General features: G+C 35.1%; 3 protein-coding genes across 4 annotated transcripts; 2 read left to right on the top strand and 1 right to left on the bottom strand.

The window, feature by feature from the left end:
• Positions 1-17,845: 17,845 nt before the first annotated feature.
• On the top strand, positions 17,846-20,451 carry LOC145050298 (protein neprosin-like). Its single transcript, XM_078998573.1, has 5 exons — positions 17,846-17,872; positions 17,981-18,067; positions 19,705-19,758; positions 19,845-19,976; positions 20,068-20,451. The coding sequence occupies exons 1-5, from the start codon at positions 17,846-17,848 to the stop codon at positions 20,449-20,451; spliced, it is 684 nt and encodes a 227-aa protein (XP_078854699.1).
• Positions 20,452-59,599: 39,148 nt separating this feature from the next.
• On the top strand, positions 59,600-62,526 carry LOC145053807 (endoglucanase 25-like). The gene is made up of 6 exons (XM_079001911.1): positions 59,600-60,168; positions 60,498-60,811; positions 60,879-61,340; positions 61,417-61,552; positions 61,708-61,880; positions 61,961-62,526. Exons 1-6 carry the CDS (start codon positions 59,796-59,798, stop codon positions 62,360-62,362), a joined length of 1,860 nt encoding a protein of 619 aa, XP_078858037.1. The 5' UTR covers positions 59,600-59,795; the 3' UTR covers positions 62,363-62,526.
• Positions 62,429-66,246, bottom strand: LOC145053806 (DEAD-box ATP-dependent RNA helicase 3, chloroplastic-like). Of its 2 annotated transcripts, none has more exons than XM_079001910.1 (10): positions 65,675-66,246; positions 65,359-65,495; positions 64,849-65,263; positions 64,654-64,752; positions 64,346-64,570; positions 63,872-64,249; positions 63,627-63,770; positions 63,362-63,457; positions 62,946-63,280; positions 62,429-62,793 (listed from the first exon to the last, which is right to left on the bottom strand). In XM_079001910.1, exons 1-10 carry the CDS (start codon positions 66,125-66,127, stop codon positions 62,715-62,717), a joined length of 2,361 nt encoding a protein of 786 aa, XP_078858036.1. In that variant the 5' UTR covers positions 66,128-66,246; the 3' UTR covers positions 62,429-62,714. The 2 variants fall into 2 exon arrangements, with proteins under 2 accessions (XP_078858036.1, XP_078858035.1); XM_079001909.1 differs by having other exon boundaries at positions 62,429-62,796; positions 65,675-66,245.
• Positions 66,247-72,089: the final 5,843 nt, after the last annotated feature.

The raw sequence follows: 72,089 nt of genomic DNA, 5'->3' as shown, positions 1-72,089 counted from the left end.
AATGGCATATTCTTCAAAACCTAAATCCACAAAGAAAACATAATCAAAATGATTTGACTAAACCAAAATAACATCATAAATTACTCAATACTATGTTTGTAACAAAAATACATATTTTATAAATTTTAACAAACGTTCTTAAAGGCATTCTGGCAGAATGCGTATATACAAATAAATTCTCACAGAATAACCACCATAAAGTCGAATAACATTATGTGAGAATGCTTTTATAACATACATTACTCGTTAGTATTATTAGCTAAACAAATATACTTGTTTTTAACAAACATTCTTAAAGATATTCTAACAGAATGCATTTATTGTTCGCCATGTTGTCTTTCTTTTCCATATCAGAATGCAAAAACCTTTTCATCCCATGAGAATATAAAATATTATATAAAACGTGTGTTGCTAGTAATTCTGACAGAATGTATACCACATACTTATATTTTTAAATTCTCTTTCAGGCACTTCAACAAACACGTGTTAGACATTATCGTATAACAAACCGAACCTATAAAATATTACCGTATCTATACCATAAAAAACATTTTCGCAAATCCACATAACGTCAAACAAAAACAATTAAAATGTTTGTTTGAAACTATTGGATTTAAACAATAATGATACTTGAACATCATATAAGTATCGCCCATTACAACTTCCACCAACAATGTATAACTTTTCATCAACAACAACTGCAGCATGCTAGAATGGAAAAAAAAATGGCATTAGAAGAACACACAAGTGATTGTATAACAGGGAACATGAAAAAGATAAGAAAAGTGAATTAAGAATAATTGTATGACTAAGATATGAGGGAACCTTATATCGGGCTGATGGTCGCTGCCCAACTACTAGGAGGGCAACCCATTGGTCACAGTCTAAAACTGAATGCCAATTGACACTTGTTGTTCCCTTATTAGCTTTCCTAGCGTCAATGAAATTTATCAAATTAAAGAGCAAGATGATAATTGTAACATACTAACAATCAGAATGAAACATGCTTTGGTTCATCAGTTGATTTAGTTCTAACACTAATTAACTTTTGCATCCTATTAACTATTTACTAGATCAGGTCTTAAACTCCAGATCCACTACATATAAAAGATTAAGAAACTAAAAAAACCAACAATTCTCATATGACACAATATTTCATACATTTTGAAACAGTGCCATCAGGTTCCTCTAAATTTGACATAATATTAAACCCTGAAGATATTAATTTGACAACCGTAGTTAATAGCCATCACTCTCCCTCGATCAAACGCAACTATTTGTAATTAGACCCAAATTAATACCATTCATCCTTACACTTAATAACAACAGTAGATCACATAAATTATATTACCATTAAGAACCCGAACATTGGGGTTTGAGCCATATTCAAAATTACCTCTAAATCAATTTGCTTATGAGTAGAGGAGAAAAAACAGTAAAGTACTAAATCCCACGGAGAACTCGCCGGCTGTCGGATCACGATGGCAGTTAGAATGCAATTTTCTTTAATGATCAGAACAACCAAAGTTTGAAGATTCAACCAATCAGTGCCGATTTGGGATTTAATTTAGCAAAATATAAGAGTAAGACTGGATATCCGGATGCATCAATGTTTGATTCCTGAAGTTGCACGGTCGGAAGAGTGCTAGCTTCGGCCCTCCTTTTTTCCGGCAGTGATCGATCATGAAGAAGATAGTTCCGTTTTTTGGCTGGCAGTGTTTAGATGAAGAAGTGGGGAAATAGATGTTGATGGCTATAAAAAAGAGAGATTATGTCAACATATTTAATTTGTTCCTTAATTGCAGGGATTTGATTAATGAACCTATTAATTGAAACGCTTTATACGTTATGACAGAATACATTCTATTAGAATACACGTTATGACATAATACATTCTGTTAGAATACACGTTGGTTCTCTATGTTTTCTTCCTTTTCCAGATCAATGGCATAATACATTCTGGTAGAATACTATCGTTCTCCATGTTTTTTTCCTTTGTCATATCAATGACATATTCTTCAAAACCTAAGTCCACAAAGAAAACATAATCAAAATGATTTGACTAAACGAAAATAACATCATAAATTACTCAATACTATGTTATGACAGAATACATTCTGTTAGCTAGAATACACGTTGGTTCTCTATATTTTCTTCCTTTTCCAGATCCATGGCGTAATACATTCTGGTAGAATACTATCGTTCTCCATGTTTTTTTCCTTTGTCATATCAATGACATATTCTTCAAAACCTAAATCCACAAAGAAAACATAATCAAAATGATTTGACTAAACCAAAATAACATCATAAATTACTCAATACTATGTTTGTAACAAAAATACATATTTTATAAATTTTAACAAACGTTCTTAAAGGCATTCTGGCAGAATGCGTATATACAAATAAATTCTCACAGAATAACCACCATAAAGTCGAATAACATTATGTGAGAATGCTTTTATAACATGCATTACTCGTTAGTATTATTAGCTAAACAAATATACTTGTTTTTAACAAACATTCTTAAAGATATTCTAACAGAATGCATTTATTGTTCGCCATGTTGTCTTTCTTTTCCATATCAGAATGCAAAAACCTTTTCATCCCATGAGAATATAAAATATTATATAAAACGTGTGTTGCTAGTAATTCTGACAGAATGTATACCACATACTTATATTTTTAAATTCTCTTTCAGGCACTTCAACAAACACGTGTTAGACATTATCGTATAACAAACCGAACCTATAAAATATTACCGTATCTATACCATAAAAAACATTTTCGCAAATCCACATAACGTCAAACAAAAACAATTAAAATGTTTGTTTGAAACTATTGGATTTAAACAATAATGATACTTGAACATCATATAAGTATCGCCCATTACGACTTCCACCAACAATGTATAACTTTTCATCAACAACAACTGCAGCATGCTAGAATGGAAAAAAAAAATGGCATTAGAAGAACACACAAGTGATTGTATAACAGGGAACATGAAAAAGATAAGAAAAGTGAATTAAGAATAATTGTATGACTAAGATATGAGGGAACCTTATATCGGGCTGATGGTCGCTGCCCAACTACTAGGAGGGCAACCCATTGGTCACAGTCTAAAACTGAATGCCAATTGACACTTGTTGTTCCCTTATTAGCTTTCCTAGCGTCAATGAAATTTATCAAATTAAAGAGCAAGATGATAATTGTAACATACTAACAATCAGAATGAAACATGCTTTGGTTCATCAGTTGATTTAGTTCTAACACTAATTAACTTTTGCATCCTATTAACTATTTACTAGATCAGGTCTTAAACTCCAGATCCACTACATATAAAAGATTAAGAAACTAAAAAAACCAACAATTCTCATATGACACAATATTTCATACATTTTGAAACAGTGCCATCAGGTTCCTCTAAATTTGACATAATATTAAACCCTGAAGATATTAATTTGACAACCGTAGTTAATAGCCATCACTCTCCCTCGATCAAACGCAACTATTTGTAATTAGACCCAAATTAATACCATTCATCCTTACACTTAATAACAACAGTAGATCACATAAATTATATTACCATTAAGAACCCGAACATTGGGGTTTGAGCCATATTCAAAATTACCTCTAAATCAATTTGCTTATGAGTAGAGGAGAAAAAACAGTAAAGTACTAAATCCCACGGAGAACTCGCCGGCTGTCGGATCACGATGGCAGTTAGAATGCAATTTTCTTTAATGATCAGAACAACCAAAGTTTGAAGATTCAACCAATCAGTGCCGATTTGGGATTTAATTTAGCAAAATATAAGAGTAAGACTGGATATCCGGATGCATCAATGTTTGATTCCTGAAGTTGCACGGTCGGAAGAGTGCTAGCTTCGGCCCTCCTTTTTTCTGGCAGTGATCGATCATGAAGAAGATAGTTCTGTTTTTTGGCTGGCAGTGTTTAGATGAAGAAGTGGGGAAATAGATGTTGATGGCTATAAAAAAGAGAGATTATGTCAACATATTTAATTTGTTCCTTAATTGCAGGGATTTGATTAATGAACCTATTAATTGAAACGCTTTATACGTTATGACAGAATACATTCTATTAGAATACACGTTATGACATAATACATTCTGTTAGAATACACGTTGGTTCTCTATGTTTTCTTCCTTTTCCAGATCAATGGCATAATACATTCTGGTAGAATACTATCGTTCTCCATGTTTTTTTCCTTTGTCATATCAATGACATATTCTTCAAAACCTAAGTCCACAAAGAAAACATAATCAAAATGATTTGACTAAACGAAAATAACATCATAAATTACTCAATACTATGTTATGACAGAATACATTCTGTTAGCTAGAATACACGTTGGTTCTCTATATTTTCTTCCTTTTCCAGATCCATGGCGTAATACATTCTGGTAGAATACTATCGTTCTCCATGTTTTTTTCCTTTGTCATATCAATGACATATTCTTCAAAACCTAAATCCACAAAGAAAACATAATCAAAATGATTTGACTAAACCAAAATAACATCATAAATTACTCAATACTATGTTTGTAACCAAAATACATATTTTATAAATTTTAACAAACATTCTTAAAGGCATTCTGGCAGAATGCGTATATACAAATAAATTCTCACAGAATAACCACCATAAAGTCGAATAACATTATGTGAGAATGCTTTTATAACATGCATTACTCGTTAGTATTATTAGCTAAACAAATATACTTGTTTTTAACAAACATTCTTAAAGACATTCTAACAGAATGTATTTATTGTTCGCCATGTTTTCTTTCTTTTCCATATCAGAATGCAAAAAACCTTTTCATCCCATGAGAATATAAAATATTATATAAAATGTGTGTTGCTAGTAATTCTGACAGAATGTATACCACATACTTATATCTTTAAATTCTTTTTCAGGCACTTCAAAAAACACTTGTTATACATTATCGTATAACAAACCGAACCTATAAAATATTACCGTATCTATACCATAAAAAAACATTTTCGCAAATCCACATAACATCAAAGTGCTTTTGATACAATTTTAACACTTCCAGGGTTTCCTCTTCATACCACTTCACAAGACATTTCAAAAACTTGTTTTCTGAATACATCTAGCACTTGTTGAACGAAACACCATTTTTTCTCAGTCAACCCTTTCTCTGCTAAACAATGATAAACCAAACACCAATGAATAACCCTTTCTCCTGATTTATCTTGTTTAATCTCAACAATAAATAAAAGAATAAGAAGCGAGACTAACCTTTGCAGATGACGACGACCGGATTTCAAAGATCAGACGGTGTCGGAGAAGGAACAGAAGGCGTCGGAGGAAGATCAGACGTCGGAGTCGAGAAGGTTCAGAACGAGACTGTCATTAGAAGCTTCAGAAGGTAAGGAAGTCGATATCGGTGTGCTTGCGGCAACGAGGAACCTCATAGATGAGGAAGATGTTATCGACATCGTGAATGGAGAAGAAGATGGCCGCATTTGACTTCATTCATCGCTCGTTCCTTCCTTAGTCGAGAGAGAATTTCAAAAAAAAAAAAAAACTGAATGCGATGGAATGGATGAATCCTAGCATCAAGTTTTACACTTTCAAAATTTAGCCCCTGAAAGTTTTTAATTTTCGTTGACTTGCGTTGACCGATGAGAGCACCTAGACCCGTCTAGCTCTGATTATTTCCGACTTCGACCGAATTTGACCACATCCGATTATAGAGGCCGATTAGCTATAAACGTCTTCAGTGGAGGACCACCAAGCGCCTAGGCGTTGATTAATCGGCCGCCTAGGCCGATTTTTCCAACACTGATATATATATATATATATATATATATATATATATATATATATATATATATATATATATATATATATATATGTTCAAATGTTTCTCACATCTATTGTATGCTAGAATGCACCAATAAAAATTTAGTAAAAATTAAATTATTATTTAATCAAATAAAGATAGATATTAAATGATTTTCGTATATATATATATATATATATATATATATATATATATATATTAAATAATATCCATACTTATAATTCTTTTTTTATGAAAACTAATTAAATTCGTCATTAATGTCAACAATAATATATTTCAGAATTAATTCGTATATAGAAGAATGTAAATGTATTCTAGCAGAATAATAGTCTATTATAGTAGAATACACTCTCGTTTTTCATATTCAATGCAACTTTATTGTATTTTAATTGAATGAATCCTGAAACAAAACACAAACTCATACATAAAAATCTATATACGAATTCATTCTGAAAGAATGTTATTGCTGACATTAATGACGAATTTAATTAGTTTCCATAAAAAATGAATTATAATTATAGATATCATTTAATATACATACAGTTATAGAAATCATTTAATATCTATATTTATTTAATTAAATAATTATTTAATTTTTTATAAAAAAAATCAAAAAAAATCTGTGATCTCTAAGTATTTTTTTTATGCATTTTTATTATTTTTAGAGTTTTTTTAGGGTTTTTTTGTTTTCCATAGAACCTCTATATATATATATATATATATATATATATATATATATATATATATATATATATATATATATATATATATATATATATATATATATCATCATCAATATCTTCATTCACCACAAAACTTCAAACATTCAGCTCTTGATAGGAGTAACATATTTTTAAATATCGAATATTAGTAATGTCAAAATCCTCTTTTAACAATATACTAGACGTGTACCCGTGTGTTGGACATAAGTAAAATAAAAAGGTAAAAAATATAGATCACATGCAATTCGAAATTTTAGATCTAATCTAGTTTTCTAAAAACTAAAATAATAGATATTATATATCAATAATAAAGTTGTCTAATAATATGATAAACTACCATAATCACATTTTTGAAGTTAACTATATATAGACAATCTAATACTAAAACACAATTATACATATCTGATTGAATACCTTAAATTTTAAAATAAAAAGAACATACTAATAATAGTAATAATACAACGGTTTCATCATTTCATGTATACGTATTGTTGTGGATATTTTTTTATGAGACCCACTAATATAAAAAAAAAAATAAACTAATTTATGATTTCACGGGGTACATTTTTAGTCAATACATAACTATTAATTGGGGGTTGAAAATTATATTATTAAAATATTAATTCAGTCCGACTAACACATATACTATTTTATCTTTTATATAAAAAATTGATGAATTGCATATTGTTTTAGAAAAGTTAATATAAAAATCTAAAGTTACAACATATAACCAAAAATTTAAAAAAAAAATTAACTAATAAGTATTTAATAAAATATAATTTAATATTTTGTATATTTTGTCGTTTTATGAAAATATAAGAATATGTTTTTAACAAATTTATTATTAGTAAACTTTATTTCCCAGTTTCATTCTTTTATTATTTTCTATTTGTAAAAAGTAGTTTTTCTTAGGGGTGTTCGTATGGATGGATCGGTTTGATCCGATCGAATCAAGTAAATCCAAATTGATTTCGGTTTTCAAAATATGGACCCGAATTATCCAAACTAAATTCAAATCCGATTCGATTCAATCCGATCCAATTACATTTCGGTTGGATCGGTTTTTATAATTCGGTTTTCAAAACCGAAACATTTTAATTTTACACAAGAAGCAAAAACAAATAATTTTGTTGTGATTTGAAATTTATAAACAACTAATACGAAGATATATTATAGTTAAATATTTTATAGATACAAAACTTTTGAGAGAAAATTCATAATAATGTTTTTTTTATCGGATGAAACGTTTTGAACTTATTTGAAAAAATAATTTACAACATTAATAAATAACTATAGATATATATTATAAATAGATAAATAATAAATATTTATTCGGTTTTTTTGGACTATTCGGTTCTTATTTTATAAACCAAAACCAATCCGAAATCCAAAATAATAATTCGGTTTTATTGAAGACCAATCCAAAAATCTGAATATCCGAACCAAATAGTTCAATGCAAATTGTTCAACTGGATAATTCGATTTTATCCGAATAATGAACAGCCTTAGTGTTCCTCCTAATATTTTATCTCTTTGTTTTTTTTTGTTAGTAAAAAATAAATATTGTCATATATATATATATATATATATATATATATATATATATATATATATATATATATATATATATATACACACTTTAAACCACATTAATTAGTGTAATAAAGACCATTTAAACTCATTCAAACATTATTTTAATATTTTAACTTTTTATATTCCAATTAAAATTAATTAACATTAAATCACCACAACTCAAGTGTTTTTAGGGTTATGATAATTAATTGTTACTTATTGTACTTAAATTAATGTTACTCAATTAAACGGATAATATGAAATACTTAATTGTTTAATAATATATTATATTTGTTCCTTTTTCTTGTGATTATAAAAACAATAATATGATATTTCCATCTTTTTAAATTTTTCATTATAACTTATTTTTGTGAGTTTGTTTTAAAGTAAAATTTAAAACCATATACTCTACATATTTTCAGGAAAATACTTATCTAATACGTTGATAAGAGCTATTTGACAATGCATAATTGATGACTGTTTAATGTATTTTATTATAGAAAATATGTTTATATTCCATTCATTAGTATAGGTTTTAATATTATATTATTTAAACTAAGCATACAATTAAATGATTATGTCAAAAAACTACAAGCTTACTATTAGACGTCTACTATTTTATGTATGTTATTTATATAAAAGAAAGTATATAAGAAAATGAATTATGATATAAAATAAAAAGAATTACTAATCTAGCCATTTTTCCTAATTACCTATCCAAAAATAGCCAAAAATTAGCAATTGTCCAAAAATAGCCCAAGAAACCGTAGGTAAATAGAGTGGACTACTGTTTTGCTAAATGATCTACTGTTTCAGGTTAACTATAAAAAAAATTCATTTCAAAAATCTAAAACTGTAGGTTATTTTATAACCTACGTTTTGCTCTCGACGAACTACGGTTTCGGTAAAAATTCTTCGGTTTCGGTAAAAAAAATTTGTTTTTCGAAAAAAATCAAGGAATTATAACATATATACAATTTTATACAGATTACAACCATTTTTTTAAATGAAAAAAAAAACGTAGGCTTCATACGAAACCTATGGTGTACAAGTCCACACTGCACAAACTGTGAATTGTGGACTTGTACACCGTAGGATTCTTATGAAACCTACGGTTTTTGTAACGCTCTGTTCTGAATTGACTCCTAGTCTGAGGTTGTGGCTCGAAGGTCGGTCATTATAAGGATTATGGCTCTTGGGAAGCTAAGATCTAGGCCCATTTGGGTGCGGGTGATGTATTAGAAGTGATATGGGTGTTCGAGTCGTGTCTTTGAGCCTAGGGGTATTTCGGTAAAGTAGCAGTTCGGGCTTTTGTGGAAAATGAATTTTTGTTCGGAAGGTCTTAAGAAATGTTTGAGTTGTTAGTTAGAAGTGTAGGGCATCTCGTCACCTTTCCGTGGATATAAGGATCGTCATAATAGTGCTTATAACGAACAAGTTATGGCCTTCGGAAGTTTCGTGGTTTTCGGGCTTAGTAGATATTTCGAGTTTAGTGAAGATCTAGCATGTTTTCATAACATAATCACAACATATACCATGAAAACACACACATACATGCATAATACATAGATCTAACACAAAGCAACTTGTATCTTCCCCCAAAACATAGTAAAAACCGAAAACAAGGGGGTATGAACTCACATTGGTTGATGGATCGGTTTTGGTGAGAAGATTGAAGGAGATTTCGGCCTAGCAAGCCCTTTGAGAAGATCTTTGAACTTATGGAGTTCTAAGAAGCATGGATCATGAAATGGAGTGTTTATGAGTAAAGGACTTATCATAAAATGAAGTTGAACACCTTGATTAGAAAGTAGATTACCTAAAGAGATGAACTTTGGTGAGAACTTGTTGAAAATCAACACCACCTCACGGTTTCTTGAAAAAATAATGGAGGAATTCTTGAAGAGTCTAGAGAGGAAGTTTTAGAATGGGATGAAGTTTGAATTTTTTAGAGAGTGGAGAGTGGAGAGAGGCTTGGCAAAGAATTAAGAAGAGATAAGAGAGAGGTGAGAAAAGATGTTGCCTAGAGGTATGAGAGTGTCTAGTTGCATGGTGGTTATAGTGCATAGGTTACCAATAAATAATAATGAGGTGCCACCCCATAAATCTCCATCTTTCTTTGTTTTAAAACTGAGAACGGAGGAAGGATGAAAGAAGAAAGTGTATTGGGCTTGAGTTTAAAATGCAACCTAAAACATGTTGGCCTAATAAAGTTTTTTCGGACCATGAAGGCCCATTAGGGGCTCTCGGCCCAAAAAAGGTGAAATCAATGGGTTTTCGGTCCATTGAAAACAAATGGGTGGTTTTTCGCCCAATAAGGCCCATGAGAACGAAGGGAGAAATTTTAGGCCCAATAAGGCCCATGAAGAGTCTTATGGCCCAAAATGCTATAGTTTAATGAATATGGGTCCAACTAGAGCCCAAATGGGGTTTCCCAAACCAAAATAATCAAGTTGAGGGGGATTCTGGTCAAATAAGAGTTTGAACCGGGAAATTAGGGTTACAAGCCCAAAGTTGAGTGAGTGTGGTGCATTGAATTAGGTTTAGGGTTTCACGGGTAAGTTTTGATTTGAATAGTTGTTTTTGAAACGAATAACATGTATAGCATCAATCTTAGAGTTACAAGATACATCAAGAGTTGATCATACATAGATAGAATTTCCTAGTCAAAAATACTAGATGTGACACTAATGGTTTTGGGCCTGGATTTACGGCTTGTTGGGTCTGAATGTATCTTGGGCCAATATTGGACTACTTGGGCCTATTAGGCCTTGTGTCCCAATATAGAAATGGACTTCACATTTACATTTGTAGGCCTTAGTTTGGGCTAATTCTTGGATAGGTTGTTGTGGGCCTTTGTAGGCCAACTAGGGTCAGGATTATTGACTAAGGAGAATATTGGACTTTAGTATAAGGTCCATTAGAAAGGTCTGTACCCAATTTGGAAAATTAGCCATTGATGGTTTTATGGACATTATAGTGTTGGGCTTTTGTTTTGGGTTTGGGCCTTAGTTTTGGATCATACTGGGCCAGTGGTAGAATGGTCATTTTACCCCATGCATGGATTAAGGATTATGGTATGGGACCCAATTGCTAATTGGGTATATTGATTGGTAGTGATAGCTCGGGAAGCTGGCGAGGCAGCAGCTAAGGAATTCATACGGGAAGCTTCTACAGTGCGAGGTGAGTCTCCTCACCATACCAATGGGTCTAAGGCACCAAGGCTGACCCATTTTATGATATGTGATATGCTAGTTGATTATGTGTTGTGCTAGTATGATCTTTGTATGGAAGACCTCGGGGGGTTCCCGAGGCAATAGACTAAGACCAAGTGGGGGTTCCAATGGTAATTAGTTATATGTTGTATGCTAGTTGATTGTGTGATATTTGGTATGCTAGTTGTCTTTGTGATACTTGCATGGAAGACCTCGGGGGGTTCCTGGGGCATCTAAGGATAAGACCTTGGAGGGTTTCCACGACATCCTAGGTAAAGACCTCGGGGGGTTCCTGAGGCACTAAGGTTTAAGACCATGGAGGGTTTCCATGGCATCCTTAGTTAAGACCATGTAGGGGTTCCCATAGCATTGGGCTAAGACCATGTGGGGGTTCCCATGACACCCAGTGTAAGACCCTGGAGGGTTTCTAGGGCATCCTTATATGTTTGTATGTTTAGCTCATATGTTTGTATGTATAGTTTGCATTATGTCTTGTTTGGCAGGAAGACCATGTGGGGGTTCCCATGGCAGATAAGACCACGTGGGGGTTCCCGTGGCACTAAGTGTAAGACCCTGGAGGGTTTCCATGGCTTCCTTATATAATTATATGCAGGGCTTATGTGGTAAAGATAGCTTTTACAGCTAATATGACATGTGTTATGTGGATTGTGTGTGGGGTATGCTCTGGGGGGGTCACTAAGCTTTGTGCTTACAGTTTACAGTTTTGGTTTCAAGTATCATCGATTTGGAAAAAGAAGAGCTCGGATTGATCGTAGTGCACACACCTATGATTTCTGCAGTGAATGATTTTGGGATGAACTTTGATAAATGATTTACTTAACAATGAACTCTGATAAATGATTTACTTAACGATGATTTGAAATGTTTGAAATAAATGGCATCAATGTTTTAGCTATATTAAAAATGAAAATTTTACCCTTGATTTTTGGGTCGTTCAAGCTGGTATCAGAGCCTTGGTTTGAGGGATTCCGACATAGTTTTGAGTGCGTCTGAACTCAAACTGAGGATCTGTAAAGTTTTCAAAAAGGAAAAAAATGTTTTCAAGGAGAAAGTTTTCTAAGATAAGAAAAAGTGTGGTGCATGCAATCAGCCGAGCTCATGTAAATTTCCCCAGAATACCCACATTTGTTATCTGTTATGATTTGATTATGAATATGTGTATCGCATGCTAGTTAGGGCTAGGAGATATGCCTTTATATGTTGTATGAGCTGCTAGACTTGCATGCTAGTGTTGAGTAGTCAGCGATAGATTGGCCTGATATGTGATGCTTATAGCCTTAGAATACTGGATGCCATGCTAGAATGAGAATGATTCTTGGTATTGATAACTGCTAAGTGTGTGTTTTAAAAATTGTATACGGTTAGTATCTTATACCATCATAATAATTGGTTTGGCTCGTTCCTGTTCTGTGTACAATTTGCATGCATAATGCAGCCAACAATGAGAGTGGACGTGAGAGCATGGGTTGTGGTACGTGGACTGAATGTCCGATGATAGCTTCACAGGTTGGAGAGTGCCCTAGGGAGATCCTAGGATGAGATTAGTGACAGGTGTTATTGTTGGATTTAGTGTATAAGCCCATAACTATAATTGGTATATACTTGACCTGAGAGTAGCATGGTCCATTTGGGTTGCATGACACCGGAACAATCTGAAGGATGGACTTTTGAGAAGAGGATATTTATGATTTATTAATATATTATAAGTTTTAATATATTAATATGAAATCATATTATTTAATTAGTATTGATCAAGAATTAATTTGGAATTAATTTTGTGATAAAAAAAGACTAATTAAATAAATGTGGATTGATTGTGTAAATCATTCATTCTTATAAAGTGGGCTTATGATCCACAATCCTTTATGTTGGGCTAAACCCATGTGGTGACCCATGGATACTCCATGGAGGTTAAAACCCATGGAGCATGAGGAATGTGGAAATTCATGCACATTAGGCATTGTGGCCTTAGACCCGTTCCTACTAGGAGGAAACTCACCTGAACTGCTGAGCTCTGCCGATAATCCTCTGGCTGCTAATCGACAATCCCCTGAGCCGCTGCTCCTCCAGCTCTCCAAGCTACCAATATCCATATAACACTTAGTCCAACTGACCTCCCAAGGTCAACTAGGTCAACTCTAGTCAAGGTCAAAATCCTGGTCAAAGTCAACCTTCCAGGTCAACCCTACTCGCCGAGTCCTCCTAATGACTCGCCAAGTTCATATGCTCAGGGTCTTTCTATTTGCAACCCAACTCGCCAAGTCCAACTAGTTCCAAGTCCTGTCCTGTCCAACTCGCTGAGTCTCCACCCGACTCGCTGATTCGAGTTTCAACTCGAAGGGTTTGGGGTTTTCGCGACCTGACTCGCCGAGTCCAAGAATAGACTCGCCGAGTCCAAGGCAATCATCAACCAACTCGTCGAGTTGTTCTTCCAACTCGCCGAGTTCATGCCTAACTTCATCCGACTCGACGAGTTGTTCATCCCACTCGTCGAGTTCCTCCTCATCTTCAAGATACTCGCCGAGTCCACTCGAAGGACTCGCCGAGTCTATTCAGTCCTTAATCCATGCAGTGGCTTTTTGAGCCAAACAGGGCTTCCAACTCATAAATGCATACTTCTAAGACCTATCCCCTACGTAAAGTGGCAAACTTTACGTGTAGATCAAGAGATCTAGGCTCAAAACACATTCAAACTAGGGTTTATGGCAAACATACTTTTTTAACATACCAAGGGCTGATACTTTAGGGGATTCTAGACCAAAACAAGCATGGATCTGAGGTAGCAACCTCAGATCTAGACCTCTAACTCGAAATGGTTACTTATCATGCCAAAATGTCCAAAACTCACACATAAGAATAGATCTAGGTGCAAAGGGAGTCCAAGCAATAGCTTATTACCTCCAATTGGTCTGAAATGTCTTCTCAATCCTGGATCTACAGTCCCTTCTTGCACCTCCAAGGCCTTTCTTCCTTCTCCAAGCTTTAGTGCACTCTTCAAAGCAAGATCTAGCTCAAAACGGATATGGCGGCTAGGGTTTGGTGTTCTGGGGTAGAGAGGCAGTAAAGGAACCCTAGGGAGGAGAATGAGACGTTTAAATAGGCTCCAAGTCCCGGATTTAGGGTTTTCCTCGTTCAGACCCAACTCGTCGAGTCTCCTTGGCCGACTCGCCGAGTCGGTCGCTTACACCTCAACCCGGATCCCGCTCGGACTCGCCGAGTCCCTCCTTGGACTCGCCGAGTCTCCCCTTAAAATTGGGGTTTTCTTTCTTTTCTTGGCTTTCCAAACTTTGGGGTGTTACAACTCTCCCCCACTTAAACTAAACTTCGTCCTCGAAGTTTGCTATGACCAACCGTCCTGCGAACTGCCTCCAACTCTCTGTCTGGGAAAACTAACACCCTTTTGTCCATCACTCCAGCCATTCACAGTGCCGGTCACTACCGTTGGTACATACTGAATCCTTCTCTTTTCTATAATTTCCTCTACGCTACTTCCTCCGACTGAGAATTCTGTTACCCCTCATCCGCCTATCGGATGCACTGAGACTACCCTGGTCTAACTAATCTGCCGATACCTGAGTTACCGGACTCCCACCGGTCACTACACTCCATCGCAATCTCCTAGTCACTCCCCGCGACTACTTCGGCTATCTATAACTGTTCTATCCATTCTGCCATCCATACTGAATCGATGCTGTTGGAACCAGCCTACTTATCTCTCATTTGACTACTCAATTCCTATTAACTCGAGCCTTCCATCCTGAAAGAAAAGCTACCTGCCTAGCTATCCTTACAGATCACTTATACTTGGCAGAAGGCTCAACTGATCCTGCTGAGAGGGACTTGCCATTAACAAATCAACCAATTATACTAATACTGACCCTCACACTGCAACTATCTGAAACACGGAACTGCCTGAAACACTGAACTGCTTGAAACATTGAACTGCATGATACACTGAACTGCCTGAAACACTGAACTGAATGAAACACTGAACTGCCTGAAACACTGAACTGAATGAAACACTGAGTTCCAACTCAACTGTGGAGTCAAAGGACTCCTCACTTAGTCGCTTCCACGACTTCTGAACGAAATCTTTCTCTGGAACTAGTTTCCACTAGTTATCATGTCACTATGGTTCGAACAACCCTTCGATCCAACCGATCGGGTCCATACGTCACATCCTGACATCATCAATTCCACGACTAACAACATGATGGCTCCCAGACTGACGGTAGCCCTTAACATACCCGAACCCCAACGGTCCACTGCTACTCTGATCTCATAACTGATGTGACGATCTATAGCCAAAATTGCTGACTTAGCCATAACTGAACCATTTAGGAAATCCGAAATCTAACCCGTGAATTCCCATATCCTCACCACTGCACCTGAACTGGTGGGTACTACTGCTTTCCCGCGTCCAACACGCGCTCATGCTACCTGCCAATCTGATAAAGGCCACGGCTACACCCACGGACTTACAACTCTCTAATACTATCTGGTTGCTAGTGAATGCTACGGCTACCCCCGCAGACTTACAACACTACTACTACTATCTGACTGCTAGTGAATGCTACGGCTACCCCCGCAGACTTACAACACCACTACTACTATCTGACTACTAGTGAATGCTACGGCTACCCCCGCAGACTTACAACACTACTACTACTATCTGACTGCCAGTGAATGCTACGGCTACCCCCGCAGACTTACAACACTACTATTATCCCGAGGTCATATGTATGAAACGGTACAATTACAAAACAAAAAGAAAACATATTTAAAATATTTACTTAAATATTTTCGACGTCACCCTATATAACATATGATCAATATATTAACAATTAAACCATAATATAAAGCGACTGTATTACAATAATCCAAAAACGAAAAAAAAATATAAAAACGAATTAGTATAACAAACTTACAAATTAAAAGCTCTAATGTAATAGGATATCTCTAAAAGTGGTCATAAGACCTCAACCCAACTCAAAAACCTTTAAGTTTGCTTTCTTTCTGAAATTTGTATATGATTTGTATGCATGTTTTCCCAAAAGATTGGTCTTTTTTATAGTAAACTTTTCATTAAATGCTAATTAAACATAATATAAGTTATAAAATTTTTGAGTGTTAAATCATAATTAAGAAAACTTTTGAGTTACATTAGTTAAAAAAGAGGGTTTCAAATGAATGTGGTTTGAGGAAGTTAAAAAAATAGAGTTTCAAATGCATGAGATTCAAGAAAAAATGTTAACTTTATAAGTATGTATGATATATATATATATATATATATATATATATATATATATATATATATATATATATATATATCCTTACTCTAATAAAAGAATAGTTGTATTCTCCTTTTGACATGTGTCATCATATTAGGCCTCATAATTAATGCATATTTTATTTTTATTTTTTGTCATGTGTCACTCTATTATGTCTCCTAATTAATACATGCAACTTTCTAACCTATTGAATCCATTTCAAATTTCAAATTTTAAATTTTCCACTTTAATTAAATTAAATTAATAACATTAGAATGGAAATTAAATAAAATTAACACAAATTATAAAATGATATAATTATACATATTTATTTAAAGCAATGATTATAATTTTATATAACTAAAAAGTCTCTTAATGAATAATTTATTTAAAATAAGTGATTAATAATTTTGAGTTTTTTTTAATATTAAAGTTTAATTAAGTTTGTAACTGTGGTTCCCACGGGTTATATATATATATATATATATATATATATATATATATATATATATATATATATATATATATATATATATATATATATATATATGGGTGTGTGTTATATCTATGTATGTATTTATGTATGCATTAAATGCATAACACAACAATCCAAAATAACAATATATCTGCAAACTTAATTCTTTTGGTGATTATTATATATGTTTACGGTTGTAGAAAGCTATAGAGTTTGTGGAAAGTGATTTGTATACAACAATTTATTATTTATAGAGTTGTACAATACAACATTTTAAAACATAATTTATTGTGTATTGGAAAAAATTGTTATATACGAGACAACTTCCTTTATAAATAGATGCAATCAATAAGATGGTTGGAAAAAGGTTGACTATTTTTGTAAAAAATACATTAAAGATGCTTTTATATATATATATATATATATATATATATATATATATATATATATATATACCATTTCATTTCAATATATATATATATATATATATATATATACCATTTCATTTCATGTTCATTGATTTACATTTGTACCATGGCCTTCAAGTTGATAATAGTTTCTCTATTGCTCGTAACACCCATAGTCACATCACAAAAAACAAGGATTCCTAAAAGTCGTCCGATAAAAACTATTCGGGTTCGAGCTTCATGTTTTTTTAATCTCTATAGCATAATAATAAAAAAATTGTTTAATATGTATATGTTTTTTTATTTGTAATTAAGTATATGTTGAGTTACGATGCTGTATTATTGGTATATACTACTCCATAAAATATGCTTATACACCACCTTTTTTGTCATAGATAAACGCCCTTTGGAATACTACTTTCTTTTGGAAACTGATTAAAATTATTTGTATAGGTTAAAAACGGGGACATTATTGATTGTGTTGATATTTACAAGCAACCGGCATTTGAGCATCCAGCTCTGAAGAATCATATCATTCAGGTATTGTTTTTTTTTTCTTTGCATCTTTTAAATAGTTGAGTTATTATTTTCTATCATTTTTTGACACTTCCCTCTAAAAATCCAATGTACTTGTAAAATTAAACAATTTTTTTCTTTAAAATCCACAATGCAAATATAATAAAGGTTAATGGAATGGAGGAGATAAGAGATGATGCCATATTAAATAAGAGTTGAGTGCATTATAAGTTAACGATGTGGATATTGAAATCAATAAAGATTTCAATTCGTATTCAATGGTTAAATGGAAAAAGTATGATTCTCATTTTTAATTAAATTATTAAAATACTATTCTCATTTGAAATCTACTAAATTTTTAAATGTTGAATATATTATAGGTAGGAATTACACTTTATAGAATGGATTTCGGACTTGCATTTTTTCAATTACAATGCCCTTCAATCCCTTGTACTATAACATAAACTTATCAACAAACACTTGTGCGGTCTAGACAAACAAAAAAATTGTTTTTAATTTTTATTTCAATTGTTTATAATTTTAAATAATAATTAAATAAGATTAATATATAAAATTTCTCTATTCAAAGATTATCAACTATATCAATAATTAACTAGGCATGCATATGGTAATCTTTAGTTAATAAATATATGCATATGCCTATCAGATGAAGTCGAATCATCTTCATCCAACAACAGATCAAACGAGGACATCTCCCAAGGCACCATCACAAATATGGCAGCAATATGGAAGTTGCCCAAACGGAACAATCCCAATTCGGAGAACAACAATTAACCATCCAACTAACATTCATCCCAGCAAGGTTATCGTAACCCCACATCACTCGGTAAATAACCCACAGTCCCCATCTTCTTTTGATTAACAACATATATATATATATATATATATATATATATATATATATATATATATATATATATATGGTGAGGTTTAATAGAGAACCATAATTAACTAAGGAACCAAGGAATTAATCTTTTTTTTCAACTTTTAGAACTTATTTTTATCAAAAAAAAAAAACTAAAAATACAGAAATTCATAACCTTTTATCATTTTTCCAATGATATAAAATTCGAATTTTTTTTACGTCAAATTCACAATGTGAATCTTCGAAAATTCACAACGTGAATCCGGATTCACACGGTGAATCTGAAAAATATTTTTCACATTCACAATGTTAATATATGAATTTAGATATTTTTAGATTTTTTTTTTCGATAAAAAATATGCTCTAGAAATTGAAAAAAAAAAAGATTTGGTTCTTTATTGAATATATATATATATATATATATATATATATATATATATATATATATATATATATATATATATATATATATATATATATATATATATATATATATTCTAACCTGTAGCTATATTCTATAGTTTTCAGTGGTGTTAACCGAAGGATTCAGTTACTCAGGAGCTAAAGCAAACATCAGAGTATGGAAACCATATGTCGAGTCTGGCAATGACTATAGTAGCTCTAAAGTTATGTTAAGGAATGGCCCTTTACAAACCTTCGATACAGCAGAAGCTGGATGGGCAGTTAGTATTATATTAACTACATATACAAAGGCTATCTTTCAATACTTTATTCCATAGAGTTTATAATAAGTGGTGTTTATGAATAATTTCAGGTAAACCCAAAAGTATACAATGACAACAACACCCACTTATTTGCATATTGGACAGTAAGTTCCAAAACACTAATCATAAGCAATTTGTATCTTGCTAAGCTACCATGTTTTTAATTAATTAGCACATGTTATATATACAGGTCGATGGTATGAAAAATACAGGGTGCTTTGATCTCACTTGTCCTGGATTCGTTCAGACATCAAGTGAGGTCGTTCTTGGAGGGGATATTAGTGACTTATATGGATCTGATATCACTATTCAAATATCCAAGGTTAGTAAAAATCATCTCTTTTATCTATAGTCAGTGATTTAATTTGTTTTTTTTATCTTATCCTAATATCTTAGTTCTTACATGCATGTAGGATCCATACACATCGAACTGGTTTTTAAGATACAACGACAACAAAGTTGGGTATTGGCCAGGGGAAATCTTTCCGATACTGAGACATCAAGCAAACTTGGTCCAATGGGGAGGTGAAGTCTCCAGCCCGAATGTTGGAACCCACCCACATACAGCAACAGCCATGGGCAGTGGAAAGTTTGCTGATTTCATATTTGGGAGTTCAGGAACGATAAAAGGGATGTTGGTCGAAGAAAATTCGAATCCTCTAAAGCCACCAGAAAATCTTTACCCTAGCTCCGATGAGTGGGATTGCTATGATGCATACCTCTTGAAAGAATATGTCAAGGAACCATCGTTCTTTTATGGGGGTCCAGGTAGTCGTAACAATCCTAGGTGCCCGTAAATTAATGGCAGTTGTCAGTTGTAGAATACATGTTATGAGTATGTTGTTATTTATAATACTAAGATTCTGGCTTTTACAAAAGATTGGTGTGGGTCATATATACATGAATATCGACACGTTGCCCATGAATATAGTTAAATAGTCAAAATTACATAAAATATATTTAGTTAAAAATATATTGATGTAAAACATAGACAACTATTCTAGTTAATGTTTAAACATTATAGTAATTAATACTTGATGTAAAACATTATCATTATCTGGAATAATTTAATAACATAGACAACTATTAAAGTTAATGTTTAAACATTATATTAATTATTAGTTGAAGACGATGATGCATAATAAATCTATGTATGTTTTTATCTTATAATATAATTGTATTCTTATAGTAAAATTAAATAAGAAAAATAATATCAACGTTGTTAAAAAAAATTATATTAATTATTGAGAGTCAATGAATAATAGATTTTAATTAGTATTGCAAAAAATATATAGTGATTAATTATATATAACTAATAATTATATATACATAAAGTAATATAAAGTAATGTGAATGATCTTTATAGTGATTAATTTAATTTTTTAAATAATATAAAGATATGAGGTTAGTGGTGAAAATATTTTTTTAGAATTATGATGTATGATGATCTTAAATCGTGACATCCGTTTAAAAAAAATTAAAAGTTTTGTTAGTTTTATATAATAATGAATCAACAGTTATAGAAGTTCGTCAGGTATCATTAAAAATAAAATAAAAAAAAGCATGTTATAAAAAAATTAGATTACTGAACACATTTATTTGTATAACCTCTGTTACAAGAACATTTGGCTATTTTTAGTGATGTATGTTTATATAATTATTTTTTTGAACGACATGTTTATATAATTATAACTATTAAATGTTCTAATATTTTTTACTCTAATAAATAAAAATCTTTTTGCTACATGTCATACTTTCATTGATATGGTCATACGTTATTTTGTAATTATTTTAATTAATTTTTTTCCACATGGCATTTTATGATTGTTTCATTTTGATTAAATGTATTAATTGCAATAAATATAATAATAAAAGCATTTCAATTTCATTAATTGATTATCCTTCTAATTTTAAAAATTTTAAATTAAAGTCCATTTGTTTTCTTTTTTTGTTTATCTAAATTATTTCTTTAAATTTAAAAAAGAAAAAAACACTTTAATTTTAATAATTCAATATTTTTCTATTTTTTTATAAATTCAAACTTCTCAAATGTTTAGAATTTTATATATAATTTTTTTAAATGAACTCATAGAATACATGAGTGTTACACCTAATGATCATTAAACAATTAACTAAGTCACTTAAATGTATTAAAAACTTATTTTAATATTGAACCTCCTCATATTCAAACTAAAATATTTAGCATTAAATTATTATAATTCTAAAAAAATTTGATAAGGTATAACATTGAATGATTATTGTTAATAATATCTATTAACATAAACATTATGTATTAATAATTGACAAAAAGGATAATTTAATATGTAAATTATTGAGAATGATTATGAAAGAATATACATCAACATTAAGTATGCAAGTTCATATATCTCATTTAAATGATGATTTTATAAAACATTATAATATGTGTTAAGTTGTATACTCATTAACATATGTTAATTTTTATATGTTATGAATAACAAATAGTATATTTGTATGCAAAAAAAAATACTAAACACTTATAAAGCGTATAACAAATCATCAAATTCTTAAAAAATCATAATAAAGAAGGTTATTGGTCCTTACTTTACCTTCGATCTCAAACACTATTATATCAAAAAATATTTTGTGTTGCAACAAAGCATGGAAGTTAAAAAACTCATTTCTTCAAGTCTTGGTACAAATATCTAAAATATATGTTAATGTCTATATATAATGAATAACAAATAACATAAACAAATAAACATAATATAACTTTTAATAACATAGAAGCACTAAAACATCTTTTATAATATTTGTATTCAAAAACAAATTAAACATTTATAAAGTTTGCAAGAGGAAATCATCAAATTCTAAAAAAAAATATTTTTCCATAACAAAGAAGGTTGTTGATCTTCAATATACATTTCATCTCAAACATCATTATACCAAGAAATTTTAGTGTTGAAGTAACCATAGATGCGAAAAAACTCAGTTCTTCATGTCTTCATATTGGTTACTAAAACATTTGTTATAATATTTGTACTCAAAACATATTAAACATTTATAAAGTCTACAAAAATAAATCATCAAATTCTAAAAACATATATATTTTTTCATAACAAAGAAGGTTGTTGATCTTCAATATACCTTTCATCTCAAATATTGTTTATACCATGAAAATTGTGTTGAAGTAACCATGGATATTGAAAAAACTTATTTAATCAAGTCTTCATATTTGAATCACTAAGTTCTTCCAACACATTGATGTTTTGTACCAAAATCTTACTTATATACTACTGATATGTAAATAACATGTATAAATAAGAGGAAAATAAAAAGTTGTTATTAAATGTCATTAACATAATAATTATAAAAAGTTAAGTTAAAAAAAATTTAAGTGGTTGTTATTAATTGATTGAAATTTGAAGGGTTGTGGAGGTTTCAAATTAATATGGTGAAATAATGATGAATTATCTTGAATCGTTATGTTTTAGATGGCCCCTTTTATAAGAGTTATCAGGCGAATGCACGTACGTTGTGGAGAAACACCTATATAGTTCAAATCTTTACAAATATATATATTTTTAAATATAACAATAACATTGTTGTTAATTTGATATAATAATTTGTAAACTAAGTTCATATAATATATTGATTATTATGAATTATATGATAATATATACATCTATTAAAACTTCATAATCTCAATCGTTTGAATAACCTCTACCCGCGAGTTACTCATGAATAAAATTAAATATAATATATGGTCTAATGTTATTTATAGTTGTTGTTATTGTTAATTACCTTTTTAAGATTTATTAGCTTAACGTTTTAATTTCTATCATTGTAATTATTTAAAACATCAAACATTGTTTTTTTTTATTTTAAAGGTAACAATATATTCATTTATATAGAGTTATTTTAAACTACTGTTATTGTAAGTTATTTTAAGCTACTTATTTAAAAACTTTTATCTATTATAAAAATATATTTAGGAAATATTTTAGTTAATTTCAGATTACAATTTAGTTTGTGCATTTAGCACTACAAATTTATCACTTTTAACTATTCACAAAATATTCTTTGGGTTTTTTATGTGGAACTGAAATTTATATTTAAGTTGACATTGTAATGTTATATTTAAATTAAAATTTTAAGTATTTTGTCTAAACTGTTCAAATGTTGTAGCTTTAAACTCATAATGGTTTACATACAACAACATATTAAATCTAATAAATTCAGTATAATATGTTAAAAGTTAAAAGACATAACTTTATAAGCAGAAGTAAATAGATTATTTTAATATTGAAATTTAGTTTATTTATAATCACATTTTAAGTTTGATATTTAGTTAAACTTATTAACCAACTTATAATCATTATTAGAACGACACTATAATTTATCACTTTTAACTATTTAAAAAATATTCTTTGGTTTGTTTAAGTTGTACTAAAATTTATATTTAAGTTGACCCAGTAATGTTATATTTAAATTAATAATTTAAGTATTTTATACAAATTGTTCAAAAGTTGTAGCATTAAAATGATAATGGTTTACATCAAACAATATATTAAACTAATAAATTAAGTATAATATGTTAAAAGTTAAAAAAAACATAGCTTTAGGTTTGATATTTATTTGACCTTATTAACCAACTTATAATCATTATTAGAAAGAAATTGAAAAGTCATGGGAGTTTCAAATGAACGTGGTGAAAGAAAAAATGCATGGATGTTTCAAATGAATGTGGTTAAAGAAAAAATATTTCATTTATAAGTATATATAGACTAGACGAATTTTCCGCGCATTGTGCGACGCAGGTTAAAAGTATATTGTTAGAATACTAAAAAATATATGTTTATAATCGTTATGTTATTGACATTAACTTTGACATAATATTTTTACACTAATATATATATATATATATATATATATATATATATATATATATCAACTATTTTGAACAATAATTAATAATATTCATTGACATCAACCACATTCCTCATTAATATAATTAAATATAATTATCTATTTATTATTATTTTTAACAATTTTTATGATTGATTAATTTAAATTTTTACTTATGAAATTATTTTTAAATTTCATTACTGATGTTCATTTCAAATACAACTTATTTGTAGCTAAAGTTATGCAATTTATAATTTGATGTTATTATCATTTAAAATTATTATTCATTAATTTAAAACCACTTATTATTATTAAAAGTTAAAGAAGACTTTTAAGAAACACTTAATATTATTATTCAAATATGAAACATATACTAAATAATAAAGTGATGAGATTGACAATTTGCATTTCAAAAGAGACTTGCATGGATAATATGATATATCCATGATTTTTATAATTTGATTTTGTTATTTATAACTATTGTTCATTAATTTTAAAACCACTTATTATTATTATTATTATTATTATTATTATTATTATTAAGCGAAAGAAAACTTTTAAAAAGCGCTTATTATTATACTTAAAATGTTAAACATATACTAAAATATAAAGTAATTTGCATTTTAAAAGAGACTTATATGGATAATATGGATAATATAACATATCTATGATTTTTAATTATTTATTTCTTTGAAGCAACACAAACATACAAACATATATACAATATTTAATTAAATATTATCTATATCACATTCCATAACATATGATCGATAACATGAATCTAATCTAATTTACATTAAAATTTCAACCACAACATATAATGATTGTCTTAAAAGAATACTTAACTCAAGAAAAATAAAATAAAAATAAAGAATTTGTATATAACAAACTTACAAATTAAAAACTTTAACATAATAACATGGCTCGAAAAATGGGTCACAACCCTCAAACTAACACAAAAACCTTTAAACTTGTTTTCTTTGTGGATTTTGTATGTGATTGGTATTTGTATGTCTACTCAAAAAGATTGGAGTTTTATAGCAAACTATTCATTAATTGTTTATTAAACATATTATATAAGTTATAAAACCTTTGAATGGTTAATTATTATTAAGAGACTTTTGAGTGGTATTCATTCAAATATGAGGTTTTAAATGATTATGATTTAAGTAAAAATGTCTCATGGGAGTTTCAAATGAATGTGGTGAAAGGAAAAATGCTTCCTTTATAAGTATAATAGACGAATTCTCACGCGTTACGCAGCGAAGATTAAAAATATATTGTTAAAATATTGAAAAATATATGTTTAAAATGGTAATGTTATTCACATTAACTTTGAGATAATATTTTTACACTAATTTATATATATATATATATATATATATATATATATATATATATATATATAATCTCAATTATTTTGAACAATAATATTCATTGACATCAACTCACATTGCTCATTAATAGAATTAAATATAATTATCTATTTAGTATTATTTTTATCAATTATTGTTATTGATTAATTATATTTTTACTTATCCGGTTATTTTCTAATTTCAATAATGATGTTCATTTAAAATACAATTTATTTATAGCTAAATGTAATTTATAATTTGATGTTATTATCATTTAAAATTGTTATTCATTAACCTTAAACCACTTATTATTAATAATAAGCTAAAGAAGAATTTTAAGAAATAATTAATATTATTATTAAAATGTGAAACATACACTAAATAATAAAATGATAAGATTGACGATTTGCATTTCAAAAGAGACTTGCATGGATAATATGATATATCTATGTAATTTGATTTTATTATTTATAATTATTACTTATTAATTTTAAAACCACTTTTTATTATTAATAAGTGAAAGAAACTTTTTAAAACCACTTATTATTATAATTAAAATGTTACACATATACTAAAATATAAAGTGATAAGATAGACAATTTGCATTTTAAAAAAAAAAACTTCCATGGATAATATGGATAATATGACATATCCATGATTTTTAATTAATTATTATTTTGAAGCAACATGAACATACAAACATGTATACAGTAGTTAGTTAATTCAATATTATATATATATATATATATATATATATATATATATATATATATATATATATATATATATATATATATATATCACCTTCCATAATATATGGTCGATAACATGAATCCAATCTAATTTACATTAAAATTTCAGCCACAACATAAAATGATATTCTTAAAAGAATACTTAAATCAAGAAAATACAAAAAAAAAAATTAGTATATAACAAACTTACAAATTAAAAACTTCAACATAATAACATGGCTCGAAAAATTGTTCAAAGTCCTCAAACCAACACAAAAAACTTTAAACTTGTTTTCTTTGTGAAATTTGTATGTGATTTGTATTTGTGTGTCTACTCAAAAAGATTGAACTTTTTATAGTAGAGTATCCATTAATTGTTTATTAAATATATTATATATGTTATAAAACCTTTGAATTGTTAATCATTATTAAGAGTCTTTTGAGTGGTATTCATTAAAATAGGACGTTTCAAATGCATGAGGTGTTTGCAAATTTTTATGGGGGTTTTAAATACATGATGTTCAAGGAAAAATGCTAGCTTTATAAGTATGTATAACTAAGCGAATCCTCGCGCGTTGCGCGAGCATTTAATTATTTATTTAAAATAATAATTTTTAACATCTTTAATTTATTATTTATATATGAAAAACCAATGTTAGTAGAAAAACAAAACATATAGTTACCCTGTTCTTTTTTTGAACAACCATGGTTTTATGTCATTGGTTATTTCTATTATAAATTGATAATTTTATAAACCGTTTTAAGTTCTGTAAATTTTATATCAAATGTATTAAGTTGTGTAGCTTTTATAAAAATGCATGCTAATATCTAATATAACGAATAACAAATAGTATGGATAAAAAACTACAACTTTTAATTATATAAAACCTCTACAACATATACTATAACATTTATATCAACAAAACTTATTAAACCCTTATATATCATACAAAAATATATAGAAATCAACATACATTTGTGTAACAACCCGATAATTTAAGTCAATATAATAGTTTAGGTCGAATTATAACTCGTTTTAAAGTAATAAAGAAAATAAGCCTTAAAAATAAAATGTTAAAGAAACTTGATTTGAATGAATAAAGTGGCAGAGATCGTAACAAGGTTTCCGAAAATATAAAGAACATCCAAATCTGAGCTATAACGAAGAAGTCATGACCTATCGAATATCCACGACAAAATCGGCAAAACACTGTGTAGCGTAAAAAGTGAGTTTTCAATAAAATACTTTTTAGCCTTAAAAATCTAAATAAAAGTCGTAGAATACGTTAAACCGAAAGTTTACATAAAAAGAACGTCTAAATTTGACTTCATATGAGGAAGTTATGATTTTTCTAAGATTCGACACAGCAGTGTACAACCCAAAATTGAATTAAAGATCGAGCTATTTTTAGGCGACACAACCTAAAAGAGAATTGAAGATCTCGTCAATAGTAGTGCAACGGTAAAAAGACAGACGAAAACGGAAGCCAAATGAAGAAGTTATGAATTTTTAACAGACTTTTCCCGTCCCGGGCTGTTAAAAATATAACATTAAAAAAATAAAGTCAAAATTAGCCGACGGAGTCTAAACGAAAGCTGTAGAGTATAGTCATGGATATAAAGAACGTCAAAAACAGAGCTCGTATGCAAAAGATATGAATTTTTGAAGTTCTGGGCACAAAATACAAGGTCGGACCGAAGTCGTACACCCAGCGTACTCGGAAACAAGATCCGAAGTCAACCATTTCGCCATTCCTTCGCATATTGACACATATCAGCCACGTCCGAAGCTTAGATATCGAACACGTGCCACGTAGCTTGTACGCCCAACGTACTTCGAGGTTTCATCCAACTATAAAATGAATGCAAGGTCTCCGGATTTATGTTACAAATTTTCTTATTCTTTCACCCTAAAACCCCTCTCTAACCACTCTAAACCACCCCGAAGCCTCAGGAACACACCTAACACCCGAAGAAAGCCCGGAGCCCCGAAGTCCTCGAGAAAATAATCTTTTCTTGTCGAAACTCTGCCCGCATAGAGCCCGGTTTTTCATCAAAACTCGCGCTTTCTTCGAGAAAGATCATTTATAGAAACGAAACGCTGCCCAAATCACCACTTATCAGGTGAGTTCATACCCCCATATTTTTCCACGCTTTTTCAATGTTTTTAGGGAGGGGGGATACAAGTAAAACACGAGAAATCTTGTGTTTAAAAATATACTTTACTTATTATGTCTTCTCACTGTTAGTATGTATCAAATCGTGAAATTGGTTAAAAACATGGAAATAAACTTATAAACTATAATAGGTATAGTTTATAGAACATGTGAACTATTTTACAAAGTCCAGGTTAAAACATGGAAATAAACTTATAAACTACGATAGGTACAGTTTATGGAACAAATGGATCTTTTTACAAAATTACCTGTTATTTACAAAAAGGTTTTTGCATTATTACTTGTAAAGTCGTTGATCTAGTTTGTGAGACATGTATTCGTGTACTTCCATAAGTACCAATGGAAGTTTCACCTTATGAACCAGAGTCTCCTGGAGGGAGAGCGTGAGTTTGTGTATAGATCTATATGGGACCGACAATCCCTCACCTCTACTGTTAGCTACAGTTGGACTGGCATGTTTGCGGGTGACAAACGTCATAAACGATATTGGCGTCCGATTCACGTTGTATCAATTATTATGGTCATAAGAGTTCACAAGGAGAAAATAACGACATATTTACGTAGTAATATACTTTCCTTAAACAATCTTAAAGGATATTAACTATATGATTACTCAGTATATACAATAGTGTTAGATAAAATTGAAGTTCGGTAGACAATAGAATGTGTGATTTCCACCTTATTTCTTGTTCATTGTTTGGTTGTGGGCTTAGGGCAAATTCACCCATTCAACTATATGTTCGATCTCAGTCATATACAACTCGTATGTACTAGGTAATAATAGGAGGGTAGTATCGTCGTATTGAGCTTTCAGGGTAAACACAATTTCAGCTAGTTTTAATTTTAAATAAAACTAGGTATTGTTAAACTAAGTATGGTAATTATACTTGTAATTTTCAGTCATGGTTCATACTAGATCATAGTTCAGTTCATAGTTCAATTCATGGTAAACAATTCATGATTTAACTTCGTGAAAACAAATACGATTAATTACTGAAAACAATGTTTTACAAAATACGATATTAGTTTATATATAATTAGTATAAACTAAGTAATCATAGAAGGAACAGGTATGGTCATCTTACTCATTAAGAAAATATAGGATTTTCTTGAGGAACAGGTGAACTTTTCCAAGGAACAAAGAATATACTTTTTATAACAAAAACACTTATGAACTCACCAACTTAAATGTTGATACTCTCTTTTCAAACCACTTGTATTCTCAGGAAAGTTAGTAGCAAGTACTCTCTCGGGCGTTATGAAGACGGAGCATATTAGTATTACATCTTATCTTTTGGCTTTAGTTTTAATGTAAATCAATCAATGTTTTGAACACAATGTAATATTTATATTATGAATACAATGGTTGTTGTTGCTTTGATTACTATTATACAATGGTTCTGATACTGTACATGACGTCCTCCGCCCCCGAATGTTTCCGCCATTCAGGTTTGGGGGTGTGACAATTTGGTATACATAAACATTATTATCCCCTAAAACAAATCGTGTTGTAAAAACCATTGATGCGATAAAACTCATTTTTTCGACACTTCATATTTAAAATCACAAATCTCTTCAAACACATGATTTTTTCTATCACAACTTACTTGTATACTACTAATATAGTTATAATGTGTATAGATAAGAGGAAAATAAAAAGACATTACATATTAATAACCATATGTTAAAAACACTAATGTGTAAATATTTAAATAATAACATGCATAAGTCTAATCTTTATATACAATTATAATAGCTCAAAATAATAATAAAAATATGCTATAAATGTGATGTTACAAATGTGTTTATATAAATATATATATATATATATATATATATATATATATATATATATATATATATATATATATATATATATATATATATATATATATATATATCTGTGTTGTAAAAATCCTGACTAGGTCCTGATTAATCTTTAGGCACTACCCAACCGATTAGAGGACGCCTAGAGATTAATCCCTACATACACAATGAATGAAGCATTAGAACCCGATGAAATTTTAACACTTTGAAGAAGTTATATCTCAATAATAATTATTTAAGGTATGATTAGTCTTTTATTAATCATGTTAAGCTATTTTGTTATGATATTAGTGGTATATATGAACTTTTATATGATATTAGTCATATTTAATTTTTAAAAATTCAACAAAGTAGCATTTAATGGTCTCCAATTATTCTCCCGATTAATCTCCGCTTAGCCGATTAATCCCTTAACCCCAGTCCACCGACTAGCTAACGTCAAGCGATTTTTACAACCTTGATATATATATATATATATATATATATATATATATATATATATATATATATATATATATATATATACACACACACACATACACACACACAAACATTTTAGTCACCAATAACTTAGATAACCCATCTTCACGAAGTCTTCCTTACCTATTTTGCTTATTGCCTTGATCTTTTTGGAAAAGAGAAAGAAATTCATCTTAAATTATTTTCCAAACATAATGAAATAGTCTTCAGTTATTGTGGACGGATTTGTTCATAATCGGTTAGTTGTCATACAATGAAGAAAATCATCTTTTGCCTACTTTTTTCATATATAAGAGAATATTACATGTAAAAGAAAAATCATGTTAAAACGTTAAATAAAACAAATCAATGTTTTTGTTTGAAAGACGAACATGCATAACATAAAAATAGACCTTGAAAAAAAATTGTTTTCTTCACATAAATCATTTTGTTTGAAGCTTCCAACCTACCATACAATCACCCAAAAAATTATAAATCCTACCAAAATAATCTACCAATGTGAACTATATATATATATATATATATATATATATATATATATATATATATATATATATATAAAAGAGTAATCAATTAGTGTCATAAGTACCATTAAGTATAAAACTCTTAAATGGTAATTAAAAATCATTATTACAAAGAAATATGAAAAGACATAAGTTTCTGTGACAATAGTCAAATTCGGGTCAAGTCAAAGTCGGACAAAGTCAATGAGTCAAACCGGTCAACTCAATTAAACCTTGTATAATAGGGTTTGTATTATGTAATTTCTGTATAACTCACTATCTTAATGAGAAAACATCACTTGGAAAGTTCGTGTGTTTAAATTTCTTTAACCTTAGTGCTAAACAATGAACAAGAACAATAAAACAATGTTGCATACTCATAGGGAGTGTGTAAGATCCTAAAACATGGCATAACGGGGTTTACGGACCTTGCATTGCGAAGCCGGACACTCACATTCGTCACACACGAAACCGCTCTCAATCGTTTTCACTCTATCTCTTCTTATCGAGAATCTCTCCCAAATCTCTCTAAGTATGTGAAATCTCTCCCAAATATCTCTCTGTATGTGAAATCTCTCCAAGTATGTCAAATCTCTCCCAAATCTCTCTAAGTATGTGAAATCTCTCCCAAATATCTCTCTGTATGTGAAATCTCTCCAAGTATGTCAAATCTCTCCCAAATCTCTCTAAGTATGTGAAATCTCTCCCAAATATCTCTTTGTATGTGAAATCTCTCCAAGAATGTCAAATCTCTCCCAAATCTCTCTAAGAATATGAAATCTCTCCCAAATATCTCTTTGTATGTGAAATCTCTCCAATAATGTCAAATCTCTCCCAAATCTCTCTAAGAAAGTGAAATCTCTCCCAAATATCTCTTTGTATGTGAAATCTCTCCAAGAATGTCAAATCTCTCCCAAATCTCTCCAAGTATGTCAAATCTCTCCCAAATCTCTCTAAGAATATGAAATCTCTCCCAAATATCTCTTTGTATGTGAAATCTCTCCAAGAATGTCAAATATCTCCCAAATCTCTCTAGGTATGTGAAATCTCTCTCAAATCTCCCTCGAAATCTCTCCCAACTTTCTATAATCACTCGGGGCATCCCGACCCTCGAATTTGGCGAAAACAGCCCAAAAACGGAAGTCTAAGCGAAAAACGGACTTAAGGAACCGAAACCCCTCTTAGGAACCGAAACCCCTCTTAGGAACCGAAAGTCCCCTTAGGAACCGAACCCTCCTGATGAAGAAGGTTGCCGAACCGAACCCTCCTGATGAAGAAGGCTGCCGAACCGAACCCTCCTGATGAAGAAGAACCGAACCGAACCTTCGGACGGACCCCTCGCCCTTCGCTTCTCGCTTCTGGTTCGCACCCTTCGCTTTCGGCTCAGCACCAGCAAGGACCGAACCTCGGCCTAGGGACCGAACCTCGGCCTAGGACCGAGAGGTCTCGCTGGGAACGCTTTTTCTCCTGGTTTTCGACTAAATTCGCATTTTAGGCCCGTTTTTAATTGTTTTAACATGGGATTTTCACCCAAAACTTTATTTTAACATATAAGGACCCTTAACGATTAATTAATCACATTTTTAAGGATAAAACCTTATCCAAAAGAGAGTGGGTGAAGTACAAAGGTAGAGTGTTGACTTTACTTATGTCTATGACACAAGCAACCACTCCCATACCCACTCCATGTCACTATTCACCACCAGCCCATCCCTAGTCACTTCATAGGTCCTTTCTCACTATTTACAACTATTCCCACGTTCTTAGGGCTGAAACATCCATCCTCTCTCCTCACACTTTAATCATTCTCTCATTTTTACCAAGAATCACACTCCAAACTCTCTCATCTTTTACTCTCTAATTCAAGAATTTCAAGGCATACTCCAAGACTCTTCTCCTACAATTAGTAAGTATCATCATCTTTCTTATGATTATTACACATCCTCCTACTCAAAATCAAAGATTTCTTACACAAACATAATCACATTCTTGTTAGATCTTCGAATCTTCAAGTGATTCTTCAAGTGTTCTTGGGTCGAACACTTACCTACTGAAATCACTCAAGGTGAGTTCATACCCCTACATTTTTATGTTTTCTTAAGTTTTTAGGGGGGGGAATACAAGTTAAAACACCAAGAACATAACTAAATTTTTCTAACAGCTTTCATCAGAAAAGTTGGACTTCATTCACGGACTGTTTTGGACAACTTAAACATTTTTGTTTGAAAAACTGTTTTAGGTGTAAGTAGTTCCAGTTCTTAGCTTTAAAATGACTACTTGCACATCTCCATACGATTTTTCTACAATTTATGGTGATTTTTACAAAACTGCCTATCATTTCAAACACCAATCCGGACCAGTCTGTGATTATGGACTTTTTCACCCAAGTTGGAGGTCATTAAAAATCATGATAAAAATTATGAGTAAACTAGACACATTTTGGGAACTCTCAGAATTTACGGATTTAGTTTTCAACTTCGTATAATTATTCTATGACTTTTCAAAAACAGTGTAGAAAGGTTGAAAATTTGTTAACAGCTTATAACTTTCATAACACTTTGTATTATGTTGAGCAAAGTGTATAACGATAAGTTCTAAATATTGAATGTGTTTCCTTGTTAGTTTATCATCATAACCTGAAATATAGTCATTCATGATAAGATTATTCATTCATTTAGAATACGTAAATTAAGCTATAATGAGCATAGTTTATGGATTCATAGTATTAAAGCATTCATAAAAGAATTCTTATACATTACAAACGTTTTGGATAAACTATAATAGGTATAGTTTATGTATCATTTACTTCTCAAACTTATTTACCAAAGGTTTTCAGTTTAGTTCACGTAAATCTGTTAATGAATAAATTTGTGAGTCATTCCCTTCGGGTTACTTCCAAAGTAACAAAGTCGACAAGTCCTGTAAATTGTAACCAGAGTCTCTTGTAGGGAGAACGTGATAGTTGTGTATAGATCTATATTGGGTTTGACAAACCCACACCAGAGCTGCTTGCAACAGCTAGACCGGCAGGTCTGTGGTGACAAGTGTCATTTAACGGCGACGCCTGAAGAACGTCGCATTACGAGGCCGTCTATGTCAAGTATGGTTATAATAACTCACGGAAAGTATTAACAAACTTAAGAATTTACGAGAATTTCACTAATATCATACGCGTTTATATCGAAATAAACTCACGTTATTTTCTGTAAATAAGGAAGATTACTCATACGTTTCAGTCTTTGGGTACAAGACTATAGCATTCATTTTAAGGAAAATATCGGATTTTTCTAGAACAGCTATGCAATTACGAGACAAGCTATTTCATAATTATATACAAAAACTTATGAACTCACCAACCATTGTGTTGACACTTTTTCAAACTATTTGTATTCTCAGAAAATCGCTAAACAGGTAACAAAGTACTTTTGAGGATGGGACGTTGAGGCGTCAAACTTATCATATTTTGTCAACATATTGTAATTGATTTTGAAACATGTAATTCATACAATGATGTAACTCTTTCAATTATATATATGTTGGTTGTGTTTACTTTCATCACTATTGCCATTGTTGTTATGATACTACACATGAAGTCCTCCACCCTCGGACGTTTCCGCCATCCTTGGTTTGGGGGTGTGACAGATTGGTATCAGAGCACGGTTTATAGTGAATTAAGTATATCAAACAACATAGGATATACAAACTATAAACACATTTGGGACTAAGAGTCTCTGATTTTACAACATTCTAACCGGTTATACTTTTAGAAAACGAATAGTTCTTGTTTAAAAGTATACCTACATGCATTGCATACTCGCGTAGTGTCATAACTAGAAGAACATAAACTAAAAGAAGAGGAGTTGAACGCTACGAGTATGCCTTGGTATGAGTAATCAGTTTTGGGAAGGATATAGCCTGATCAACTATATTAGTCCGGGAAGTGACTTACTCATATCGGGGGATAGTCGTAGGAGGGCAACAAATCTAATAACCTAACTTCAACCTACAAAGAATGCTATAAGAACCAAATCTAAACATTTAAAATACTATAGGAGTATTTGTATGTTGCTATATCGCAATATTATTAATATCTACCGCTATCTGCTTCTTACCCCTCTATTCTCGCGCAGACGACATGGCAGGATTTCACCTACCAGGAGACCCATACTTTCCTAACCAGGGAAATGCTGGCTGGATTGAGGAAGAGCCCGAAGAGCTGATTGAAGAGGATCCTGAAGAAGAACTCGAAGAAGAAGAAGAAGAGGAGGTAGACGAAGAAGAAGAAGAAGAAGAGGAAGACGACAAGGTGGACATGGATGAGGATGAAGGTGAAGAAGAGCCAGAGGAGGAAGTCTTCAACCCTCCTTACATCGTGAGGGTACCTGCAAACCGCTGGGGGAACAACAGGCCTGAGCCCCGTTGGGCAACCATGATCGAGAGGTGGAGTCGGCAACAACGCCAGAAGTCACCCTATGGCAACCAACGAGGTTACTATGACCTCAGTCACGGGGGACCGGCTGACAGAGCTCTCCCCATTATGACCCAGCACATCACGAACTTGGGGAACCAGGGTAGGGAAATGGCAGACCAGGTTCGAAATCTCAGCGCTATTACGGCAGCCACCGATGCACGCACCCGGGATTTGGAGAGGGACTTCTATCCATTGGACCAAATCATCGAGGACCTTACCGCTGCTCGAGTGGAGGTAAGGGAGTACCAGGAGAGGCACGCAGCTCTCGAGGAGAGAGTGATCGCGGCCGAACGTCGGATCGCGGAACTTCAGGGGGCCTCGACCTCATCCCAGGGCCGCCATGGACCAGATGCTACCCGCCACGAGTAGTGTTCACGCTACTTATATTTTGTTATAAATCTAGGATTTCGAGTATGCGTTGGTGCTACTCTTTATTGCGAATAGGTTGACCTCGCGACTAAGTGATCACACTAGTCAAAGGGGCTTTTGTACTACCAAAACTTTATCTTTTATTATGATGTAATGTAGGCCCTTATGAGGCAAAATTTCTTAAAACAATATGTACTAACAAATTATCAATGAATGTGGCATGTATTTTACTTCCTAAGATGCTGACACGAACCAAACACATGACTCTGCTCGGGTCAACACCATTTAATTCATAAGTTTAATTGCATAAACTTTTCGACGAATTACCTTCTAAATTAGTAAACTCGGATAAAATACACTTGAGATGAAACAAGTAACACTTGACTCGTTATCACCATTGAAGTCTTACCGACAAGTCTTTTCTTTTTATTTTCTTATGTCAGAACCATGCCACCAAGGAAAAGACCAAGACCTTCCGGAAACTCAGCACCACCCCCTCCGCCACCACCTCCGGAGTTTGATCCTGTGATGTTTCAGGCTGCAGTAACAGCAACCGTGGCGGCAGCAATGTCGCAAATGGGTACAAATGGTTCCGGCGATTCCGGATCCGGGAATACTAACTCGAATCAGGGGGACAGCACGGGGCGTACTAAGGAGTGTTCTTACAAAGACTTCACGAATGGCAAACCCAATCTTTTCGACGGAAGCGGGGGCGTCATAGCGCTGATGCAATGGTTCGAAATGACCGAAGCAGTCTTCGAAATCTGTGCTTGTCCCGAAGCGAGCAAAGTCAAGTATGCGGCATTCACTTTCACAAGAAAAGCTCTTACTTGGTGGAATGGCCGAGTTAAGTCACTTACTCCTGCAGTGGCTAACTCCATAGGCTGGGAAAACTTAAAAGCGTTGATGTTAAAGGAGTATTGCCCAAGGGGAGAAATACAAAAACTCGAAGAAGAACTCTGGAATCTCAAGATGTCGGGGACGGATCTCGAAGCTTATACTGCCCGATTCAATGACCTAGCACTCCTCTGTCCGGCAATGGTCACCCCGGAGGAGAAAAAGGTAGAACGATACCTTTGGGGGCTATCATCCCAGATTCATGATAGTGTTTTGGCCTCGAAACCTACTACCTTTGAAAGTGCCAAGGAATTGGCACAGCAACTTATCGATCATAGGGCCAGCCGTGGCATCATGGTCGCCACCACCGACCAAACAAAAGGAGGGAACAACAAGAGGAAATTCTGGAACAGTAAAAAGAAACAACCGGCGCAGGACCCCACAAAGAAGCAACAGACTGTTGCTGTCCGTGCAGCCACTACTGCTACCTCTCCAGCGCCACCAAAGCAATACACAGGAACTCTTCCCAAGTGCAACAAGTGCAACTTCCACCATACCGGTGCTTGTCGGGAATTGCACTGCAGTAATTGCAACCGGAAGGGGCACACTGCTCGATTTTGTAAAGTGCCATCCCAATCCGCCCCTCAAGTCGCCCCAGCCGCCAACACCGGAGCAAGTAAAACCTGTTACGGATGTGGAGAGGTAGGACACTTCAAAAGAAACTGCCCAAAAGCACGAAACACCAATGCTGGAGGTGTAGGGAGAGTCCTGACGATGGGACACGGAGAAGCAGTCAAGGATCCCTCGGTGGTTTCTGGTACGTTTCTCCACAATAACACATATGCATGCGTACTATTTGATAGTGGAGCAGAGAGGAGTTTTGTGAGCCATGAATTCAAACAATTATTAAAACAAACCCCTCATTCATTAAAAGATACATACGTAGTAGAAATGGCTAATGGGAAAGAAGAGCACACTAATGATATATACTCAGGGTGTACCCTCACTCTAGACAACCATTCGTTTAAAGTAGACCTGATGCCGGTCACAATAAAATGCTTTGACATAATCATCGGTATGGATTGGTTGAGTGCCCATCGTGCCGACATTCTATGATACGAAAGGGTCGTTCGCCTTAATCTGCCAAATGACGAAACCCTCTTCATCTATGGCGACAAACCCAGTTCAAATTTGCAAGTCATCTCTTGCGTCAAGGCCCAAAAGTATCTCTGAAAGGAATACCACGCATTTCTAGCCCACGTAGTAGATACGAAACAAGAGGTGAGGGATATCAACGACATTCCCGAAGTGTGCAACTACCCCGATGTATTCCCCGAAGATCTTCCAGGTGTACCCCTTGCACGACAAGTCGAGTTCCGGATCGACTTAATCCCAGGAGCTACCCCCGTCGCCAAGGCTCCATACCGCTTAGCACCGGCAGAAATGCAAGAACTTTCCAGCCATTTAAATGAACTGTTGAGCAAAGGATTCATCAGGCCAAGCTTCTCACCCTGGGGAGCACCGGTCCTGTTTGTAAAGAAGAAGGACGGATCTTTTCGCATGTGCATAGACTACCGGGAGCTAAACAAACTCACCATCAAGAACCGATATCCCCTACCCCGAATCGATGACCTCTTCGACCAACTCCAAGGAGCAAGCTACTTTTCAAAAATCGACCTGAGGTCGGGTTATCATCAACTACGAGTTCAAGAAGAGGATATTCCCAAGACTGCGTTCAGAACTCGCTACGAGCACTATGAGTTTGTGGTAATGCCCTTCGGATTAACGAACGCACCGGCAGTATTTATGGACCTGATGAATCGAGTGTGTCGACCCTACTTATACAAATTCATGATTGTATTCATCGACGATATTTTAATCTACTCCCGAAGCGAGGAAGAGCACCGTCAACATCTCCGGCTAATCTTGGAAACACTGAGGGCTGAGAAGCTTTACGCCAAATTCTCTAAGTGCGAATTCTGGATCAGAGAAGTGAATTTTCTTAGCCATGTGGTTAGCGAGAAGGGGATACACGTGGATCCCTCTAAAATCAAAGCTATCAAAAACTGGTCAGCACCTACAACGCCGACAGAAATTCGACAATTTTTAGGGCTTGCCGGCTACTACCGAAGATTCATACAAAACTTCTCCAAGATCGCCAAACCACTCACCACCCTGACTCAAAAAGGTGTGGTATTTTAGTGGGGAGATAAACAAGAAGCCGCTTTCCAGACATTAAAACAAGCCCTATGTAGCGCACCAGTTTTGTCTCTTCCAGAAGGAACTGATGACTTTGTGGTATATTGCGATGCTTCAAATCAAGGCCTCGGATGCGTGCTCATGCAGAGAGGGAAAGTCATCGCCTACGCGTCAAGGCAACTTAAGACACACGAAGTTAATTACACTACCCATGACCTTGAACTGGGGGCGGTAGTGTTCGCCTTAAAGATCTGGAGACACTACCTCTACGGCACAAAATGCACCATCTTCACCGATCACAAAAGTCTTCAGCATATCCTCAATCAAAAAGAGCTCAACATGCGGCAACGGAGATGGGTTGAACTGCTAAACGACTATGAGTGCGAAATTCACTACCACCCGGGTAAGGACAATGTAGTGGCTAATGCCCTAAGCAGGAAGGAATACTCGGGTCGCCGAGTAAGATCCTTAACCATGACCATCCATTCCCACCTGACCACGCAAATCAGGGAAGCCCAACTAGAAGCCTTGAAACCAGAGAATGTGGCAGGTGAGGCATTAAGGGGAATGGATAAGAACTTAGAAGTCAAGGATGACGGAACTCGTTATCTCAGTAACCGAATCTGGACACCAAAGTTCGGTGGGATCCGAGACGTGGTCATGAATGAAGCACACAAGACGCGATACTCCATCCATCCAGGGTCAGACAAGATGTATCTAGACCTCAAAAAGTTATACTGGTGGCCGATTATGAAAGCCGAGATTGCTACTTATGTGGGCAAGTGTCTGACTTGCGCCAAGGTCAAGGTGGAATACCAAAAACCCTCAGGACTACTACAACAGCCTGATATACCGGAATGGAAGTGGGAACGGATAACCATGGACTTCATAACCAAGTTGCCTAAGACTTCAGGCGGGTTTGACACTATATGGGTAATCGTAGACAGATTGACCAAGTCTGCGCACTTCCTGCCAATAAAGGAAACCGAAAAGATGGAGAAGTTAACCAGGATATACATCAAGGAGATTGTGCGACTGCATGGTGTACCAATATCTATTATCTCAGACCGAGATAGTAGGTTCACTTCGCGATTTTGGCAGTCCCTGCAGAAATCCTTGGGAACTAGGCTAGACATGAGTACGGCCTGCCATCAACAAACCGACGGGCAAAGCGAGCGCACTATACAAACATTAGAAGACATGTTGAGAGCCTGTGTGATAGATTTTGGTAAAGCATGGGATACCCATTTGCCGCTGATTGAATTCTCCTACAATAACAGCTATCACACCAGCATTAAAGTCGCTCCATTCGAAGCTCTCTACGGTCGTAAGTGCAGATCACCCCTGTGTTGGGCCGAAGTGGGGGATACTCATCTAGCTAGGGGCAAGTCCCTAATAGCACCCTTACTGGTCCTGAAATCATAAGGGAGACCACAGAAAAGATTGTTTAAATTCGGGAAAGAATGAAGGCGTCTCGTGATCGACAAAAGAGTTACGCAGACAAGCGACGCAAACCCTTAGAATTCCAGGTCGGAGATCGAGTATTACTAAAAGTTTCCCCTTGGAAAGGAATGATATGTTTCGGCAAACGTGGGAAACTAAACCCGAGGTACATCGGACCGTTCGAAATCCTCGTCAGGATTGGTCCTGTGGCGTACAAACTCCGATTACCTCAAGAACTTAATAACATACACCCCACATTTCACGTATCCAACTTAAAGAAGTGTCTGTCTGACGAGACACTTGTAATACCTCTTGACTAGATCGAAGTTAATGAAAATCTCCACTACGTAGAGGAGCCAGTTGAGATTATGGATCGGGAGGTCAAAAGAATGAAACAAAGTCGTATTCCCATCGTTAAGGTTCGATGGAACGCTAAACGAGGGCCTGAGTTCACCTGGGAGTGCGAAGACCAAATGAAACAAAATTACCCGCATCTTTTCCTAAACTCTTGAAGTCCCGGCCAAATCGTGAATTTCGGGACGAAATTCCCTCTAACGGGGGGATGATGTGACAATAGTCAAATTCGGGTCAAGTCAAAGTCGGACAAAGTCAACGAGTCAAACCGGTCAACTCAATTAAACCTTGTATAATAGGGTTTGTATTATGTAATTTCTGTATAACTCACTATCTTAATGAGAAAACATCACTTGGAAAGTTCGTGTGTTTAAATTTCTTTAACCTTAGTGCTAAACAATGAACAAGAACAATAAAACAATGTTGCATACTCATAGGGAGTGTGTAAGATCCTAAAACATGGCATAACGGGGTTTACGGACCTTGCATTGCGAAGCCGGACACTCACATTCGTCACACACAAAACCGCTCTCAATCGTTTTCACTCTATCTCTTCTTATCGAGAATCTCTCCCAAATCTCTCTAAGTATGTGAAATCTCTCCCAAATATCTCTATGTATGTGAAATCTCTCCAAGTATGTCAAATCTCTCCCAAATCTCTCTAAGTATGTGAAATCTCTCCCAAATATCTCTTTGTATGTGAAATCTCTCCAAGAATGTCAAATCTCTCCCAAATCTCTCTAAGAATATGAAATCTCTCCCAAATATCTCTTTGTATGTGAAATCTATCCAAGAATGTCAAATCTCTCCCAAATCTCTCTAAGAAAGTGAAATCTCTCCCAAATATCTCTTTGTATGTGAAATCTCTCCAAGAATGTCAAATCTCTCCCAAATCTCTCTAAGAAAGTGAAATCTCTCCCAAATATCTTTTTGTATGTGAAATCTCTCCAAGAATGTCAAATCTCTCCCAAATCTCTCTAAGAAAGTGAAATCTCTCCCAAATATCTCTTTGTATGTGAAATCTCTCCAAGAATGTCAAATCTCTCCCAAATCTCTCCAAGTATGTCAAATCTCTCCCAAATCTCTCTAAGAATATGAAATCTCTCCCAAATATCTCTTTATATGTGAAATCTCTCCAAGAATGTCAAATCTCTCCCAAATCTCTCTAAGTATGTGAAATCTCTCTCGAAATCTCTCCCAACTTTCTATAATCACTCGGGGCATCCCGACCCTCGAATTTGGCGAAAACAGCCCAAAAACGGAAGTCTAAGCGAAAAACGGACTTAAGGAACCGAAACCGCTCTTAGGAACCGAAACCCCTCTTAGAAACCGAAAGTCCCCTTAGGAACCGAACCCTCCTGATGAAGAAGGCTGCCGAACCGAACCCTCCTGATGAAGAAGAACCGAACCGAACCTTCGGACGGACCCCTCGCCCTTCGCTTCTCGCTTCTGGTTCGCACCCTTCGCTTCCGGCTCAGCACCAGCAAGGACCGAACCTCGGCCTAGGGACCGAACCTCGGCCTAGGACCGAGAGGTCTCGCTGGGAACGCTTTTTCTCCTGGTTTTCGACTAAATTCGCATTTTAGGCCCGTTTTTAATTGTTTTAACATGGGATTTTTACCCAAAACTTTATTTTAACATATAAGGACCCTTAACGATTAATTAATCACATTTTTAAGGATAAAACCTTATCCAAAAGAGAGTGGGTGAAGTACAAAGGTAGAGTGTTGACTTTACTTATGTCTATGACACAAGCAACCACTCCCATACCCACTCCATGTCACTATTCACCACCAGCCCATCCCTAGTCACTTCATAGGTCCTTTCTCACTATTTACAACTATTCCCACGTTCTTAGGGCTGAAACATCCATCCTCTCTCCTCACACTTTAATCATTCTCTCATTTTTACCAAGAATCACACTCCAAACTCTCTCATCTTTTACTCTCTAATTCAAGAATTTCAAGGCATACTCCAAGACTCTTCTCCTACAATTAGTAAGTATCATCATCTTTCTTATGATTATTACACATCCTCCTACTCAAAATCAAAGATTTCTTACACAAACATAATCACATTCTTGTTAGATCTTCGAATCTTCAAGTGATTCTTCAAGTGTTCTTGGGTCGAACACTTACCTACTGAAATCACTCAAGGTGAGTTCATACCCCTACATTTTTATGTTTTCTTAAGTTTTTAGGGGGGGGAATACAAGTTAAAACACCAAGAACATAACTAAATTTTTCTAACAGCTTTCATCAGAAAAGTTGGACTTCATTCACGGACTGTTTTGGACAACTTAAACATTTTTGTTTGAAAAACTGTTTTAGGTGTAAGTAGTTCCAGTTCTTAGCTTTAAAATGACTACTTGCACATCTCCATACGATTTTTCTACAATTTATGGTGATTTTTACAAAACTGCCTATCATTTCAAACACCAATCCGGACCAGTCTGTGATTATGGACTTTTTCACCCAAGTTGGAGGTCATTAAAAATCATGATAAAAATTATGAGTAAACTAGACACATTTTGGGAACTCTCAGAATTTACGGATTTAGTTTTCAACTTCGTATAATTATTCTATGACTTTTCAAAAACAGTGTAGAAAGGTTGAAAATTTGTTAACAGCTTATAACTTTCATAACACTTTGTATTATGTTGAGCAAAGTGTATAACGATAAGTTCTAAATATTGAATGTGTTTCCTTGTTAGTTTATCATCATAACCTGAAATATAGTCATTCATGATAAGATTATTCATTCATTTAGAATACGTAAATTAAGCTATAATGAGCATAGTTTATGGATTCATAGTATTAAAGCATTCATAAAAGAATTCTTATACATTACAAACGTTTTGGATAAACTATAATAGGTATAGTTTATGTATCATTTACTTCTCAAACTTATTTACCAAAGGTTTTCAGTTTAGTTCACGTAAATCTGTTAATGAATAAATTTGTGAGTCATTCCCTTCGGGTTACTTCCAAAGTAACAAAGTCGACAAGTCCTGTAAATTGTAACCAGAGTCTCTTGTAGGGAGAACGTGATAGTTGTGTATAGATCTATATTGGGTTTGACAAACCCACACCAGAGCTGCTTGCAACAGCTAGACCGGCAGGTCTGTGGTGACAAGTGTCATTTAACGGCGACGCCTGAAGAACGTCGCATTACGAGGCCGTCTATGTCAAGTATGGTTATAATAACTCACGGAAAGTATTAACAAACTTAAGAATTTACGAGAATTTCACTAATATCATACGCGTTTATATCGAAATAAACTCACGTTATTTTCTGTAAATAAGGAAGATTACTCATACGTTTCAGTCTTTGGGTACAAGACTATAGCATTCATTTTAAGGAAAATATCGGATTTTTCTAGAACAGCTATGCAATTACGAGACAAGCTATTTCATAATTATATACAAAAACTTATGAACTCACCAACCATTGTGTTGACACTTTTTCAAACTATTTGTATTCTCAGAAAATCGCTAAACAGGTAACAAAGTACTTTTGAGGATGGGACGTTGAGGCGTCAAACTTATCATATTTTGTCAACATATTGTAATTGATTTTGAAACATGTAATTCATACAATGATGTAACTCTTTCAATTATATATATGTTGGTTGTGTTTACTTTCATCACTATTGCCATTGTTGTTATGATACTACACATGAAGTCCTCCACCCTCGGACGTTTCCGCCATCCTTGGTTTGGGGGTGTGACAGTTTCAAATCAATCTAGTGCTTAGAAAAATGTCTCTATTATAAGATAGTAGATGAATACTCGCGCATTGCGCAGAAACACTTATATAGTTGAAGTCTTTACAAATATTTATTTTTTTAATATAATAAGAACGTTGTTGTTAAATTTGATATAATAATTAGTATACTAAATTGATATAATATATTGATTATTTTGAATTATATGATTATATATATATATATATATATATATATATATATATATATATATATTATAACTGCATAATCTCAATCGTTTGAATGACTTCTATCCGCGAGTTACACATGAATAAAATTAAATATGATATATGGTTTAATGTTATTTATAGTTGTTGTTATTTTTAATTATTTTTTTAAAATTTATTTGCTTAATGTTTTAATTTATGTCATTATAATTATTTAAAACATCAAACATTGTTTTTTGATTTTAAAATTAACAATATAATCATTTATATAGAGTTATTTTTAACTATTGTTATTGTAAGTTATTTTAACCTACTTATTTAAATTCGACCTTGATCTTTGCGGTATCTCCGGTTGCTATTGTAAGTTATTTTAATCCATAGTGATCCACTCCCACTTCCATTCAGGTATCTCCGGTTGTTGTAGTAGACCTGATGGCTTCTGGTATTCGACCTTGACCTTTGCGCAAGTAAGGCATTTACTCACGAAGGTAGCAATCTCTGCGTTCATGTTAGGCCACCAATATGACTTTTTAAGATCCAGATACATCTTATCTGAACCTGGGTGAACGGAATATCGAGTGTTGTGGGCTTCCTTCATGACCAAGTCTCTGAAACCACCGTGTCGCGGTGTCCAGATTCGGTCCATGAGATATAAGGCTCCGTCACCCTTAACTTCCAGGTTCTTATCCATTCCTCGCAGGGATTCTCCCGCTACATTTTCAGGTTTCAAGGCTTCGAGCTGAGCCTCCTTAATCTATGCAGATAGATGCGAATGGATAGTCATTGTTAATGACTTGACTCTATGACCCGAATATTCCTTCCGACTTAGGGCGTCTGCTAATACATTGGCTTTTCCCGGGTGATAACGAATCTCGCAGTCGTAATCATTGAGTAGCTCGACCCACCGTCGTTGTCTCATATTGAGCTCCTTCTGGTTGAGTATGTGTTAGAGGATTTTGTGGTCAGTGTATATCGTGTTCTTCATACCATACAGGTAGTGTCTCCAGATCTTTAGTGCAAACACAACCGCTCCTAAGTCGAGGCCGTGTGTGGTGTAGCTAACTTCATGTGTCTTCAGTTGTCTCGAGGCATAGGTGATGACCTTACCTCGTTGCATCAGGACACAACCGATCCCCTGATTGGACACATCGCAGTATACCACAAAATCTTTTATTCCTTCGGGGAGGGATAGTATCGGTGCGGTGCATAAGGCTCGTTTCAGGGTTTGAAATGTCTTCTCTTGTTTCTCTCCCCAGTCAAAAGTCACGCCTTTCTGGGTCAATGTGGTAAGGGGTTTCGCGATCCAAGAGAAGTTCTGAATGAATCTGTGGTAGTAGCCAGCGAGGCCTAGAAATTGACGAATTTCTGTAGGCGTCTTCTGTGCTGACCAGTTCTCAATAGCTTTAATCTTGGATGGGTCCACATGGATTCCTTCTTCGCTAACCACGTGTCCTAAGAATTCGACTCTTTGGATCCAGAATTCGCACTTCGAGAACTTTTCATATAGCTTCTCCGATCGTAGGGTTTCTAGGACTTGTCGTAGGTGATCACTATGCTCCTCCTTACTTCGAGAGTAGATGAGTATGTCATTAATGAAGATGATGACAAATTGATCCAAGTAAGGACGACACACCCTATTCATTAAGTCCATGAATACCGCGGGCGCGTTGGTCAGTCCGAACGGCATCACTACGAACTCGTAGTGTCCGTAACGAGTTCGGAAGGCTGTTTTCGAGACATCCTCCTCAAGCACTCGTAACTGGTGATACCCAGACCTAAGATCAATCTTGGAAAAGTAACTCGCCCCTTGCAGTTGGTCGAATAGGTCGTCTATACGAGGAAGGGGGTAGCGATTTTTGACCGTCAGCTTGTTGAGTTCTCTGTAATCGATGCACATACGGAACGATCCGTCCTTCTTCTTTACGAACAAGACTGGTGCTCTGTAGGGTGAGAAACTTGGTCATATGAAGCCCTTGCTGAGCAGCTCGTTAAATTGACCGGACAGTTCTTGCATCTCAGCACGCGCTAGACGATAGGGCGATTTGGCTACGGGGGTAGCTCCTGGAATTAAGTTGATCCTGAACTCGACCTGACGTTGGGGAGGTAAACCAGGTAGCTCTTCTGGAAAGACGTTGGGGAGGTCACATAATACGGGGAAGTCTTTTAGGTCTTTTGTTTTCTGGCTTGTATCGACGACGTGTGCAAGGAATGCACGATATTCCTTACGCAAGTACTTCTGGGCTTGCATGCTCGAGATGATACGAAGACTCGTACTGGGTTTGTCTCCGTAGATTAATAAGTTTTCGTTATTCGGTAGATTTAGACGGATTGCTTTGTCGAAACACCGGATATCAGCATGATGGAGACTCAACCAGTCCATGCCCACGATGACATCGAAACTCTTGATCGATACTGGTATAAGGTCGATTGGGAACGAATGATTATCTATCGTGAGGGTACAACCGATGTAAATTTCATTAGAATTCTCTGTCTTCCCGTTAGCCATTTCTATGACGAAGGTTTCTTCTAATGGTTGCGGGGATTGTTTAAGTAAGTGTTTAAAGTTTTGGTTTACGAAGCTTCTTTCTGCCCCACTATCGAATAGGATACAAGCATAAGAGTTATCGAGAAGGAACGTACCCATGACTATTGTGGGGTCTGCTACAGCTTCATTGTGGCCAATAGCAAGTAGTCTCCCTGTTCCTCCCGCATTCCCAGCTTTCGGGCAGTTTTTCTTGTAATGCCCTACCTCGCCACAGCCATAACAGGCGTGGCTTACTCCCGAGCCGGGGACCTGAGAGATGGGTTTGGGTTGAGATCTGCAAAACTGGGCGGTATGGCCCTTCCGGTCACAGTTAGTGCAGTGCAATTCACGGCAGGGACCGTTATGATGGAAAGGGCACTTGGTGCACTTGGGTAGGTTCCCTGCGTATGTTTTGGCTGGTGTAGGGGCAGCAGGAGTAGTGGCAGCATGGACAGCCACGATCTGTTGGTTTTTGGAAGAGGATTGAGTTGACTTGCCCTTCTTTTGATCCCAACACTTCCTCTTGTTGTTGGTTGCTTTGGGTGGTGCAGTGGCAATCGTCGTGGTTGTTGATGGAGTGGAGGGAGTTTCATGATCCATCAACCTTTGGGCCAATTCCTTGGTGCTGTCAAAGGTCGTAGGGAGCGAGGCTAAAACGTTCCATCGATACGAGGGCACTAAACCCCATATGTATCGTTCAATCATTTTGCCCTCAGTGGGGATCATGTTAGGGGACATAGTTACCATGTCGCAGAACCTGCCGTATAAGCTACTATGTCGGTCCCCTTCATTTTGAGGTTCCAGAGTTCCTCCTCGAGTTTCTGGACTTCGCCCCTAGGGCAGTACTCTCTCATCAACAGGTCCTTCAGTGTGTCCCAACCCATGGCATTGGCTGTTACCAAGGGGAGTGATTTGACATGGCCATTCCACCATGTCAAGGCCCTTTCGGTGAAGCTGCAGGCAACGAACTTTATCTTGCTTTCCTCGGGGCACGAGCACATCTCGAAGACGGCTTTGGTTCTTTCGATCCATTGGGACAGTGCATTGATCCCTCCGGTTCCATTGAAGAAAGCTGGTTTGCAGCTCATGAAATCCTTGTAGGTGCACCCCTGCATACGTGCGTGGAATTCACCATGTCTAGAGTTGGTGCCCATTCCGCCTCCACTTGCATCACCAAGATTCATTTGGGCCATAGCTGCAGTCACAGCTGCGGTTACAGCTGTCTGAAACATCACCAGATCAAACTACGGAGGAGGAGGTAGTGGAGGTGGAGTTTGAGTCGCAGTTCTGCCTCGGTTCGGGCGCTTGCTGGGAGGCATCTTTTACTGAAAGTTTTTAGAGATGATGACAACAGTAAGAATCAACTGCAAACATGATGAGAGAGTTTCATGGACTAAATCGAGATAGTCCAACTATCAGATAGAGTCATAGCAACAGAGTAGGGAAAACACGAAAGCATAAACTTTTCCATGGAGTAGGTAACTGCCAATATTACTGGTATTAATGATGTAATATGAGTTCGGGAAAAGTGACCTAACAGTAGGTATTACATCAATCCATAAGGGAAAAATTTTGCAGTCTAGGAGCCTAGGTAAGGTACTTTCAGAGTTAGAAATGTTTACAGACAAGTGCTCTACCGAGCATAAAAAAGAAAAGGCTATTCCTTAAACAAAAGAGGGAGATAAGTTGACATCTTCTACTGGCGATGGGTATCCCTTGGGCGAACCCTAAGATCAGCCAGTTGGCGTACAACTTCTTGAAGATGTCGTTCCTGTGCTCTCTGACGCGCTCGGAGTTCCCTGACTTCGGCTCGAGATGCAGCTAGTTGTTGCTGCAGAGCCTCATTGATCCTCCTAGTCCTATCCATGGCTTCTTCCAGCTGGCGGATATGGACAGTGTTAAGGTTAGAGTTGGCATCAATTTCCACAACTCTGCCGATAGCTACATGACCTTGCTCGACGTTCCTAGCAATCCTTCGGACCATGACAGGTAGGGCTCGATCAGCCGAGCCACCCTCGCTTATGTTGTAAAAGCTTCGGTCTCCGTTGAAAGGTAAGGGTTGACCCTGTTCATCGCTCCATCGATCCAAGGTTGTTGCCCACATGGGAGTGGGACCTTGGAATGCTGGACGGGGGTTGGGGTTCGGAGCTACAGGGGGTAGGTTGTTGACTTCTGGTTCGGAGCTGGAGCTATCCGAAAAGCCTTCTGCACGGTGATCATCCAAAGGGATCGGGTGATCATCTTCTGACTCTTCCTCGAGCCATCCTCCAATGCCTTGGTTTGGATAGTACGGATTGCCGGGATGGTGGAAGCCAGCCATGCTATCTATGCTAGAATGGGGAAAGAAAGGTTAATAGACGTACTAATCTAGGATACTTATAAGATGATCGTTGTTAGTCAACCCAATACTTGCATAATGCATACCAATTACATGTAACCGAGACAGAATAGGCCTTCGAATAAGTGATCCTAACTCTAAATCCACAACCAAACAAGGAACAGGAAATAAAGCAAAGATCACAGATTCTAAGTCTACAGCGTCTTAATCACATGTAACTGTAGGGCATCCACTTAGCAACTATTGTCCTACACGCAACGACCCTTTTAGTTCTCACATATGTAAATCACAGAATTGCAGAATACTTCTATAGTATTCTCGTTCTAACGTTCTTGTGGTAGTGTGGGTAAGTTTTTAGACTTGTTGCAACACCACAACCATTCTTAGGCACATGCTAGTCACTCCTAGGAAAATGTAGTTGATCAGGCTACATTCACCCAGACTTGACTATATGTCTCTAAGCCTAATTGTGTTGTTCAACAATCTTAATACTTTTGTTCTGTTCTAGTATGATACGGATCCTTTGTATTAATGGATGTATATATATACTTAGTTAAATATTTTATTATTTAAAAGTATATATTCTTGGTCAGAGTGTTTTAATCCCGATATGTTTATAGTTCATATATCTTTAATGGGTTGATATACTTGATTCACTATAAACAATGCTCTGATACCAATTTGTCACACCCCAAAACCGAGAACGGCGGAATACGTTCTGGGGTGGAGGACGTCATGTACAGTATCATAACAATGCATAATAGTAAAAACAAGCAACAACATCCATTGCATTAATATAGTAATTGTAATACAAGCGTGTTCTGTACAGTTTGTTAGACACCAAAAAGTATAATCAAAATAAAAGATGAGTCTTGTATATGCTCCATCTTCTCAAAAGTTGCATCTGTACCTGTCTACTAATGACCTGAGAATACAAATTATTTTGAAAACGAGTATCAGCATAAAGCTGGTGAGTTCATAAGTATTTAGTGTCATTGCTTGTATAAAAGTGTTTACAATCATGTAATATAAAAGTTATTATCAAAGTTTTGTAAGTAGCATGAATCCCTAGAAAATCCTATGTTTTCCAAACTTGAATATTTATAAGTTTGATCATTTGAGTGTGTAAATGTTTTCCCAATGAGACTATCAGTTATAAAAATATAGTTTTAGATTTCATTCTTGTAAAGTAAATGGGAAAAATAATGTTTTATCCCAGCAGTTTTACTGCCGGCTACATAAAATAGAAATGCAGACTCCAAGTAGTGATAAGTGTACAATACACCTCGGGGGGTCTGTTTTACCTTATATTCTTAATTTATTAATTAGAGGTCCGAATGTGAATCCGTATGTAACCATGCTGATAGACGATCGAGTGGCTGATGACCCTCCAGGTCACACGTAGTGTGGTGACATTTTGTCATCCCTGGGCCTAGTCGGCTCGGACTGTAGCTAGCAGTCGGGATGTGGGAGTGTCTGTACCGTATAGATCTATACACATAATGCCCGCTCTCCCTCCAGGAGACTCTGGTTACACGGTAAAGGTACAGTAGAGTGTCGAATAGAGGAATAGTGTGTCACATTCTATTTTAGTGTATTCTCTTGTATTATAGTATAATGTACTTTTTGGTATAGTGTATTGAGTGTTCTCTTGTATAGTATATAGTATTCTCTTTGCATAGTATTTAACATGTATTAACTCATAACAGTAGTAATTATAGTGAGCGTCATAGTGATAGTGGTAATGAGCAGTAACCTTCACTATACCTATTATAGTTAAATAGAATGTTGGTTGCATGCCTTTGATACACAAAGGTATTGATCTAAGTGAATACATTCATATCCAACACAAATATATACAATATATAACTAAGAATTCAACGACAGTCAGACAGATAACAATATACCCTAAGACCACAATCAAACAAGAACAGGAAATAAGGCGAGCTATCAGTCCTAAGTCCTTCAAGTCTTACTTATATATATATATATATATATATATATATATATATATATATATATATATTGGTGTAGATATAATTTGGGAACATAAGAAGTTTAAAAAGAGTTTGGAAATAGTTTTTATAACAATTTAACACGAAAAATGAGTTTAATAAACATTTAAAGCAGTTTTGATGGCAAAGCGGTTAAAAGTATGGAAATCCTTTTTGATTGCAAGTTACAAATCACATGTGATTGATACTATAATTTGTTGGATTCAACTTGTATTCCCCCCCCCCCCCCCCCCCCATAAAATCATTTAAAAACATTTGAAAGGTTAATTAAGGGGTATGAACTCACCTGCAGTGAGTGGAGTGGATGGAATGTCGGGTAGGATGCTAGGTGTCAAGTGAGGACTTGAACACACCCACGGATCCTATGTAACATGTAGTGGCACATAATGGTATCTAATTAGTTATTTAATCACTAATTAAGTAAGTAAAGACCCTCTAATGCATGAAAACACTTTGCTTCAAGTGCAAGGAGTGCTAAGGGTTGCATTTAAGGAGTGTATGGTGTCACTATGGAGTTTACACTTCAAATGGTCGCCCTATGGTGTGTTTACGGTTGAGAGACCATTTCCCCCATGAGTTTACGGCCGTAAACTCATGGGAATGGTGGGTTTTGGTGTTTAAAGGTCTCATGCATCACAAGGAAGGGTTCTAAGATCAAATCAAGGGCTTAAGAAGTGATTAGGGTTCAAAAGGGTACTCCCTTGGAGTTTGCGGTCCTTGGACCACTCCTTGGGAGTTTACAGTCGTAAACCCTAGAGTTTATGGCCGTAAACCCTTGGCCACATCATTCCTTTCGTGTTTTGTAGTTCTAAGCTCATTCCTACAAGTTTCTAGTCCATTAAACATGCTAGGGAAGGAGTTAGGGGCACCAAAACACCCTTTGGGGTGTTTACGGTTTTGGGAGATCCCTAAACCGTAAACACATGTTCTTGGGGTTTTTGAGGTTCATTCCACGTATTTAACAAGCACACCAAGTAAATAACTAGTTAGGGAGAGTTTACTAACTTATAGGAAGCTTGTAAAGGTGTTTTAGGACCCAAAAACACAAATGTGTTCTTGGTGTTCTTGGTGATTTGAAGATCTATGTAAAAATCGGAAATCCATGGATGAAAAGAAGTATAAACACTAGATTAAGTGTTGTAGGAAAGAATCTAGGAAGAAAAACTTACATTTTTGGCGGATTTGGAAGAAGAAGGTGATGATACTTGAGAGAAAAAGCTAGTGTTCTTGAGTGGGAAGTAGGAAAATGAGGACAAAGGTGTAAACTCATGCTATATGCATGAGTTCTTGGGGAGAAGGGTGTTTACGGCCCAAACTCCCTTGTTTGGCCGTAAACACCTAGCTAAGGTGTCGAGTTGTTCGGTTTGTTACATGTCGCTAATTACGTCACTTCCTTTTATTTAAATCATTTGACGAAAAATAAACTAAAACACCAAACGGGTTTAAATCCGGCCAAAAATGTATTGGAATGCTTTTGATTATTATTTGAAGTGTTTAACTGTGGAAATTATACAGTGAAAATTTCGGGTTGTCACAATATAATATATTGATTATTTTGAATTATATGATAATATATACATCTATTATAACTGCATAATTTCAATCGTTTGAACGACTTCTACTCGCGAGTTACACATGAATAAATTTAAATATAATATATTGTTTAATGTTATTTATAGTTGTTGTTATTGTTAATTAATTTTTTAAAATTTATTTGCTTAATGTTTTAACTTCTATCATTATAATTATTTAAAACATTAAACATTGTTTTTAGATTTTAAATGTAACAACATAATCATTTATATAGAGTTATTTTTAACTATTGTTATTGTAAATTATTTTAAACTACTTATTTGAAAACTTTTAACGATTATAAAAATATCTTTAGGAAATATTTTAATTAAATTGAGATTACAATTTAGTTTTTGCATTTATCACTACAATTTATCACTTTTAACTATTTACAAAATATTCTTTGGTTTTTTAAGTGGAACTGAAATTTATATTTAAATTTCACTGTAATGTTATATTTAAATTAACAGTTTAAGTATTTTGTCTAAATTGTTCAAAAGTTATAGCTTTAAACTGATAATGGTTTACATACAACAACATTTTAAATCTAATAAATTTAGTATAATATGTTAAAAGTTAAAGACATAACTTTATAAGTAGAAGTAAATATATTATTTTAAAATTGAAATTTAGTTTATTTATGATTACACGTTAGGTTTGATATTTATTTAACCTTATTAACCAACTTATAATCATTATTAGAAAGACACTACAATTTATCACCTTTAACTATTTACATAATATTTTTTTGGGTTGTTTAAATTAAACTAAAATATATATCAAAGTTGACCATGTAATGTTATATTTAAATTAATAATTTAAATATTTTACACAAATTGTTTCAAATTTGTATCTTTAAAATGATAATAGTTTACATCCAACAATATATTAAAACTAATAGATTAAGTATAATATGTGAAAAGTTAAATAACATCAATTTATAAGTAGAAGTAAAGATATTATTTTAATATTGAAATTTAGTTTATATATGATTAGACTTTTGTTTTGATATTTATTTAACCTTATTAACCAACTTATAATTATTATTATTAGAAAGAAATTGAAAAGTCATGGGAGTTTCAAATGAATATGGTGAAAGAAAAAATGAATGGGAGTTTCAAATGAATGTGGTGAAAGGAAAAAATGTTTCATTTATAATATAGTATGATATGATATGATATGATATAATATGATGATATGATGATATAGATATAGATATATATATATATATATATATATATATATATATATATATAGATAACATTTAACAAAATCGAGACACCTATTTCATTAATCTTTTGCGAAAAGGAAACGTCGCATGACGTTATGCCGCTCGGCCGGGGGTGTGACATGTTAGGTTGTACTTTTCTGTTTTAGTGTTAATACGAAAGATGAACTTAACTTGGCCAAATAAATAATAAACACACACATACAAATAGTCATTCGATCAAGTGGGAGAATATTGAAAAATAACTCATTAATGTGGCCATCCGACTATTTTGTAATGTTTTTATCAATTGGGTACAATTATATTATGTATCGTAACATTTGTCATGATGACATAACAGGTCCCTAGGCTTTAAATTGTGTAGTATAATAAATATGACACATGTCTATAAATTAATGTAAATGTACTGATCTTTAGTGGTTCTACAACTTACAGATTATGTGGAATAATGAGAATTAAACACATAAATAAATTGGAGGAGCTTATTGGGAAATATGGAACGATCTCTTACATTTTCATATTTGCAACATCTCCCTTATAAAACACTATGATGATTATTTGAATCAATCTATCCATAAATAACTCAATATAGCATCTTTATGGGAAGTAAAAAGGATCAACATGGCATCTTCTTTATAAAAGTTACCAACACCAAGTAAGTTAATTCATTTTTGGCTCAATGTTTATCAAGTAAATGTGAAATTGATCTTGCTTTATGCCTATAAATCCTACAAAGAATAGTTACAAATTTTTTGTACGAAGTCTTGTGGGTGTGTTAGATTCGATGAAAATGTGGTAGAGATCATGAGAAATGGAAATTTTCTAGGTGTTTGTTTTGGTGTGAAGGCTTAAGAGTTAAAAGATCAACCTGAAAGGCAATGGATATGAGTTGGTTACCAATACTTCAATTTCAAGCTCGGTAAGAAGGTTTGCACTTTAATTTTGGATGCATTTCTTGTATTGAAAATACGTTTGACCATAGTATATTTATTAAGGTAGAAATTTGTGAATTTGTAATGAGATACATACCATAGTCTAGGCAAAGAATCTAAAATAAAGGAAAAGTCAAAAAGTAGCCAATGACTTTTTCTGTTTGTCCTAGCTATACGAGTTATAAGATTAACCACACACTTATGATGGGTGTTGTGTATAGCTTTTATAATAATATCGATAAAACAAATACTCCTATAATAGAGGAGTAGGATAAATACAAATACATTGATCTAAACAAGTCGTTATTATCTAATCCCCCCCCCCCCCCCACCAGCGAATAGGTGGTGGAACAAGACATAGAATAGCTCGAATTTCTCAAATAGAGGATACGGAGGACTCTTAGTGAATATTTTTGTTACGTGGAGCTTGGTGGAGACATACATGGTGTGGAGTTTACCAAAAGCAACAAGTTCTCTAATGAAGTGGTAATTGAGATCAATATGTTTTGCACGTTTATGAGAAACATGATTTTGAGTCATAAAGAGGGCACTTTTATTGTCACACAATAAAGTAGGTATGCCTGGAGGTATTGCATGAAGCTCACGTAGCAAATGAGTGATCCTAACTATTTCTACAATGGTGATGGTAATGGCCCTATAGTCAGACTCACAACTAGATCTCAGACTCACAATTAGATCTTGAGACAGTGGTTTGTTTCTTGGCACTCCAAGAAATCAATTTGTCGCCAAGAAAAATAAAATAACCATAGGTTGATCGGTGTGTTTCTATGCATGGGGCTCAATCAACATTAGAGTATCCCAAGATGATGTTGGAGTGGGGACGCATAAAAGTGAGCCCACAATAGATTGTGCCTTGAGATAACGTAAGATACACTTGACTAATTAACATTGATCATTAGTTGGAGCATGAAGATTTTGAATTGCCTGGTTAACTGCATAGGAAAGATCAGGTCTTGTGATAGTCAAGTATTAAAGTGCACCCACTAAGGATCGATAAAGTGTCCGATCAGAGAAAAGAACATCATTACATGTAAACGGCCCATGAGTTGGCAATGGGGTGGAGACTGGTTTCAAGTCAAGTAAATTGTCTCGGGTGAGAATGTCTTTGGCATATTTAGTCTGACTAAGAAAGAGCCCATCATCAGTATATCCAACTTCTAAGCCAAGAAAAAAATTGAGATCGCCCAAATCTTTAGTAACAAACTCCCGATTAAGACGAGCAATGAAAGAAGAGATTATTGATTCATTGTTATCTGTGAGAATCAAGTCACCCACATAAACGAGCAAGTAAAGAATGGTCGAATCATGGGCAAAAATAAACAAAGAAGTGTCAGTTTGGCTACAAACAAACTCATTTAAAAGTAGAAATACAAATACATTGATCCACAATATGCCTATGCTTCACTATGCATCATCACTTTCTGATACCATATAAGAGTTATAAGATTAACAACAACACGCATATGACGTGTATTGTGTATAGCTTTTATAATAATATCGATACAACAAATACACTTATAACAGAAGAGAATGATAAATACAAATACAAGTCGTTATTATCTAATACTAGTGTGTAATTGAATTTTAATCCTATATTTTCCTTAGCCATGATACTACTCTCTCATCCTTATTTATTCACATACCAAGGAGAATCATGGAACAATAAGATTTAAATTTTGGTCATCGTTGATTCTCTTTCTAGTGCATTTTTTATTCCAACAACAATTTTAGCACAACAAAACATGATAAATTAAAGAAGACAATTTGTTTATAAATCTTGAGTGTAAAATCGAATAACAAAACAACATAAGAAAGAGAAAAACCAAATGACCAAAATTCATCTGCATTGTAGTTTTTGTAATTACAAGTGGAGAGGATTCATCTACATTGTAGTTTTTGTAACTACATTGTAATTTTTGTAACCATTTCGCATTATTGGACCAAGAAAATCTCAAGAGAGAAGAATGTGACCCATGTACCAAAATAAATCGTTGAGCATTTATATATTGGAATAAAATAATTGGTAGATTTAAATAGCTTTTTAAAATTTTATAGACAAATTATTTTATTATCATAATAGAATTAAATTAGAAAGGTAAGCATCTCCATTGAGGGATTACAAAGCAAAGCATGTTGGTTTGGTGCATAATGTGGGCAAGGGATAGATACACTTTAAGCAAAAGTTACTTACCCACGTCACGCCTGTTTTTTTCTTTATGATTCGTAGTTTTATATTTTCTCTACATATGTTTTTAAATTTTTTCTATATATTAATTTTTTTTTAGGCTATTGAGACACTTTAGTTCTTTTATAATATTATTTGTAACTTACCAGGACGTTACAATACACTTTAGGAAAGTATTTTGAATATATATAAGCAATGATCGTTTATGCAACAAATGATTTAAATTATTTATAATTTATTTGATAAATTGGTATTTAAACGAATCCAACAATCCTATTTCATCTTTAAGAGTAAAATATGTAACATTTTACGTGTACATGCACAGTCGGTCCACAATGAGGCAAACCTCGGAAACCGTCCATGGCCCAACGGGTTTGGGGTCCCAAATTAATGTCGACCATTTACAGGAATTCATCAGCTTCATAAAATTATTGAAGCATAAAAAAACCAATGCATCAATTGTGACGATTTCCTCAACCGTATGGGTATAAAAGATAGTAAGTTTGTGTGATCAAAATCTAGCCCAACGGTATCTGGTGTTGTTTTCCCTCCTTGAGGTCGAGAGTCCTTAAGGTCGAAAGTTCAAGTCTCGCTGTGCACATATGTGAAATAATTTAGAAATAGATTAGTATATTTAACGTTTAAAAAAAATCTAATGCCATGAGAGATATTCTTGGAAAGAAGTAAAGTACAAACATTAAAGAAATGTTTGGAAAAATAGAATGGGATCTTATGGGTTACGCTTCAACTGTACATATATATTATTCTAATACAAAATCTAAACCTTATAATACTTAACTTTAATTATTTGATTATAATTTTAAGGGCCTTATATTAGTTTAGACGGTCTTATGCACATGTGTAACAAATTTCAATACGATTGTATAAATTTATGTGAATGATATATATAAATACAATCTATTATACAAACTAATATCAAAATATATTATTTTTGTATATATTAAAAATATAAAATATTATTGAATAAAATCAAGGTTCTAAATAACATGACGCTTAAACTTGGCAGCAAGGTCAAAGTTAAGTCATGATGAGCCATGAGATTTTTTAAGAAGTAACTATTTTATATACATTAAAAATATCATATAATTATTTAATTTTATCAAATATATCAAGTTTTTACAAATGGTATATTAATATTTAATATAATAAAAGATAACAAAAACTTAATTATTTAAGGTCCGATTAGAAAAAACAAAAAAGACTCACACCTTGAAAAAAAAAATCACGTCATAACGCGATCTATCTTTATATTTTTATAATGGCTACACGCGTCATGACATTCTTTGAGGCACGCCACTTTTTAGAACCATGAATAAAACAGACGATGTATGTCATTATTCTCTATTTCAATATTTTTATTAGATAATATCATATATTCTCTAATAATTATTTTATTGTATAGATAGAGAAAATTATGCAACCTGGTTGAATGAATAAAACATTTGTCCCATCTTTGAAAAATTATATAAAATTAAAAATAGAAATATTATTAAAAAAATAGAGGTCATAACCGAATGAAACAGCAAATCCATCGACGGCAGGGCATAATTGCCACTGTTTCACTTTCCAGTCCAAGAACCCCACTGTCTTCTCTCACTTCCACACCCTCTCTGTGAGAATTGAGATCACAACAAGTAGATTCGCATTTCGCCTTCTTCATTTTCAGATATTGGTACTCAACCCACGATCCAAACCAAAAATCAAAACTGAATACAGATTAGAAACTTAGAATCGCGAGAATGTACGGGAGGGATCCATGGGGTGGACCATTAGAAATAAACACCACTGACTCAGCGACGGACGATGATGGCAGCAGGAACTTGAACGACTTCGACAGGGCGGCGTTATCGCGGCCGTTGGATGAGACGCAACAGAGCTGGCTGTTAGGTCCCGGAGAAGAGAAGAAAAAGAAGTACGTTGATCTTGGTTGCATCAGTGTCAGCCGTAAGATCTTCGTTTGGACGGTTGGATTGATATTCGCAGCTGGTTTCATTGCTGGGTTTATTGTATTGATCGTCAAAATTGTTCCTAGGCATCATAAACACCCCCCGCCTGCAGATAATTACACTGTTGCGCTTCAAAAAGCTCTCATGTTCTTCAATGCCCAAAAATGTTAGTCCACTTTCTAATTTAATCGGATCTATTGATTTCCCGTTTTCTCTTTTCTTATTTTGTTTGATCATTTTTTAACTTCTTATGCGTTTGTCTGTACTCTGTATCAATATTCATATGACTATGGATTCGATGTCATTCACTCAATCCTATAATTGCATAAATGTTTATAGAATGATTAGCATTTTTCAATGCAAACAAATCATCTCTGTTGTGGAAATCTGCAAAAAGGATCCTACTTTCATTTCTTTCTATTATAACAAGCAAATCAATGAAAGTATGTTGCTGATTTTTGCAACTAATCTACTTACAAAATGATATTCACGCAGCTGGAAGACTCCCGAAGCATAATAACGTGTCATGGAGGGGTAACTCCTGTCTAAATGATGGAAAATCAGACAAATCAGGGGCAGTGCTAAAAGACCTAGTGGGTGGATATTATGATGCTGGAGATGCTATAAAGTTCCATTTCCCTCAAGCTTTTGCCATGACCATGTTGAGTTGGAGTGTGATCGAATACAGTGCTAAATACGAAGCTGCAGGAGAGCTCAACCATGTTAAAGAGATCATCAAATGGGGCACTGATTACTTTCTCAAAACCTTCAATTCTACAGCCGATACCATAAACCAACTCGTATCTCAGGTAATTACTCATTTCCCTGACCTTCTGTATTAAGTCGTTCTTTCTGTATTAAGTCAAAAAGAAACAGGTGGGGACGGGTGATACGTCGGGTGGGACAAATGATCCGAATGATCATACTTGTTGGATGCGACCTGAGGACATTGATTACCCTCGCCCGGTGACCGAATGCTCTAGTTGCTCTGATCTTGCTGCTGAAATGGCTGCTGCTTTAGCTTCAGCTTCCATTGTTTTCAAGGACAATAAGGTGTATTCAAAGAAACTGGTGCATGGGGCTGCAACTCTTTGGAAGTTTGCTAGGGATCAGAGGGGTATGTACAGTGGTGGTGGTGCAGATGCTGCAAACTTTTATAATTCGAGTATGTATTGGGATGAGTTTGTTTGGGGAGGGGCGTGGATGTATTATGCAACGGGTAATCAGTCTTATCTTTACCTTTCTACTCACCCTACACTCGCTAAGCATGCTGGTGCTTTCTGGGGTGGTCCCGATTATGGTGTTCTTAGCTGGGATAATAAACTTACTGGAGCTCAAGTAAGTTAATCAACTAACTCTGTTTATTTTGTTATAACCATATTATGATATTAATAATTTTATTCTTTTGTACTAGGTGTTACTGACTAGATTGAGACTGTTTCTGAGCCCTGGTTATCCCTATGAAGAAACATTGAAGACGTTTCACAACCAAACAAGCATAATCATGTGTTCATACCTTCCATACTTCAATAGTTTTAACAGAACAAGAGGTAAAAAAAAATCCCCTTCCCTTTTTTGGGGCGAATGTGTATTTATTATAACTGATTGGGCTAGCCACCTAATGGGCCACTGTGTGGGCCAGCTAGGGATTGATAAAAGAATAATTTTTTTGGAGAAATAATACGGACTCCGTCTTCAATTGCAGGAGGGTTGATCCAATTAAACCATGGGAGACCGCAGCCTCTTCAGTATGTTGTGAATGCAGCTTTTTTAGCTACACTTTATAGCGACTATCTTGATGCAGCCGATACTCCCGGGTGGTATTGTGGGCCCAACTTCTACTCAACCAACGACTTACGTAAATTTGCACAAACTCAGGTAGAATCCAGCTCTCCTCTCTTCATGCACCCATGGCATTATTGTAAATTTTATAACTTGTTCCAATTTTCATATTGTAGATTGATTATATACTTGGGAAGAATCCAAGAAAGATGAGTTATGTTGTGGGGTTTGGCAATCACTACCCGAAGCACGTGCACCACAGAGGTGCATCAATCCCGAAGAATAAGGTGAAGTATAACTGTAAAGGAGGGTATAAATGGAGGGACTCTAAAAAACCGAATCCCCATACAATCATAGGGGCGATGGTTGCAGGGCCAGATAAATATGATGGTTTCCATGACGTGCGTACAAACTATAATTTCACAGAGCCGACTATTGCTGGAAATGCTGGTTTAGTGGCAGCTCTTGTGGCCCTTTCCGGTGAAAGAACAACTAAGATTGATAAAAACACCATTTTTTCGGCGGTGCCGCCTATGTTTCCGACTCCACCACCGCCACCAGCTCCCTGGAACCCTTGAGATTTTGCGAATGATATCATACATCAACAATTATTAGTTAACAGTTATAAAGGAGTCATGGTGATATGAGATGGAAATTCATTTGTTAATCGATATATAGGAATATATAGCATACAGTTTCATGCCAAATTACAAGAAGAAATAACAATCCATATTACATGATATACTTTTAAGTCGAACAAATCATGATATCAAAAATGCAGCTAAAACTTCTGCTACCTACTAAAGCTATCTAAAGACCTTACATTCTTTTTTTTTCATTTCATTTCTATTCAACTATTTGTCTGAAGAAGCCTGGCAGGTGGCAGCCTCTAAAACAAACCTATGAACGTGTAGACTCTAAATAGGATGACTAGTAGTCTCTCTTCTTGGGACATTCTGATGCCCTATGCCCAGACTGTCCACAGCTGAAACATGCTCCATCAAAGTTCCTACTATTTCAAACAAAAAAATATTTATAGATATTGTTATTATTAGTATTTCAGGACGTACGTACAGATGGTTTTACTGTTATATGCTTCTAAAAATCCAATTTGAATAACATACAAAGCTACCCATTTATATCAAAATGCACTTTTAGTACCTGTCCCTAGTCCGAGAACCACTTCTTGCCCCAAAAGATGAAGGGCTTGAGGATCGTCTTTCACCAATTAGCCAGTCACTTCCACCACCACCTCCACCAGTTCTTGATCCGCCTCCGCCTCCGCCTCTAGACCAACTACTGCCGCCGCCACTCCTGCCGCCTCGTCTGTAGCTATCCCCTTCGCCATCTGATGAGTATCGACTGCTACCACCCCAACCACCACGAGAACCACCAGCACCTCCCCTTCGTGACCCTCCTCCTCGTGAGCTTCTCTCTCTGTTAGAAAATCTACCATAAAAGTCACCCGCTGGACCATCATCTTGTAACACAGGCAACTGCAACAAGTACACAGATACTATTCAGTAACGCGATAAAACTCTAGAATTCTATATCTACAAAACCAAACTTGACTTCACCTTTGTAATTTTTGTAATCGTATTGCCAGGTGGCACGTCCTTAGTTAGTAGCTCTTTAGCAATCTCTTCCGGGAGATCAAAAACTGCACCCTGAACCTGATAACACAAATAGATGTTACAAAATAAGGTTAGCTTTCTAGAGCTATTACCGATGAGGAGGGCATTTATGTCGTTTGCACAGACAAGAGATCGAAACAAAAAGTTGCAATTTTTGTCCTATTGACATCAGTAATGCAGTATAACATTAGCTAACTTGGATACTCACCCTTTCATCTGCAATTATATGGATTTTTCCCAGTTCATCAGCAGCAGTTGAATAAACATCGGCCAAGAATCCAGTAACTGTTCTAGCTGACATAAACCCTCTTGATAAAGTAGGATCGCGTGTCAGTTGCAATGTAGTCCAGCCCTGCAATACAATCAAAATGAGGATACAAATACAAATACAGATATAGATATAGATACAGATACCCTCATAATAAAGAATTTAGAAATGTTAATATAATTCACCTGTTCATGTGTGATAAGAGAACGGGATGATGGAGGCTTTGAAAAGCCACTCAGCTGTGCAAGGGCAGCAGCAAGAGCACTTGCACCCTGCTCCTCAATTAGCTTTTCAGCAGTTGGAGTGAAAAACTCTATAGACTCCCGATGAACACCAGCCAGGGTGGCAACAACTTGCTGAGCAGAAGACTCCAATACATCTTCGACAGCTGGCGGACTTACAAACTCAAAATGGCATCCCACATCACGCTCAAGAGACTTAACTGTTCTCCTCTGACTATTTGTGAACATCAAAATGGCATTTCCTACCTTCCCTGCACGCCCTGTTCTACCAGAACGATGCACAAATGTCTCTGGATCATTTGGTAGTTCATAGTGAATAACCTAAAAAACAAAAATATCAGTAATGTCATGTACTATGTAACAAATGGGGCTTAAAGAAACATTAGTAGAAAGCCCAATCCAATAGTTGGAACTTACTAAATCAACATTGGGAATATCAAGCCCACGAGAAGCAACATCAGTAGCAACAAGCACAGTAAACTTTCCCTGTCTGAAATTATTAAGTGTTCTTTCTCTTTGATGTTGAGATATGTCACCATGTAATGCCTCTGAAGTTATACTATTGGTTAATGCCAATGAGACCTCATCTGCATCCCTTTTTGTCTGAGTAAAGACAATGGTCTTCCCACCCTTTGCATATACCTAACATCATCACAACATAGTAAGAGTTCAGTTCACTAAGCAATTCAATCTTTGATCTAAACAAGATCAAATAAGTCTCATACCGTTACAAGATCACCAAGTATTGTCCGCTTTGAAGTTGATGTTGTTGGAATAGCATATAGCTTGATTCCCTCTGCTAGCTTTTCATCTTGATCACCAACCTTTTAGGATCAATGAGAAACATGACACATTACAAGACTAGCCAATAAGCTATAATATATTTAGTTAGTTATATACCACAAGGACAAGAAACTAACCAAATCAATTGTCATGGGATTGTTGAGATATTTCCTTGAGAGTTTCTTGACCCAACCAGGCATAGTTGCTGAAAAAAGCATGCTTTGCCTCTGTGATGGAAGTTTTTCCAAGATATGTTCTACATCTTCCTCAAAACCAACAGCAAGCATTTGATCAGCTTCATCAAGAACCAAAAACTGAACCTCCCCCAATTTTAGGGTGTTACTGTCGATAAGATCAATAAGTCTTCCTGGTGTTCCAACCACCACATCAACTCCACGAGACAATGCATTTTGCTGTGAGTTATATGAGACACCACCATAGACACAAACAGTGCTAAGATATGGAGCAGACTCTTTGATCTCTGATTCTACTTGCCTTGCCAATTCCCTGGTAGGTGCAAGGACCAAGACTCTGGGAAGACGTTGACCACGCCTTTACATAAAAGATATAAGAAACCAGTTAGATACAACATATTATTTGAATTACCAAGTACAAAATGTTATATAATCAAGAGTTTTCATGGGTACCTAGGAGAAATCCTTTCTTCATCGTCTTCTGTAAGTCTTTTGATTATTGGAATTCCAAACGCTAATGTCTTCCCAGTTCCAGTTTTGGCACGAGCAATGATATCTCTACCTTCTAGTGCAGGGACCAATACAGCTCTCTACATAATTCAAACAAATACAAGTTACAAACTTGCTTAAAGAAAAAGTCATATGAAACCAAGCACAAGCACCAAAGAGAAATTACACTGAAACATATAGAGATAAGCAGTAGAGATAGAGTGAGATGGATGTAACTTTTGGATAAACATGTTTAGAAGTGGAGAAATGGATAACGTACTTGGATAGGGAACAGCCTAGTAATTTCTCGTTTTTCAAGAGACTGAACCAGCCTTTGGGGCAAACCCAATTTGGTAATTGAAAGTTCATCATCATCAGCAACATTTCCAGCATCAACTATTGATGCTTCACTTTCAGACTCATCACTATACTCTCTGTCGCTATCGTCCAAAGAGCTATCTTCATCGAACACACCAAAACCCTTAAACGCGTTCTCGCTCAAAACAGAATTGGGGGCGGCAGTCGCCGACGTAACAAAAGCAGAACCACCACCGACACCTGCGCTGTTAGGTTTGAGTCTAGAGGTAACTTTCAAGGAAGTGAAGTGGGTTTTATCGGCAGAACGAGGAAGGTGCACGGGAGCGGCAGGGGCGGCGATTTTTCTAGAGAGTTGTTCTAGTGATGGATTTTTGTGGTATACGGATACGCCTATGATGGAAGAAGAACACGCCATGAGTTTGATGGTAGTGACGGAACCGAGTGAGGAGGAAGGGGAAGAAGATGGGGGGATAAGGTGAGAGGTTTATGGAGATGAATGGTCCTAGAGACCACCTTGTTGGCTATAACTAAAACCTCAACTCCTTTTATACCTTCAAATTTTTGTTTCTTTATTTCTCCCCGATATTTTCGTTGATAAAATTTCACAAGGTTTAGTAAAGGGTTAAACGATAAGAGAAAGGAAAATACCAACAATAGTAAAAATAAGGGGTATTTTCAAAATTTAGACATGAAAATAGACATTGTCGGATATAGACATGCATTTCGCGGAGATCCGTGAAATCTACTGTAGCTCCACAGAATAGTAAAATCGTAAATAAATTAGTGTATTAAAAAAAAAACTCAAGATTCATTCCGCGGAGCTAAGTGGATTCCCCGGAGCTCCGCGGAGGTAGCTCCGAGGAATGGATCTTCAGTTTTTTTTTTCAAATCGATTCTTTGGGGTTTATATTCATTCCCCCAACTAATTATTTTCAAGAAAAGATTAATGATAGTATGAATTTTTCTTGACAATGTTTGGAATGAATGTGAAGTGGAAAAAAATTGGTCTTTTAATTAGAGATTAGTACATGCAATTCATCCAAGGCTTGAAAACCCTAATCTAGCATACATTGAAATTGAAATCGAAATCTATCATAAACTAGTTTAGATGATATCTTTCAATGGTTGCAAGAATCCTTTGATCTTCAAGAAGCTTAGTGTCACAAACATAACACCTCTAATGGCTCACAAACACCACAAGCAAGAGGATGATGTTTAGGAGAGAGAGTGAAAGGCTAGAAATCGGCTCCACGCTTCCAAGGGATCAAGTGTCCGATTTTGCTAGCCCTAGGGGTCCTTAGAGTGGGCTTAGACCCTAATTGGATGACTTAGACCCCAAGCAGCTTGGGAATCTACTGGAATAAGGCCTCATTGGCCGAAATTAGAGTGGGCTTCCACTCTTAATTTCGTCCACCATATATCCAGGAAGATCCACAGCCCAAAACCAACTATCACACAGTTGACAGTTTGAGTCCCCTTTATTTAATTAATCTCTTTTAGCTACAAAATTAATTCTTAATTAATTATTTACTAATATTAATTAAACTATATGATTTCTCCTTTAATATATTATTCATATAATATATTAATAAACCATAATAACTTCTCTCTCTCCATAAATCATTATGTCAAGTTGCTTAAGTGAAGGCATCCCAAAAGGACCATGCACAATCGGGTCAAGTACATACCAAATATAGTTACGGGCTTAGACACTAATCCAACAGTCTCCCACTTGGATAAGTCTAGTAACTATAAATGCAAATACTATCCGGTTAGCAATCGTAGCTCTCAAAGACGCTGTCGAACTCTGATCTTATCAGTAACCTGCCCTTTAGATAAGGGCTCATATAGTCCTTCATTCTAAATATCGCGCGGACAATTACATGGAACATAGTCATACTTATTGTCCATCAGTTTGTTTCTCGATCTCTGATTCGTCTGACATAGAACTTAATTGAACACATCAATTCAGTCCTGACCGGGCCCGACATATAAGTCAAAACAAATCATCCCCAGATATCGCTTTTACCCTCTTAAGATAAAAGGAACAGATAAACTTCGAATTATATGCATTTACCATTCACTCATCAAATCATGCACATCAATGTGTTTTATAACATCAAGTTACTGATGCGTTTACACATTATCATTGCACAACCAACTCGCAAATAATAAACCATATATCTAGGTTTTAAGACCATATGATATTATCGTCTTGCGATCACTAGTGATAAATTCCATGAAGTGATACCAGCAAGAGCGGGTTTAATCCAATGCTTAAATCATATTCATAAGCACTCATGAACGTTGCAAGAAACCTTTGTTATGTCTAATACACTTTAGACAATTTACAAACCAATTCATGACAATCTTCTTTCATACCTACTCCCAAAGTATGAGCGACTGTGGAACGTTCGAATAATCTTATTATTCAGGAAGTCAAAACATGCAAAGTGAAACAATAGGTAAACAATCAACACAAGATAGCAACTTTACTTATAAATAATACTCATTTATTTAATCATTAAATGTCAATTACATTTATCTATTACATGTTTCGAAGCTATCTAATCTAAACTAATATCGTCCTTCGGCTTGATGCTCCTAGCATGCTGCAAGTGCTTAACCCTACTCAGTCCCTTCGTAAGAGGATCTGTTGGGTTATCCTCTGACGATACCCTCTTCACTACGAGGAGTCCCTCTTCCACCTGATGTCAAATAAAATGATATTTCCTGTTGATATGTCGAGATCTGCCATGATCCCTCGGTTCCTTTGTCAAGGCAACCGCTCTTTCCTTATCACAAACAATTTCAATGGGCTCCTTTATGGCTGACACAACTCCAAGGTCTCCAATGAAGTTCTTCAACCATATCGCCTCCTTTGACGCTTCGCTCGCTGCTATGTACTCTGATTCTCACGTTGAATCAGCTACGGTCTCCTGCTTAGAACTCTTCCAAGTCACTACTCCTCCATTTAGGGTAAAGACTCAGCCCGAATGCAAACGATAATTGTCCCCGTCGATCTGAAAACTGGCGTCACTATACCCTCACACCCTTAAGTCATCACTCCCACTGAGGACTAGAAACCATTCATTGGTCCTCCGAAGGTACTTAAGAATATTCTTGACTGCAGTCCAATGTGCTTTACCAGGGTTCCCTTGATAATTTTTTGACCATGCTCAAAGCAAAGGCCACATCAGGGCGAGTACAAGTCATATCATAAATCATCGAGCCAAATGCGGAAGCGTATGGTACTCGGCTCATCTCTACTATCTCGACTTCGGTACTCGGGCTTTGAGTCTTACTCAACTTGGCATTACTTTGGATTGGTAACTCCCATTTCTTGGAATTCTCCATACTAAAACGTTTTAGTACTTTGTCCAAGTAAGTATTCTGACTAAGTCTTATTAGCCTTTTACTCCTGTTTCTCACTATCCGTATTCCTAAAATATAGGCAGCCTCTCCGAGGTCCTTTATAGTGAAACACTTCCCAAGCCAGGACTTGACTTCTTGTAGCGTCGGGATGTCGTTTCCTATGAGTAGTATGTCATCGACATACAATACGAGGAAGCTAACTATACTCCCACTGACTTTGACATATACACATGATTCATCCTCGCTTCGCAGAAAACCAAACTCTTTGACTTTCTCATCAAAACAAAGATCCCATCTGTGAGACACTTGATTCAATCCATAAAATATATTTCTCAAGCTTACACACTCTATTAGGATGCTTCGCATCAACAAAACCCTCCGGCTGACTCATGTAAACATCCTCAGCCAACTTTCCATTAAGGAAAGCGGTTTTGACATCCATCTGCCATATCTCATAGTCATGAAATGCAACCCCACGGGAGAGGAAGTCACATACCCCCTACGTTTCGACTTCCATACTTCCAACAACGAAGCAAAGTATGAAGACTTGCTAGCCGGCCTCAGATTGGCAGTAAAAATGGGAGTGGAAAGAGTCACGGCTTTGACTGATTCGTGTTTAGAAGCCAACCAAGTATCAGGGGAATTCGAAGTGAAAGACAGACGAATGAAAAAGTATGTCAAAGCAGTACAATGAATCATGAGTTCTCTAAAAAGTTTCACGATAAAACAAATCTCGAGGGGAAACAACAGGCGAGCAGACGCCCTCAGCAAGTTGGTGTCAACATATTTCGGGCATCTCTTGAAGGAGGTGCTGGTGGAAATACCAAAAGAAAAAAGCATTGACGAACGACATGTTGATTCTCTATCAATAGCACAACCCAACTGGATGACGCCCATCATGGACTATCTCCAGCACGGTATACTCCCCGAAGATCATGGAGAAGCTCGGAAAACAAGGGTACGAGCCCCCCCCCCCCCCTAATATGCAGTCCTAAAGGGAGCATTGTATAGGAAAGGCCATACAGCCCCGTGGCTCAAATGCATAGATAGCACGGCAGTGAAGCTGGCTCTAAAGGAAGCGCACGCATGGTCAGCCAGAGCCCACGAAGGAGCACAAGCGCTCACAGGCAAAGTGTTGTGCATGGTCCTTTACTGGCCAGAAATACATCAAGATACGGTCGAGCTAACACGGATTTGTGTGGAATGCCAAACTTTCTCGCCAGTGCAAGGAGTACCACAATCCAGGTTAACAAGCATAGTTAGCCCCTGGCCCTTCTATCAATGGGGAATTGACATTGTCGACCCCTTCCCAGAGGCGGCAGGGAAGGTAAAATTTATAGTAGTGGCGGTCAACTACTTTACAAAATGGATAGAAGCAGAATCGTTGGCATGCATCACCGGGAGACAGATAATCAATGTCGTCTGGAAAAACATCATAAAAAGATTCGGAATGCCCAAGATCCTGGTCAGTGACAATGGTTTACAGTTCGCGGAGAACCCCTTCAAGGACCGGTGTAGAGAAAAAGGAATAGAACAGAGATTCACATCCGTGGCTCATCCCCAAGCCAATGGACAAACGGAGGTGTCTAACAGAACATTGGTGCAAGGGATCAAGAAACGACTAGGCAAATCAAAAGGCAACTAGGTAGACGAACTACCAGAAGTCCTATGGTCATATCGAACTACACCACAGACCAGCACAAAAGAGATGCCATTATGTTTAGCCTACGGAGCCGAAGCAATGCTACCGACATAAATGGTGATAGGATCGATACGAACGGAGTACTTCCAGGAACAAGAAAACAGTGAAAACCTAAGAGAAAACTTGGACCTCCTGGAAGAACGACGCAAGCGCTCAAGCATGTGTCAATCTGCCTACAAAAAGATGGTAGAAAGATACTACAATCAGCGTGTCAAGGACAAAGCGTTCTGGGTATGGGACTTCGTCCTGCAAAAAAATGAAGTCAACCATGCACAAACAAAGGGGAAACTGAGCCAGACGTGGGAGGGACCATACAAAGTAGTCGAGACACATCGCAACGTATCGTACTCCCTCGAGACTCCGGAGGGGAGGCAGATACCCAGGACATGGAATGCGAGGAACTTGAGGAAGTTCCACGTCTGAGTAGTGGCAAGACCCTATGCAGAAGGGAAGATGAAGGCGTACAACCTTCAAGCAATAGTTGTAAACCCCCAGGCAGTAGGGAGAACGAGGAAAACATCACATGGCCGGATTGATCACTCGGACCAACAAATGGACACTCACGGTAGTCCAATAGGGAATTATAGTACAAAACAGTTATGTGTCAGAATTACATAAATAAAAGAACATGCATTGTCTTTAGTACGTAATGAAATGAGCACGCCTAACATTTTAGCAAACACAGCATAAAGGATACTCAGTGAATCCAAGATGCAATACACATGAGGATGGAAATATAACATAATATAAAAAAGAAAGAGAGTCTAACAGAAAATCAACCTACATAGAAGGTTTGAAACGATTAAAAGAAAGCATGACAATCAAGGCAGTTCAGCAAACAAAGTCATACCATCGTCCATTTACACACAAAGGCCTTAGGGGCCATAAACTAAAAACATCAACAAAATAAAGGACTCATAGGCCATAAAACGATTCAGACGCAACACAATAAAACAAAAGCTTCAACAAAATTTTTTCACACCCTATAAGGGAAGCTCTGAATAACTTCATACACCACCACTAGCACCGCCGCCACCGACATCACTACCACTAGCATTGTCGCCACCGGCATCACCACCACCAGCCCCACCTGCCTCACCACCTACCCCTACACCCAGTACATCCACATCCTCCTTACCCTCATCAGATGCACATAATTCTCTCACCCCATCCACATCCAGGCGACCCAACCCAAGCAAACCAACAAAGTCCATAGTCGTAAAAGCTAACAAAGTGTCATCCAAGGCTGAAGAGTGACTAGACCGCGATTCACTAGCCGAAGGGTCGTAAGTCCCAGCGT

Source organism: Lactuca serriola, chromosome 5, assembly GCF_051521515.1.
Source record: "Lactuca serriola cultivar US96UC23 chromosome 5, Lser_US96UC23_V15, whole genome shotgun sequence".
Lineage (NCBI taxonomy): Eukaryota > Viridiplantae > Streptophyta > Magnoliopsida > Asterales > Asteraceae > Lactuca > Lactuca serriola.
This window is presented reverse-complemented; position numbering and strand designations above follow the sequence as displayed.

What these genes read in the sequence shown, in the direction of transcription:
- LOC145050298 (XM_078998573.1), top strand. Translation starts at nt 17,846, where the DNA reads ATGTTGAGTTACGATGCTGTATTATTG. An exon ending in TGAAGAATCATATCATTCAG is followed by an intron (nt 18,068 to 19,704) that starts GTATTGTTTTTT and finishes GAATAATTTCAG; the next exon opens with GTAAACCCAAAAGTATACAA. An exon ending in TCACTATTCAAATATCCAAG is followed by an intron (nt 19,977 to 20,067) that starts GTTAGTAAAAAT and finishes ACATGCATGTAG; the next exon opens with GATCCATACACATCGAACTG.
- LOC145053807 (XM_079001911.1), top strand. Translation starts at nt 59,796, where the DNA reads ATGTACGGGAGGGATCCATGGGGTGGACCATTAGAAATAAACACCACT. An exon ending in TAGTTTTAACAGAACAAGAG is followed by an intron (nt 61,553 to 61,707) that starts GTAAAAAAAAAT and finishes CTTCAATTGCAG; the next exon opens with GAGGGTTGATCCAATTAAAC. An exon ending in GTAAATTTGCACAAACTCAG is followed by an intron (nt 61,881 to 61,960) that starts GTAGAATCCAGC and finishes TTCATATTGTAG; the next exon opens with ATTGATTATATACTTGGGAA.
- LOC145053806 (XM_079001909.1), bottom strand. Translation starts at nt 66,127, where the DNA reads ATGGCGTGTTCTTCTTCCATCATAGGCGTATCCGTATACCACAAAAAT. An exon ending in CTAGGCTGTTCCCTATCCAA is followed by an intron (nt 65,496 to 65,674) that starts GTACGTTATCCA and finishes TGAATTATGTAG; the next exon opens with AGAGCTGTATTGGTCCCTGC. An exon ending in ATATAATTGCAGATGAAAGG is followed by an intron (nt 63,458 to 63,626) that starts GTGAGTATCCAA and finishes TTGTGTTATCAG; the next exon opens with GTTCAGGGTGCAGTTTTTGA.